Source organism: Melozone crissalis, unplaced genomic scaffold (genome assembly GCF_028551555.1).
Source record: "Melozone crissalis strain CALT ecotype California unplaced genomic scaffold, PUWL_Pcris_2 ptg000042l_1, whole genome shotgun sequence".
Lineage (NCBI taxonomy): Eukaryota > Metazoa > Chordata > Aves > Passeriformes > Passerellidae > Melozone > Melozone crissalis.
In genome coordinates, this window is record NW_026535820.1 from 28,733,302 (window position 1) to 28,792,986 (window position 59,685).

General features: G+C 40.0%; 2 protein-coding genes across 2 annotated transcripts; one reads left to right on the forward strand and one right to left on the reverse strand.

Annotated features, from left to right (window-relative positions):
• Positions 1-21,914: 21,914 nt before the first annotated feature.
• Positions 21,915-36,200, reverse strand: LOC128942493 (cytochrome b5). Its single transcript, XM_054285015.1, has 5 exons — positions 35,988-36,200; positions 26,540-26,668; positions 24,836-24,865; positions 23,824-23,858; positions 21,915-22,978 (listed from the first exon to the last, which is right to left on the reverse strand). Exons 1-5 carry the CDS (start codon positions 36,129-36,131, stop codon positions 22,900-22,902), a joined length of 417 nt encoding a protein of 138 aa, XP_054140990.1. The 5' UTR covers positions 36,132-36,200; the 3' UTR covers positions 21,915-22,899.
• Positions 36,201-39,775: 3,575 nt separating this feature from the next.
• CUNH18orf63 (chromosome unknown C18orf63 homolog) lies at positions 39,776-53,625 on the forward strand. The gene is made up of 13 exons (XM_054285441.1): positions 39,776-39,909; positions 40,551-40,629; positions 42,047-42,103; positions 43,507-43,618; positions 44,186-44,227; positions 45,175-45,251; positions 46,681-46,790; positions 47,432-47,528; positions 47,626-47,711; positions 48,255-48,438; positions 49,845-50,921; positions 51,917-52,033; positions 53,569-53,625. Exons 1-13 carry the CDS (start codon positions 39,776-39,778, stop codon positions 53,623-53,625), a joined length of 2,229 nt encoding a protein of 742 aa, XP_054141416.1.
• Positions 53,626-59,685: the final 6,060 nt, after the last annotated feature.

Here is a 59,685-nt window from a genome sequence, read left to right on the forward strand (position 1 = left end):
CTCATATTTATAGGTAAAGCACCCACAGGACAGCATAAGGTTAGTGCCACAGAACTATGTCAGAGAAACATATGCAAAGCTCCCCAACTCATCTGTGCACTCACCAGGACAGGTAGTCCCACAACAAAATCTGGAAATGTGTGGGACTGGGACTTGCCCACGCACATATCAGGTTATCAGACTCATCTCCATACCTCACTTGTCTGCAGGCACCAGCCACAGCAATTACTCAGTCTCTCCTGAGCATCTGTTCTCAGTGTGTATTTAGCTGCACAGGTTGCCAAGAATTTTAAACCCAGAGACCTTTTGCTGTGTTTGCACGACAGAAGGTTTGTTATGGAAAGCCAGTGCGTGCACACCCACCCTTTCAGCTTCCCCTGTATCCTGATATTGCAAACTGCTTCTGGACCTGAAAAGTCATGGGAGAGACAAGACTACTCTTATGAAAGTAATCTGAAGCTAACACATCCCACACCCACAGTCACCACTGCCAATACCAAACAAATGGCAAATGAAAATAAATGAAAGGGAAGTGTGTTGTAAGCGAAATATTTGCAGATTGTTTATAAACCACAGTTAGGGATTTTCCAGAGATGTAAAACAGAACCATCTTTTCCCTGAAGCAACTAATAAACAAGGACAGAGAAAAGCCCTTGATATATATTTTATATATCAATATAAATATTTTTTATCATCAGAGGGAAAGCTGTTAAACAACCTCTGAATGCAGGTGAATTATCTTTCACCCAAAATTACCCTTACAAAATTTGTCATCACATACCATATTATTAACTGCCATGTTTAATAGGGAAAGAACATCTTGCTTTTAAATTCTACTAATTTAAAATTAATCGGTGGGTCATCAGCTGCAATAGCAAAGGCCACAGCAATGTTGTAAAATAAGTACTTTCCAAGGCTGCAAGAGAGATTTCCTGCAGAAACCTGAAGGGAACTGCACAACAACAGTGCTGTTCTATACCTTCTCTAGGACATACACAGTGTGGAACAGACATCAGAATCTGTCTTCTACAAATGTCAGCTACCTCACTGCTTGCCTTGTTTTCATCTAGGATATCAACTTCTGAGATTGTAAAAAGTGTTTACAAAAATGCTTTATGTGTATGAAAATGAGGTACAAGTATAAAGGGCAACCCATTCTTGCTACAAAACCCTACATGTATTTTTACTGCTGTTACTTTACACATTTTTCATCTGCACGTACAGACTGTTTTCCCCCTGGGTTTTAGAGGAAACACTCTCCCAAAATCACCATTAGCTCATATTGATCAGCAGCTTATAAACAGGCCATTTGTGTGACTAACCTGCTGCAGTATCTGCTGCCATACTGCAAAGAAAGTTTGATGGTATTTTTCTCATCAGTGTCCCTTGTCCTAGTTCACTCTGAGCTCCTGCCAAGGCCTGGGATGACAGTTTCAGAAGAGCATAAATCCCAAAGAAGAAGAATTGCTGGCCTCTTTTTGTACATGATTGATTTGATAGTTTGGAGCATGGAAACATATTCCTTTGTGTATTACTAGCAGAAAATTAATAGCCCCTTTCTTTTGCCATAAGAGCATTATGTGCTTGCCTCATGGATTCTGCTCACTTTCTCAGCTTAATTAGCAGGAATGAGTTTAAATGAGAATCACTTTGGATCCTAAACCTTAGCTGATGATTAATGCTTTTGGGAAACTTCAGCACGGTAATGTTTTAGACTCTCCTCCAAAACACACGTGATGTGTTCACCGTCTCCAAAACATCTCTGGTTCCTGAGTAGCATGACATGCAGTGACATGCAGTGACATGCTACTCATCTATTGGAGCTGCTGGTTTTTACAGTTGTGTATGCCTTGCCTTGTAGTACTCTTACACAGGTAAATAAATACCCACTGAACACATTTAACAGCTTTCTTCTTGTATTTATCTAAAGCTTTTGTGGTCTCTTCTTGTTCCCTGACACAGGAGTTAATCAATGTGCCAAGCAAAGCTGCTTTGACATCTTGCTGCTGAAATGTAAAGCTGTAAAGTACTTAGGAGTTGATCCAGCTTTCCTGGTTTAAGGAGCCTTAAGTCAAAATGTCTATAGGAGAACAATTCTTGCCTTAAGGAGACTGAAATCATGCAGCATTGCATAGATGTAGTTACAGAAAGGTAACTACAAAATACCAAAATAGGTATTTTGGGCACCATTCAGTAAAAAAAGTTAATTTGGCCAAAATCCACCTAAATTCTTTTTTTTTTTTTTTTTTTTTTTTTTTTTTTTTTTTTTTTTTTTTTTTATGAGGGTTTATGTGTACTTGAAGATGTAAGTTTGAACAGATAGGTTTTAGGCAAGTGTGAGAATGAAGCTTGGTACCTTCCCTGTCTCTCAGATGCATTTTGGATCTACTGAGTTTACAGCAGGTCAAACAGTTCTTACACAGCCAGCCCTGCAAATCCTGCCAGAGAGATGTCAAATGAGGGGGGTTTTGTTGGGATTTTTTTCTTTTTTTTTAAATCTTCATTAATTAAGATCCCACAGGAGAAAAGGTTTCAGCACCAGCAATTGTATCCTACTTTTTATTTAGCAATTTAAACTAGACTGAAAACTGTGAAGTGGCTTGAGTATTTCTGACTGGCTTCCTGATTACAAATAGCATCGATTCTTGTCCCAAGTGCATCTGCAGTAGAAAAATAATTTGTTGTGAGCACCTTAGTTCATGAGTCTTGCCTACAGTAGGGAATTTTTAAGAAAAAAATCCCCAGTCACTTGAAGTAAAACTGAGAAGATACATAGCTAATGTGCTGTTGAAAAAAAGTGAGGTGCACTTAAGTTTTGTATTGGCAATATATCCAAAATTAACATTTAGAGATGTGATCTCATTAGAGGGAAGGTAAAAGATCTAATTATAGGTGGGTTATTTTACATCAGTATTGTGATGCTAACAACTCTAAAACAAAGAAATAATTTATTTTAATTTCTAAAATATGCATAATTGATTTCAAATATAGCCTAGATGCAAATTTACCGGCACAGAAGACACCATTCTTGTTGTCATGTGCAAAAGAAGAATTGCTCTTTAAATATAATTAAAATCCTCAGAGAAACTTGTTCAAATATTTAGTGACTTGCAGGTCTTGCTAAAGTGATGCTAATTATTTTTCAGATTCTCCACCCTTTCAGCTTTTGGAGACATTTTTGCTGCGAGTATTACATGTTCACATAGATCTCTCATGACCACTGAGACTGAAATTTAAAATTAACAGGATGATGGGGGTTCCTTCCAATTGTGATGATCACAGTACACAGGCTATGCAGAGTATCTGGCAACTGTAATGTCCTTCCTTCATCCATCTTTTTAAATATTTGTTAACACTGTCTTTCTGCACATGCTAAATATTCTGTGAAGAAAACCACATTAAATAATAAGAGTAAAATGTGTGGGGAGGAAGACAGGGGCAGAGGGAGAGGCAGATGACTTAGGGAGCAAGCTGGAGGGAAGAAATGAGATGATTTCTAATGGCTGCAGGTAGACAGCTGGTCCCTGGCCTGAGCTGGTGCCATCTCTCTCAGCAGGACATGGAGAAATTGCATGGAGAAATCCACAGATGACAGTGGAGAAACTGGGTTTCACAGGGGACTGAGGGGAAGGTGTGTGAACAAGGGGAAGACAGGACAGCTGAAGGTTGTGCTGGGACTTCTGGGCACATTGTACCTCCCAGGACCTGGGGATCCACTTTGGTAATGCCCTCCAAGGCTGAGGATGTTGCCAATAGCAAAGTTGAGGTGGGATGCAGAAAACTGGGAGCAGTGAGGAAAATGTAATTTGGAGCAGGCTGTTTATCTGAGTGGAGATGGGGGGAGGTAGGGAAAGGGATATAAGAGGGAAGTTAAAAAGGCAATCAGCAAAACAAAAACGAAAGGATAAGAAGGTAAGGTATAGAAACTGTGTTACCTGGAGGCAGTTGCAGAGCAGCCTGCGCTTGGCCACAAGCTCACAGCACCATGCAGGAGGTCTCAGCCCAACCTCCTGCCCACAGTCCTGAGGTCAGACTTAGCTGCTGCTGGCTTTGTCCAGTTGACTCTTGAAAAACGGGATCATCAATACCAGGATGCTTAAACTATTAATTGGTCATCTGTCGCAGACATCTTTTATGAAAAATCCTTTCCTTAGGATTTTTCCTCCTGAGAAGCTGAGAGGCCTCAGAAACAAAATGTAAACATTGATTATCTGCTGCTGTGGAATGCAACAGGTGGATCTGTGATTGGCCCGTGTTGGTTGTTTCTAATTAATGGCCAGTGACAGCCCAGCTGGCTCAGACAAAGAGGCCGAGCCACAAGCCTTTGTTATCACTCTTTCCTATTCTATTCTTAGCTAGCCTTCTGATGAAATCCTTTCTTCTATTCTTTTAGTATAGTTTTAATATAATATATATCATAAAATAACAAATCAAGCCTTCTGAAACATGGAGTCAGATCCTCATCTCTTCCCTCATCCTAAAATCCCAGTGAACATGGTCACAGTCATCTCACACACACTAAATTTCATCCGTGCATCCACAGTCCGGATGGCTGGAGGCAGTGGGATGCTTCCGTTCTCCAAGAAGCTGGAACAAGGGCATGAACCTCCCGTACCAAAGCTGCACATTATGGCAATGCAACCCTCCAAAACTGTGTCCCCAATGACTATTTGAAAGCATCTTATCCTTTCTGCCCCTCCTTGTCCCCATATCTTAGGTCATCTGATGTCTCAGGATCTCTAGCTGGTCAGAGTGACCCTGAGATATGTTAGACAGTCTCTTTTCCCAGCCTGGCGGTCAAAGAAGGAGTCAGAGCTCTTAATTTCTCTGTCTCAAGGTTGTTTATTGCATCTTATCTATAAAATTCTTTTTCCTGACCTGCCAAGCTACCAAACCAAATTAATTCAATTTTGGTTTGAATTCACAGTCGGAGGCACTCTGCCTCCCCCGGGGGGTGTTATCTTTTATACTAAAAACTATGTGTACATTACTTACAATTACTTTCCAATACCTATCACCTATGTTAGACAGTGAGCTTTTACTCTAAACCAATCTAAAAGTGCCAATATCCCAGCAGAAGATGGAGGCCAAGAAGAAGAAGGAGAAAAGCTGGACATGCCCAGATTCCTCCATCTTGCCCCTGGACCCCCCATTCTAAAAACCCCAAAAAACCTATTTTTCCACCCCATGACAAACTAATTATTATTCTACTTAGACTGTCATGGCTTGCAGATCTTCATATAAGGTTGGTAATTGTTTTTTCCAGGGTCTAAAGCAAAGGCACATGGGTCTTGGGCCATGTGCCAAGATCTCTGAGTCCCTTGGAAGGGTCTTGAGTCCTCCAGGGCAACCAGAGGAATTTCCTGGGTTCCAACACTGATGGACACAGACACAGGGCAGGGGTTGTCAGAGGTAAGTGACTGTAAAAATCAGGATCAACCAAAAATTTGCCAAAGTTCACCTCACTTTAGCACTTTGCATCAAACCTTTCCTGCAAAACTAAGGGTAACATATAAGAAAGTGGTTTTAACCAGGATATGAGCCATTTATGAAAACCAGGCTGTCTATCCAGTGTTTCAACTCTAATAAATTGTGACCAATTCAGATCTTAACTCATTAAGAATTTTGGTACGGAATCATGTAATCACCCAGTTCTCTGCATTTGTCAGATTAACCAGGACTAGAGAGGCCCCATTTCCTTACATTTAATTTTGATTGACTGTTTGAATGAAAAATTCTGTGGTCCCAATGCCATCACCTCATCCTCAGCAGCAAACTTTGTGATTCAACCCCAGGAAATATAATTTGTGCAGCCATAAGGCAGTAAAAGAACTAAAGAGGTCAGAGAGTCTAGATCCTGCATCAAGGCCAGGGAAAATTACATGTAAAAATAAATTGCCTAACCTGAAGACCTTTGGCTGTTTTAGCTCCACAACAACCCAAGCTCTTCGACTGCCTCATATCCTTGGGATGTCACTGCAGCACAGTTGGACCTGCAGTCCCCAAATGTCCTCTGATCCTCCCTCGTGCAGTGACACGCAGTGACTCCTGCCCAACTGTACCACCTTTCTTTTATTACTGCGATAAAAGTCATCCTTATCTCAAATTTCTCAACATTTTTTAATTCTAACCTTGTTCCCCTCTGCCCACATCTTCTTGTGGCCAAGAAAATCACCTTGAGCTGGGTGTAAATAAGCTGCTCTCTAATCTGGTGTGAGCAGCACCAGTGAAAGTGTGGCTGGGTTCCCTCCATGTCAGCCTCCCACAGGCACTCTCTGTCCACACAGACTCTACCAGTGCTCTGATGCCCTTCAGGGCATTCTTTAATGAATTTTCCTTTGTAGCTATCTAGTTGTTTTTACAGATAGTGTCAAACTTTCTATTTCCAAAACCTTTTTTCCCACCGCCAAATTCATTTGACAAGAGCCAATAATTTAGTAATTATTCAGGGGGAACAATACAGAATTCTGATGCCAAAAGTGTCAGTTCTTTAGAAAATAATAAAAGGTTGGTTAAGGCATTTTGTGCCTAGGTATGATACTCAATTTAAGAGGTAGCCATTTTCTATCCAGAATATCAAACTAAATGTAGAGGTGTATTTAGTGCAAAACTTTGTTTCTGATTTTAAAGAGTTACTTTGAAGGTAGATTTTTTGATGGTTAATGTGTGAGTTTGTTTTGTTTTAGGGTTGTTTTTTTGGTTTTGGTTAGTTTTATTTTGTTTTGTTTGGGTGGTTTGGGGGTTTTTAAGCTTGATTGGTTGGTTTGGTTTGTTTGATTGCTGAGATTTTTTTTTTTTTTAATGGTAGGGAGTGCTGTTATTTTCACTTTGACTTCATAGAGTTCCAGACAACAATAAGCTTCTGATTCTTTTGTCTTCCCCTCCCAAAGTGTCTGTTCCAAAGAATGAAGAAACAACTACTTGTACTGTGGCAGCACTTTGGATATGTGGAATAATCTGTAGTTAACGTATTTCATCACTAGAGGGAAATCATTACAGCGCTCTTCTCAGCAATGCTGGTAGGCACACTGTTCTTTAGAGTTGCAAAATGTGCAACAGGTTTGAGCTGGGATGCAAAAGTCAGCACCTGCCCCAGGCCCTGCTCCAGCCTCACATCCCTGAGGGTGATCTACATTCCTATGACAAAGACAGAAATGAGAGAGAAATGCTAACAAGGGAGCAAACCTGATTTTCAGAGCTGCCTCTTTGGGATTTATAGTACATTTTACCTCCGACTTAATTTGGTGCAAGTCAAAGTGAGTCAATGAGAGAATTTCTAGTGCAAATGTTTAATTTCAAGATAATTTTGACTTCTATCTCCAGAAACACCATTTACACTGTTTTTACAGTGACTTTCTGAGGTGAAGCAGTACAGAAATAAGTACTGCATATGTATCTAGCATTAATTAAGTATTCAGTCAAATACTCATTTTTAATGGGAGAGTTGCCACAAATCAATTCTTACCTTTTTTTATCCTTTTTTAATAGTCCTCTGTTCCCTGACCTTCAAATATTTAATCAAATTATCAAGATATTTCAAATCCTGATCTTGATGCTATGAATGAAAGAAATAATAAAGAGGTTTCTGAGTGATTTCTTGATAGAAAAACCCTTACTTTTCCATACATGCTTTCAGGGTTTTTGTTTTGCTTTGCTTTCTTCTCTGCTGCAGTACTACACACCAATAACTACTTTGCTGCTCTGGCAGCCTACTCACAGATGCTGAAAGATGGAATAAATCTTTGAATTGACACAGGGTTACATTGACTTATACTGGGATCACCCTAAGTTCTGATCAGGCTTCTATATAATTTCCCAATAATATTGTTCCTTTAACCCACTGCACAGTCATTTTCATCTCCTTACACAACTTTCTTTGAATGCAGTTGAGAATTAGATTGCAAAATTTTCAGGCTTCACAGATGACTGCCTGAACCTAAGCCGCATTAAACCCTCAGAGATCAGACTGAAGAAACACTTGCTGTAATTCTAGTTTCTAACAGCTGTCAAAATCCATCCAACTTCCAAAGTTTCTTTTTCTGTTCAAAAAAACTGGAGTTTTGGAACAGGGAAAAAAACCCTGGAGCTCTGTGTTTGCATGTTGAAAAACCAACATGCAGTAATACATCGTGTGTCCTAGGGGGCTGTTTCTCCTAATGGTGTTTTATCTCCTATGAACAAATACTTCAGCACATATGTTATGGCCATTCAAAAATGGCTTAGATGGGTTTTAGGTTGTATTCCTAGATAACAGCAACTAGCAGAGAGAAGAACAAGATGAAGGAGAACAGGAATAGAGGGAGAAAAATAAAAAAACTAGGGAGATTGTAATCAGGTAACCAGTTGATCAGGTCACACCGGTGGAGACACCAACAACCTGCCTCCACACTGTCTGAGGCCACCACCTCTGTGTTGTTGCTGCAGGTCACTTTCTGCTGTGCAGGCAGCCAGGACTTCTAAATCTACCTGTTTTGGAGTGAGAAATACCAAAAAAACAAAAACGAAACAAAAGAATTCATGACTGTTTCTAGATTTTTCCTCCAAAAAATAAGTATCTTGGGAAAAAGGAATTTAACTTGCAGAAATCTTAGAATAGTGGCCTTTATTCACATGAGTTGGCTGCTCTGTATCTGATTTAATTACTTTCAATGCTTTAGAATTGAATTCAGAATTTAAAATTTAAAGAACAGCAAGATAAATAATTTTCTCTACTCACTGATCTAGCCAAAGTGCCCTATGACAAATTTCACAGTGATGCTCTAGGTATGAAACTTATATCCTTAGCCTGGAGCCAAGGGTAAGCTCTTTCAGTATTGTTGGCATACACATGTATACATGTGCACAAACTCACAGAGAAACCTCAGTGAGAAGGATCCTCCTGATCTCATCTGGTCTGATCCCTGCTCAAAGCAGGGCCAGCCTTGAAGTTAGAGTCAATGTTAAAATTAGATGGGATCGCTCAGGGTCACGTCTAGTCAAGTTCTGATTATCTCCAAGGATGGAGATATATGCTCTTTCCATAACAAACAAGTGGCTTAGATCTAGAGCAAAGACAGCTCAAGGACTTAACCTTTTGGGGTTTATCTGCAAAATAAATTAAGGACACTAGTGGAAGGGATCATGCAAAAGCATAAACACTTCATTCCATTCACTACACCCAGACCTGGGCTTCAATTATGACCTACTGCTCTGATGATTAATTTTGCTTTTTCAATTCTGGTGCTTTACTCTCCACCTAATATCACAAAAATCATCGGTATTTTTCCCCTTAGGAGAAAAAACTAATTACATTACAGGCAATTTAAGGGTTAAACTTAAAATTGTATCAAGATGTTTCCTTTTACCTTCTCTTTCACCCACAAACGCTAAAACACTTCTTTTACTGATTAATAGATCCTGGTAATCAAACAGTCCAAAGTTTTATTGGCAGGACTGAACTCTTTTGCACTTTTTCAATGATGAACCTTTTCAGAGAGCAATAAAACTAATTAGTTAGGCTTTTTAATAAATTACCTGGGGAAAAAAGTCTTTTTCACCACCTCAGAGTTATCAGTAAGCAAAAAAATAAAATCAATTGGTGAAAATATATGTTTGTTTAAAGGTAACTTTCAAAATGTGGCATTTGATCAGCTCCACATTTAGTTTGGAAAGCTATGCAAAATGTTGACACTTTACATTAAAAAAATATAATTACTTAAAAATATAATTGTTTTGAGAAGAAACTAGCACAAACAATGTTTTAAACACACAAAATATTGAATAGCTATGTTAATTTTTTCAGATAGGTAGGATCCAAGTAAAATATAGGATGAGACTGGAAAACAAAGGCTACTATAACTTATGTCAAAGTAATTTCAGATGTTCTTTATCCTGCTAAAGGTTTTTTCTGTTCACCACTGGAGATTGCTGAGCCCATGGAGACACTGTCCTGTCTCCGTTCTTCATCCATCACAGACATGGCCACTGCAAAATTCTCACCTATGAAGATGGGCTTGTACTAATGTGCTGATTAGTAAACTGGGCTATATACCAACCTGGCACAAAGCTGACGCCTCCAGCAGAATGGGGCTAAATCCACCAGTCCCTGTCTTTCAGAGCTATTAGGATCAGCAGTATGCTTTAGAGCATTTTTTCCCCAAATGAGAGATTTCCTCAGATTTCTCCTCCCTTTACCTGCCTCTCATCTCTTAGAAGAAAAGTTCAGCCAAGTTTATACCAAGTTCAGCCAAGTTTATACCAAGGCTATTCTAGATCATGCCCTCAGGGACTTTACACAGAAAAACATCTATTTTATGGTTCCTATAAGCAAGGTGTCAATCTGGTCAGCCTGGTTAATTCCTGGGAATTCTCTGGAAACACACATAGATGCTACAGCAGCCATTCAGAAAACTGAAGTCAGATGGGAAAGGTTTTTTGTGGATACTTAGCAGCAGCACTTAGGCATGGGTTTTAGGACCTTTAGTTTTGGAAATTGGGCAATACTTTTGTCTGGCTTCTGACACCCTCAGCAACAGCACATCAGCAGCAGGAAATAAAACAGGATCAAGGCCCAGGCCCCCACTGCACAGACCTAATCCAGGCAGTTCTGTCCATCTCGGGGGCGTGGGTGGCACTACACCCACAGCAGCAGCCAGACTACCTGCAGAGAATGAGCATGTCCAAGGAGGCCACTGCCCACTGACACAGCACCCCGTGGAGTGCTCACTCCATGCTCACTCCATGGAGCAGTGGTCAAATGAGACAGCTTCCTGATGAGATGACCACAAACCAGGGAAGTCACTCCTGTAACCCCAGCTGGCTTCTCTCTGCTAGCCTGGGCCTCTTGTGGACTGGAATTACAATCAGCTCCTCCCGTCCTGCCTTCCAGGCAGAATATCAGCACATCAACACATCACTACATTGAGAAGCCTGATCCTAAATCCGTTCTTTAACAAGGCCTCATTTCTTATTCACCTGAATAAAGGTAGCCCTTCATCTGAACCTAACCCTAGCCTTACCTCAGTCTGTGCCATACTGTCCTCAAGCTGTTTGCATTCCATTTTCCTCTTGGGACATCAGAATTCAGCTATAATCCACCAAAGCATTTGTCCTGTGCTCAGTCTCTAGCTTCCTAAAGCTAAAACCACAAAATGCAGCATCATTCATAATCTTACCAAAATATCCCCACTTAGAAATTGGGTTGATCAAGACATTAAATGGGATAAAGTTAAGAATACAAGTTACTGAAACAATAGCTAAGATTGTTATGAAATTAATGAATTTTTCCCTCTTGCCCAACCATATTAAAATTTTCTGTCTCCAAAAACTCGGTCATCAAATCCAGAAAGGATCCCATGCTTCTTTACAAATTTGACATGGCAAGAGGATGCTGGCACATGACCCATGCTAAACTTAGGCCAAAACAGAGAGAAAATAGCATTATCTGGTATTGCCAGAGAAAAATTCATCTTGCTACCTCTGACAGAGGGCAACATTTTTCAAAACAGCTCCAGCCCTCTCTGCCTCTCTTTGAGGACACCATGATTTGGTCGCTCCAGACACAGGAGAGCCAAAAGGGTTGGGGCTTTAAGGATGGACCTGAGGCTACAGTGAAGGTTTGGTTTCAGACAGGGCCTCCACCACAATGGAGAGCACTGCCCCAGAGCCAGGGACAGCACAAGGGATGAGCTTACAGAGCCAGAACTCAAGGATGTTGAGAAGGTACCAGGGGCTGCCCATTAGGCTGGCACCTAGCCTGGACTCCCTCTCTTGTGGGGCTCCCACACCAACCATCCATGGAGAATGGTTTGCTGGGTCAGGGGCTCATCCCAAGAGTATGGGGGAGCTCCAGGAAGAACCTGAGAACACGTGCATGTGGAGCCATGGGCTTAAGCTGGCTATCAGACCCTGCAGAGCCCAGTGCAGGAAGTGACTGAGCTGGCCAGGGTTCACTGGGCTGAACTGTGGCCTGCTCCCTGTGATTAGTATCAAAACATTTCAGCACTTCAGGCTACACAGGATGCCTAGACCAGGATTCGGTTTGGGATATTTTTTCAGGACAGCATGAGTAGCCAGGTTTAGAAAATGGGTTGTCCAGCACACCCTGCAGGCTGCAGCCCCTTAGAGCCAGCACAGCTCCTGCAGGTAACAGGACACAAGGCTTTCCTTTGGCTTTGTAGAGCTTTGGGATGGAAGTTTTGCTTTGCCTGAATTTGCCTAGACCTGCACAAGGCTTTCCTTTAACTTGGTTTGATTTGTTGCTTTTACAGCCATTTTTCTAATGACCAAATGAACATGGATTGCTTGCCTTCCAAAGGTATAACCATGGCTTTTACACAGAGAGTGGCAACATTCAGCTCTTGTGTGGAGAGTGAAACTTTTACAATCTTTGCAGAATGATGCAATGCAGGCCTGGTATGAAAGAAAAGGCTGCAAAGGTGGGATCCTAAGAGGTGCTGTAGAGGAGCACAGGCACAGGATGTTGGAGACAGGGCATGGGCTGATGCTGAGCACTGCAGGGCTATAACCAGCACATCAGTGGTGAGCAATACAAGTTCTGACCTGGAAGCTGAACAAAACCCATCTTATGAGTAATGAAAATTAAAAAAAAAAGGAGGGGGGGAGAAAACAACAAGTCTCTAACATAACTAAAATGTACCATATAGAGTAAATTCAGATGTAACATTGTACTGCAGACCAATGAAGGAAGAAAAAAAGCACAAAAGGTGCAGGAAATATGAATACGATCTTAAGTGGATTGCAGAGGAGGAAGAAACCACCACTACCCTCACGATGGTTATCCTATTGAAGAATTCTGAATGCTGTTGCCTGGCCATACCCACTGCCCCCCAGCTGAAGCCATTGGCCCAGAGGAGCAGTGGAAGAGTGAGTGGGACACCAGAGGAAAGGGGATGAGCCTATACCATGTGTACATAATAGTTTTGACTGTACTATTATTACTGAGGCTTTCCATAAATAATTTTGTAAAACAAACAAACAAACCTGCAGAATAACAACTTTTCTATTAGTCTGATAAGACTTCAGTTACACTAAAGCTAAATTATTTTCTTGGTTAAAGCTGGAGTCAGAGTTTGGTTTAAGGTTGGATTCATAGCTCAGGTTTGGAGAGTTTTTCCAGAAGAGCTTGGGTTGCAAAAGGACTGTTAGGTGTGGCTGAGCTAAACCCATGTCGTTCACTCTAATCCCTCCACATCTGTGTAATCCCTCCACATCTGATACACATCTTTGCATGTATCCCCAACTCCAACAAACACATTGATCCCTGTTCAGTGATCCTGTGCAGAGGCAAAGCTCAGAGACCATTGCAGGCATCAGCTGACAACTTAACCTACCACCACCTTTTTCAACTTATCAGCTGCCTTGGTATATCCCAAATTCCAGCTGTGGCCAGGTTGTGGGTAAGGATGATGGCTCAGGCTTGCAGACACCTGTGAGTAGAAGTAGGCTGGAGCTGAGTCCAACTGGTACCACCAGCACTCCCACAGCTTCCCAGCAGATCTGCTGCTTCTGCCTAAATCTGGAGGCTTGGAGGCTTAGTAAAGGCTGCTGCTGGGCCAACAGGCAGGGAAATGGAGAGAGGCTTCTCATGGAGACCCCAAAACAGCTCACTGTCCCCAAAGCATCTCAGTTTTCCCTTGAGTTTCCTGCTCTCTGGTGTCTCTGAACTTGGCTTAGATCTGAAGGAATACATAACTCTGAACATTTTTCTTTCCAATTTGGATGCTGGAGCTTGACAATGGCTCTTAGGCAACAGAAATAGTTAATTAAGCTGTGAACTTCTGAATGGGGTTGTCATGCAACAGGGTCAATTTAACTCTTTTGCCTTGGACTCTGTCCCGAGGCTGTTGCCTTCACATAGTCCAGAAGGACACAAAGTTCAAGTAAACAAAAGATTATTGGTGTGCTTGGGCAACTGGGAAGGACAGGAAAGATAAATTAAACTGCCTGGATAACCATAAAAAGATTGATTGTTGCTACTAGTGCAGGGATAGAGAAAGGATAAAGGCTTATCCAAGTTTTGTAGTGACAAAAGATAGAAAAGACAACAAGAACAAAGTCTTTTACATTTGTACTTATAGGAAAATTATTCAACACATAGACACTGAGTTAAAAAAATTACTGAACATGTAGGAGAGAAAAGCTTCTTATCATTTCTTCTCTTTTTTTAAAAAGAAATCAAAACCAAATGTAAAGACCATGCTTACTTAAAAAAAAGATCAATCACCTTATATTCTTTCCTGTTTATACTCCACAGGTTTAAAAATAATTTTCTAAGATTAAAAGGTTTTTTTGACCCATCATTACACTGAAAAAATAGATCTTAAGGGGTTTTTCCACTTTTTTTTTGATCATTAAATGTTTTAGTAAATAGTAATTTTTTACAGAAGAAAAGACAACACTACTGTGATTCAGAATGTTAGTTTCATTATGTCTCTGCTGTTAATCCCACAGCCTGACTTAACTATATTCCTCATCCCCACAGAAAACCTTTCTGACTGGTAATCAACCTAACAAGACTCCTGCGAGGATCCCAGCACATGGTCCCTTAGCACAACTCGGTGATGCCCTGCTTCTGAGGTCACTGAATTTCTCCTCATTAACATCTACTTGCGTGACACGGCTGATCCTGGCTCATCTTCAAAAGAACCCCTCAAAGCCCTCAGGGAACTGTTTGCTCTGAGAGCTGAGCAGCCTTCAGAGGTCCCTGTGGAAGGAGTGCTGCAAATAAAGCCACACTAGCAGAAAAGGAAGAGTTACAGACACACAGAAGAAAGCCCTGAGCCATCACCCTTGTGACCCAACCCACTACAGCCAGGTGTGTTTAAAAACCTTCAGTTGTAGTTTTTAAACCCTTGGCCACAGAGGAGTCAGTGAAAGCCCTCAGCCAACACACCAGGGCTGGCAAGAATTGTGAAAACACACAATACATGATAAGAGTCTTCTGTGGTGGGTGTGCAGCGCTTTTTCCTCCTCTGAACCACAACTACTTAAAAACAACAAAATCCACTAGGAATGTAAGTATCTTCCAAAACCTCCCCTGGACACAGACCAAGCCCCTCCATGGCTCAGAGCCCTGTTATTTCAGCAAGGTCAGAGGGGATTAGCTGAACTTATGGTCAGGAAGCATTTGGACCAAGATTTGTTAATAGCAGTTTCCTTCTGCCTCTGCCTAACTTAACATTAAAGGCACAGCAAAACTGGGGAAGTGGGACTGAGTGGGGTGTTTATACAGATCCCCCAGCTGCCCCTGCCCATGGCGTGCTCTGCATCACCCTGCTGGGGACAGAAAAACTTTGAAAGAGGAAAACACTGCAGCAGAACTCACAAAAGCCATGTAATCCCATATGGTATAGATGTGAAGGAAAAAAATTAATGAATCAGCTCAACCTCTTAGAAAACCTTTTGTTCCTTACTGCTCACATTGTCTGGCAACAAACCAGCTCTATGTTTGGGCTGACTTCTTTGTCTTGACTGTACTTTGGTACAGCTACAAAACCCAGACACAGGTTTTGCTGCACAGGAGAAGGCATTAAGGACTCAAAAGAATGTGGGAGAGAGCTAATCATTCTTAAGTAGAAGTGTGACCAGAAGTTTTCAAAAAGAAAAGAACTGTTCAGTTCTCAGTACCCAGAGATGAGCAGCTAAGTCTGAGAATTTGATTTATAATGAGAGCATTTTTCAGTTGTTAACATATAGGCAACTAGATAAACAATTGTCCAAATTTCAGCATCACAGAACAATAATCCAGCTAGGATTTGGCATTAACCTTAGGACTGACTTTAGCTCAGTGAGTCTGTTTATTTGCTCAAGCATTTCTAATAAATACTGTCTCTCTTTCATGCCTGTGCCTCCAAGAAGTGCAGCTACCTTGCCACTAGGTTTCAAGAAGGTTGGAGTATTAATGGAAGGAGGGGGTGAAGGTGTTCTTGTTTTACCAGCACAAGGCATCTCGTGAATGCAGCTTCACTGGTACAAAATATCTTTAAACTGAGCCAATGGTGCCCATTTCAGATGGACCAGCCTGCTCAATGCAACACAGCACTGCCAAAATGCTGAATCAGACGGGAAGATTGTCCCTGCCCAAAGGTAACTTCAGAGATCCTCTGCAACTGAAAATCAGCACCAGGGAGGACACTCAGAAAGTGGCGTAAGAAAAGCAACTGCTATTTATTGAGAAAAGTTTCTAAGATTTTTAAAATCCATGATCATTGTCTTTGATGCCCATTGCCTGGAGCAAAACTTACTTTCATTTTACCAATTAAAAACTGTTAAAATTGCACTTATCTTCCTTATTTTTTTTCTATTGCCAGCAATTTAAAGAGCCCTGGTGAGTCCCATGCACTTTTCTATTTTGCTATCACAATTCTAATTGCTGAACTGCCTGCTGACGTGTTAACTCGTAATATAATTAAAAACTAGAGGACCTTTTGGATGCAAACCTCAGTATTTGAAGTGTTGGCAAACCTTCCTTTAGTCCTTAGAGTGGAAATAAATCAAGTTCTCACCTTGCAAAGTCACAGAATGTACGCTATGAAATTTTTATTACTAGGGCAGGGATATAAAATGCATATATTCTGACTTGGGCACATTAAATTGTAATAGGAAGGCTCACACTATTTCATTAAATGGAGGAACTGGGAGGTGGATGATAACCAGGTATATGGTGTATATATAGTGTGTGTGTATATATATATATATATATATATATATATATATACACACACACTAAGGTCTGAGCCACCTAAACAAAAGCCACCAAAACTTGGTTTGATACTATTTTCTGTTTATGCTGCTTAGAGTGTAACACATTGACAAAGATAGGCTAATTTTGCTGTAAACATAGGAGACAAAATTTGTCATATTCTGAGCAGCTGCTTGTGGCCTACACATCCTACAAGGATTTGTGGCCTACACATGACTGATTTATGCAACAAGATGCTAAAAGTACACATACCTAAGCAAATGTGTTTCTGGAAGAAGACTGCTCTTTTTCAGGGCATTTTGATGGCACTTTATGGCATAGATGGGGTTGATCCCTCTAAGATGAACACTGTTACCTGAGTTTAAAGTTTCTTTGAAGTTTTAAATTAAAAATAGAGAAAGTTTATTTATTATATACTTTGGATATATTTTTGTGGAAATCCTGTTTCCTTCATGATATTCCTAGTCACTGATCTCCAGAGTTAACATCTGAGCCAGGATATGACCAATGAATAATAGAAATCATGATATTTGTATGACATTTTCAAAATCTGTAAGTCCTTTTTCATTGTGTTGATAAAACAAGTATTAAAGTAAATTTCGCCTTTGTGTTCTAATAGCATTGTACTAGTGGATTCAAAATGAGAGTATTAAGGGAAGTTTTCCCAGAAGACATTTCCCAGAATTACCAGAGTGTTGTGTGCCAGAAGAAATAGGATGCTGACACACAGTCCCTTGGCTTGCTTTCCAATAACACAGCACAGCTCACAGCTGCAGTGCCTCACAGCGCTCACACGCCGGGGCTCAGTCCCTGCTTAGCTCCAAGACAAAGCTTGTGGTCTCAATTCATTCCATACTTCCGATTTCTAATTGTGCTGGTAGTTTACTTAGTAAACAAAGGACAATCTAACAGATGTACAAATTTGTATTTACAAAGGAATTTACACTCCTCTGTTTGCTTGCAAGCTGCATTGTTGACACCCTTTTCAACAGCGTTACTGGAACTCCTGAGCATTCCAAACCAAATCAGAATCTGTTTGCCCAGGGTTTTCTTTCACACACAAGAGTGAAGTCCCTGCAACAATGGATTTAAAACATATGGATTTTAAAGCACAAAAGGAACATAGTTTGGTGACTTATTTTTTTAACTCTATGCTGCTTTGTTATTATTTTTTTTAATTGCATAACAGCAGTTGGAAGTAGGAAGGCCATCTATTTTTAAGGGATTCATAATGAGCTTATGAATAATGACTTCAAGAACAAACTGAAAGGTTCCCACATGAAAGTGTGTGACAAGTCTGGAGCTGCATTCTCATGATTCTTGCAAGCCAGAAAGCCCAGCAGAAACCAGTGAGGTTACGCCTACAGGAATGATGCAGACATATCCAAACTCCCTCTAAACTAGGCCAGGTCTGCCCAGGCTGTAAAACTTTGTCCAAGAACCAGGATAAATATGCAATCACTCCATCCTTCCCAGTAGAAACAACAATGCTGGATTCATAGCAGAGAGGAGAGAGTAAAAATCTCTGCACTTAGCAGTTAGGGCACAGAGCTTGGAAAGCAGACTGTGAACAACAGTCCTTGTTTCACAGGCTGTTTCTCTTTTCTTCAGCCACCCTTTCTGCTCTTCCTTACCTGCTGACACTTATTTGAAGACACCAATTTACTAAATGAAAAAACATAATTTGTTTTGAAGAGTCTGATCATGTAGATGTGTGCTGTATGTGATCTGAGACACAATCCCAGATCAAGACTCTCCTGGGACCTTGGGGCAGGATAATCTTGTCTGCCCAGGATGGCACATCCAATAGATGCTGAGCTTCTCCAGCCTGTGATTGTCCTGCCTTCAGCTAAGGTGCAATAAATTATCTTGCATGCAAGCAAGACTAAGAGCAGCCCACCACCAGAAGCTGCCTGAGAGCAGCCAGTCAGCTCCAAGTCTGCACACCTCAGCTTGTACTCTGGTAACTTGTTCATCCATATCCTCATGCCTGAAGATCTCACCATGACAAATAAAGATATAAAAATTACCATTCTCAAATGTCTTTGTGACTTCCACAGGGTCAAAAAGTGGTTCTACAGAATCACCTAAAAATAAAACAAGGTTTTCTCATTCTGACCCTGGAAGCCGTGACTGCTCAAATACGAACTTCCCTTGAGTGTTTTTGAATTGCTTGTCCTCCTCAGACTGATACAGAGCATGTTATCAACTGCAGCACTACTCTGAAAATGGATCCAAATAAATACAAGCTGTGAATCCACCTGTTTTCAAATGAAAGGATATATTTTTTTTTTTTCAGGGACCAGTCCACCTTAGAACCCTGCTTCTAAGACTTCTAAAGCAGCAGGTTAAACTCTTCTTTCATGTCTACCCTCAAGCACCTACCACCTTTTATGGATATCTCTGCGAGCCACGTTAAGATCAGTGATACTAAAAGCATCAACTACCTTCAGAAATCAGTGACAGAACGATGTTTCCTTTTTGAAAAAAAGTCACTTAGGAAAGCACACCCCTTGCTTGGTTTACCTTTTTCTCTCTATTCGTGCCCTCCTAAACCTTGAGGCAGTTTCCAGAACACATTTCCCACTGCTGAGAGGTAAAACACCTATTAGTTTCAAACAATACATGGCTGTTTTTATCCAAGACCTAAACAGGTAGGAATACAGAGACACAGTGGAGCTCTCACCCTGCAATACAATCAATCAGGTTCATCCAGACCAGGGTCTGTGGAAAAGGCAAAAATTTCTGTGGTAGTTGTGCCACTGAGCACAGTTCCTGGACTCCAGAGGTCTGCAGGAGGTCTCTGGCGTTCTGTCCAGAAACACCAAAAAACCTTCCCTGAGGCTTTCCTGTGCATAACTCTTCTAGCCTGACAGTGCTACTTTGAGTGAGCACAACTAAGTACAGCCATGGGCAGTACTTAGGCTGTGTCGGCCTACGTGCAGCAAACTGTTTAAGCATAGGCACAGGAATTACACTACACAGGATAAAAGTAAAAATCCCTTACACTCCTTTACTCCCTTACACCTGAGACTGCAGTGCAATTGTGTTTAGTCTGAGCTTTGTTTCAGCAGAACCAATACGTACCATTACATGTTCCCACTTTCAGAAAGTCATACTTTACGTCCCCACTTTTAAAAAATTTGCAAAGCAAACGTCAAGGATTGCTTTATGCACACTCCTACATGTAAGAAGATTAAGAACAAGTCTAACTAGTTTTTAGAAAGAATAGAAAATCCAGCATTAATCATCTACCAAGACCCAATGTTCCAACGTTTTCTCATTAATTCATGTGCTTGTCTGCCCACCTACTTAAAACCTCAAAATATTTCAACACATAATGAATAAATCACAGGAAGGAATGTAATGAAGTATGAAAGTAAAGTGGAATTCAAATATGTCATCCATCAGTTACTAGCTTCACCGTAGATGTGGACAGGCATTACAGCCAAGCATAGGTGAGCGTGAGTTTCCTCTATGCCAATTCTGAAATACTTTTCTATATTCAAGAAAAAATGCTGTAATACTGTTAACATTCTGTAAGTTTTGTGCACATTGATATAACTCATTCATTCCCACTGAGTTTCAGTTAAGTCACTGCCAGCCTTGCAGAAAATACAGGAACAGTTTTGCTTCAAATGCCCATGAATTTATAAACACTGTTTTACCCTCAGTAGTCAAACATACAGAAAATAAAAAAGAGCACCTTTGCATTTTTTTTAAGAAAATTTGTCATCAGCTTCCATTTGCCTAGCTTTCTCCCCCTTGCCAGCTTCCCTCTAGCATTCTGTAAAATCCTGACAGCAGCACGATGGCCAGGGAAAGGCATCAGACCAGCGAGACGGAGCAAGGAAGCCAGAGAAAGGAACAGCACACTGTTTTTTCCTTGTCATCTCAGAGGAGCAAGTGAACAAGCTGTGCTGGCTTTACTCCACAGACACCAAGAAGCAGCCAAGGCCATCTCCATTTAAGGGGGAGCTCCCCATCACTGTGCGTTCTTGTGAACAACAGAGGACACACAAATAAAGGCCAAAAATCCAATGCCCAAATAATTTAAGGCAGTGTAAACATTACAAGGTTGCACAAGTAGACAATAAGACAACTGATTTAAAGCATCAATCACTAAAAGCCAGCCTCTTAAAAAAATAGTATTTATTATCAGATAATTAGAGTAAATACTTTCAGATTGGATCTGTGGACAAAGGATTTTGTTGAGAAGAAAGCAGACTGTCAATTATTTTCTTTTTGCTGTCAAACTGCAAAAACATTGACTACCCTTAATTCACTTGCTTTTATAATAGCACAGTCATTCATTCCTCACCACACCTATATGTATTTTCTATTCATACTCAAAAGCTATAGTCATCTATATGACACCTATATGGAAAGCAGCTCTAACCTGAAGAGTACTGAAAAGAAAGATAAGCCTGATCATTTTTCTAGTTTAGATCTATCTCCATTTACATTTTAAAACCCAAAAGGAATGTGTATCTCTGAGGAACAACCAACTTGCACCCACACCATTGGAGGGGAGTGAACATCTACATGAACATTTTTACTTGTATCAGTTATCGAAGCCTGCCTACTTATCTGTACTCACCATGCTTCTGCTTCACATTGTGGAAATTCCCTGCACATGCCAGCTTGAATAATTTTAGATGGGACTGAGCTTCCATAGCTACTCCAGGGAATTGCATAAATATCCAGTATACAGGACTAAAATAGAGCTACATCATATTAAAACTCCAACATACACAGCATGGGAAAAAAGCATTTCACAGCAAGTGTTTCACATTACAGATCCACTTTAATTGCACTGCTTTATCTGCTGATGTCGACGTACTTATCTGTCTGAAATTCTTGGAGGGGGAAGGCTAAGCTTTCTAAAGTTGCCCTTTTTTTTTTTGCCTTGCCTACATATATGGGCTCAAGTGTTGTTTTAAAAATTAAACTTGATTTGTGATTCTAAATACTTACTCTGAGTTATATCCTTTTTAAAGGTTATCTAGAAATCTACCAATAAAGCTTGAAGTTTTACACTCTGTTTCATCACATTCAGAGGGAATGCCATGGACAAACATGGACAAAAGTTAGTCCTTGACATGAAGCTGGATGGGAGCAACTCTAAGTGCACTTCTGAGAAGTGCCCCAATAGGACATCCTTCTCAAGGCCTTCAAAGAATTTGGAAATGAAGGTGCTTGGGCCAGCAGGTGTAACCAATTAAACTTTTATTCATGATCATTTACATTTGACTAGAAATGTTCACCACAAAATGCAAACTTGTAGTTATCTTGTATTCAGCAGTAAAAACAGTTGCCTCTTCATAGTAAAGCACCAAAGCACATAACAGAAGAGTCAGAAATGGATTTATCAGTTTTTCCCCTCACAATGTACTTGACAAAGTTGAAGATTTTATCGAAGGCTAAAGTTCCAGAACAAATTCTACAGTCACCTGAGTGTTTGGCAGGAACAGTACTATTTAGTAGCAGTTACTTTTTTCTGCCTTTTTTTTCACAAAAATGAGACAGACATAATTAGGCCAAACATTGAGTTTCAATTCACCTGAATTTTTCAATGGGAGACAAAGAACAGTTTGCTAGTAAGGAGTACCTACAAAAACTATAAGAGCAGTTGTCAAAAAAAAATGGAAAACACAGCAGCTCATTATAGCTCATTGGTAGGGCCCACCCCACTTCCAGGCACCTATAACTCCACTCAGTTTTATTCATTACATTTAACTTGCATTTCATTCATCCTACATTTAAAAAGACAACATGATTTTTTTAAGTTAAGTTGTGTACATGTACACAGTTTTGGTAGTTTTTTAAAGCTGTAAAATGTGTAAGTAAAGAGAGTCCTAATGACCCTATTACAGATTAAAGAGAAATAACCAGAATCAGTGTTACATAAAAAATAATATTCTACCACAGAAACCAATACAGTTATCAAGTAACTCATTAGAGAATAAGAGTGTTATACAAAAAGAGAAATGGTGCCTTTTTATCACTTCACAGCAGCACATAAGAAGGCAACATTAAGAAAAGTGCACAGCAGAAAAAGAATTGTTTCATTTTCTGAAAAACTTGAATTTTTCTTCAGACATCAGGCTTTTCTCCAGGAACATATTGGGTTAAGATTGCTTATATTTTCTTCCAGAGAAGGTATTCTCTTCCTGCATTACTTCTCAGTAAGGCGCTTACTCCGACATGTAGGAACGATACATCAGGGCCACGATAATCGCTGCTATTGCTGGGATCACCCAGTTGGACCATGAACTAAAGGGAAGTTTTTGAAAAAGCAGTTTAGGAAGTGACAACCAGCAAGTTATAAAAAGAAAAACAAAAACAAAAAAATCATTGCTTAAAGAAGTCCTTTCTAGCCACTCCAACAAATACGTCAAATTCAATGATAACAGAACACCTGGATTGGCCAGTATACTCCAGACAAGGGGAGTATAGAGCAAGACTCTGTACTAAAGCTTACTAGAGAAGAGCAAAACCCTAGGCACATTTAAAGTCATGGTGTGCTGCCCAGAATGTCATTCATTTAAAAGCTATTTAAGTAGCAGCATCACATGACTCATCTAAGCACCCAAACTCCCCACCCAGAGGGTCACAGAAGAGTCCTCTGAGGTTTCAGCAGTAGGCAATTGTCAGCAGGACATAAGTTCACAAAGTTTTTGATTCAGAGGTATTTCAAAGTGTTTTGCAACTCTCTCCCAATTCTGACATATCTTCCTTCTTACACACAGAATCCTCTTATTTCCCTTAGATGCAACAACAGAAGCAAATCTTAAAAGCAAGGCATCTGTGTCAGTAAAATAGTTGGCAATGGCACTAAGAGTCTTCCCTTCATGTGGCAGACTCCAGAAATAGAGGCCTGTGTCAAACAAATCATTTGGTAGATACTGACACCTACCAATATGAGAGAAGTATCTACCTAGTAAGCTGCCACACTTGTAAAGTGGCACATAGATGCCAACTTGGACTTTACAAAGAACAGATATTTTCATGCACCACCCCCTGATATCTCTGCTTCCAGCAGATAAAAGCTATTCAACTTTTTAACCTTCAGAAAAATCATGAGGAACTTAAGTTTGACAACAGATGTGATACTGTACCTGGAAGTAGACTGAACAGTGGTAATAAGGGTTTCCTGGAAAGCAAAGCATAAGAAGATATTTACTACATGAAGACAAACGTCTCCACCTTAACCAACCCCACAGTTTCTTAAAACTCATCAAGTGAGACTAATTCAGAAACAACTCAATGCATGCATTTGGGAAGCATTTTCTCCTAATTCCTACAGCAGTTCTGTTGTATTATAAGCTAGCTAGTAGCAGTTCCTATAGCTAACATTGCATCATGTTCCTAAAACATTATCAACAAATATTTTGCTGCAAGTTTTCTATGAAGCTGACTTCCAACTCAAGTTACATTTGAAAAGCTTCAGTCATCTGTAAGACAAAAATACTTTCCTTGACCAAAATCAAATTGAAAAAACTTGGAATTAATTCACAAATATTTTTTTATATCAAAACTACATAAAGAAATCTACTAATTTGCACCTACAAGGCTTATTAAACTTGGGGGTTTTAGTGTGGTGTTTCAGATTGTGTAAATATCAGTCAAATTTTTATAGCTGTTCCTGATACTGATTTGGACTTGTTTTGTTTCCACAGAAAAAGCAGCACTACAAGGCCAAATCCCAGCTGGGTACATGTGCACAATTTATATGAAGACTTATTAATTTGGGCAACTCTACTTGTGCATGACCCTAAGTTTATTTGACAAATCCAAGCATTAAAACCCCACCTAAATTTAGTAGCGCATGATCCATCACAGAAAAATTACTTGCTTTGGTACCAGAACATTTGCAATTAATTTAAAGAAAGAAGGATATAATGCCATCACACTTAGTAATCCCCAGTTATGAAGCCATACAAAGAAAATAATGGTTAAGGGAAAGAACAATTTGAAGCAGTATCAGCAGGTTTAAGATTTAAAACCTGAAACACCACACTTAAACTGAATTATTTCTTTTTCTGGGGGTATACCATTCATACACAGACAGTAGGTCACTGTCTGTAATGCCCAAAAGACACAATGTGGCATTTCAAGAAACACACTTACTGTTGGTTTCTGAAGCTTGGATCTATCATCCTGCAAGAGAAAAGAGCAAGAGACATTTAGACAAAATCTGAAGCACTGGAAAACAAAACCAAACTCACACAATTTATCACTAAATTCAGTTTGCAATTCATTCTGCTAATGGGTAAATATTTTTCCCTAGGTAAAAACAGACTGGCAAGAGAGCAGATGTCAGTGATTGATTTTGAGCTAAGATAAACAAGAACACTTCCTTCAATAATACTTCCCAGTATGCAACAAAGAAGTGAAACCTGAGCCTCCAACAAATTTCATTATTCTTTGTGCCCATGTTTTCACCTTTCCTGTGTCTCTGCAGAGTACACAACCTTAGCTTATACATTGACTGCAATCATATTGATTCTGCTTACTGTACTTGTACTATCAGATAAAGTCAACTAACTGGTTGTGCCAATGTCCACTGGACCAAAGGTCCCAAAATCTAGGGATCTTTCATAAACTCAAAGTTCTGCTTGGCACAGTCACATTCATTACAAAAAAAGCCCAACAGTATATAATCCTGTCAGTGCTGTATTTGTGCATTACACTACCATGCTGTTTGTTTCATATCAAGGGAAAACAGGCACTTGCCAAACAAGGAAGAACTGGACTGATACCCATGTTAAGAACAACATTAGTGGCATCACAAATAGATGGCAAGATGCAAAGCCACAAATGCATAAATGTGCATCAGAGCCAAACCACTTCTTATTAGGACAAGCTACGCTAATAATAGTTATCAAGAGATGACCTGAGACAAAAGAGACAAACAAGAGCAGGAATCTTACTGTGAAATAGGCTACTCAATATAGTGATTTTTACCCCAAAACATACATGAAACAAGAGGAAAAGAGGAGAGGCAGGAGTGGTCAGTGAAGTAGAGTAGACAGGCACTCTAGCAGCCTAAACCTCTAAACAGGGGTTTTCCACTATTAAGATGCAAGAGAGTTTAATTGTGGCCTAGCTGAAGGAAGCCAAGGTAGCAGCTCTGTAGCTAGAAAGAAATTCTTCAAAACTTGAGACAGCAGAAAGGTGCTCATTAAAAGTACAGGGAATTGGATGGACAGTATAGAAGAGAGGATGTGACAGATGATCCAATGGGAACTGATCATAAACAACCCTGACAACAAGTAGGGAACCATGACACAGCTAAAATGGCAGGAGACAGAGAGGGGAAGACAGAGCAAGAAACTAGAAGTATAATGCTTTTAATAACCCTTTTCTAGACATACACATAAACAGCCAGGATTGCACCTTTTGATGCAGGTGGGAGCCTGGCAGACAGATGTTTATAATGGTGAAAGGATGAAAGTGGTTGTTCAGTAGTCACTCTGCATAGTGCCATAAGAAAAGCTCTAGACATTCAGACATGCCACCTTCAGGGTTACAGAGTTTCATTACAAAGCTGACAGTGTATACCAGAAATGACAGATTCCATCTTCAGTTTATTCAAGAACTAAGCTGTAAGGCAATTTAGATCACCAAAAGATGCCACTATGCTTATGCTACACAAATAAAATCACTTCATATTGGGGGAACTATCTCAAACCTAGGTCCATCCACAAACAGCTGCAGGACTGACATCCAACCAAACTAGTAGTTCTGGATTTTGAAGTAATTACCAGACAAGTAACTAGATGCAAAAGCAGTTCAGCAAACACAAAAGTAAGAATACACTCATATACTCACAGGATGAAGTTCCCCAATAATAAAGGATTCTGACAGTGTCCTTGCATCTGTGGAATGGCCAACATCTTCGAAGTTCTCAGTAGCATCTCCCCCAGCTTGCTCCCTAAGGACCTCTTCCCCTCCTGGGTGCTGCAAATTTTAATGAGTTTGAATTTGTTAGTGAATACAATTCAAATTCTAGAAATGGAAATTCCGCATTTTTACATTTCTAAAATTAAAAAGCAAAATCACCTGCTGGACTTTCTAAAGCAAACATAAGCCTTTCTAAATAACTAGAGAGCTTTGTGTACTCTCTGAAGCCAAAACCAAGGAAGCTAAGTCTCTATGCCATTGGCAAAGAAGCAGTAAGATGCATTATCCCTTGCAACTAAAGCACTTAGAAAGTTGTGTGGGAATCAGTCTGTATTTTAACAGCACAACTATCATCTGAAGTTACATTCTGTGTTTTCACTTCTTTGGGAAACGTGTGTTTTTATCCAAGCAATGCTTTATACAGCAGAAGGATAAAAGCCAAAAAGGTATTAGCTGCAGCAAAAACATTCCAGAAAGATAAAAAAATCTGTTCACAAGATGTGAATCAAGCATTGGCAAAACAAGCTGGCAAGGTGCTAAGGAATCTGATCTTCTAATTAATCCTGGTTTGAGCAGGGAGGTGGGCCAGATAAATTTAAGGGTCCTTTCCAAAACAAATTATGGTACAAATACAAAGACAGCTCCTTTGGAAGTGATTAAGCACAACTGAAAGCTCACTCAAGACCCTGGAATAGCAATTTGGTTTTCATAGACTATGGAATCCCAAAACCACATTGTTGATAAAACCCCTGAGATACAGAGAAGTCATCTCCCAGGATCTTCTAATACCACAATCCATCACCATTCCTTCAACAAAAGCCCCTGTTCTCCATTAACTTTTATTCTTCCCCAGGATGCACTTGGGGGTTTTATGAAGTACATTTTTATCTATCAAATAACTCTGCTTGAATATACTGCAAGATCTATCACATCTTCCAGTTCAGTGCATTTCCTCAGTTCCCAGTTACTTATTATGTAACAGGTAACACACCACAAAAATTCACCACTCAACTTTCAAGCAGGAAAGTGTTACATAAACACTGGGAATGATTAGGTAAACAAGTTAAAAGCACCTATTAGTACTGCCTTGGATTAAGGCAACCATGGAATAGATATTAGCACTTTACAAGTAGCAGAGAAGATACAAGGCTTTTGAAGCTCAGTTTAGTTTTTAATGCTTCTGAGTACAAGATATAATGTTATGGAAAAGAGCAAAATTTCCACAATTTAGGGTTATCTTGTGGGGAACACAGCTCACCAAAAAAACCACAGGTTAAAGAAATGGCATTTCTACTAGTCTAGGCAATTCAGGTTAGCACTTAACTTCAAATCCTCCTATTAATCTCATATCAAAATTTATCTTCTGACAAAACCAGTATTTGTTCATACAGCTGAACTAAACTACTACTATGAATTTCCGGCAGTACCAGAACTCCATAACTTGAATCTTCACATTAAAGGCAGACATTTATTTTAACAGATTAAGGAAGTTGAGGAGAAAAAAAACCTCATTACAACACTTTTTAAAGAGCCAAGTTACCACAGTTATTAGGGTAAAGGATCCCTACCATGACTAAGCAAAACCAAGATTAAGCAACTGATAGAGAGATTAGACACAGCAGCTGAGCCAAAAAAAAAAGTCAGAAGAGTACAAGCAGAGTAAAGATTATGCAAGCAACCTGCATATATGGCATGCTCACCAAAATCCTGTCCTTGGATCCATTCTGTTAAGTATTCAGAGACAGGACCGGACAAAAAAGGGAGCACTCAAGTTCAATGCCTTGAAATGGCACTTAAGAAGGTGAACTTGGGTCTAACCAGCACTCCAAGACATTACCTCAACTAAATCTTCACAGAATTTCTTCAGCAATGTGAGTTTGGGCTTTTAACACCATGCTGAAGAATTGTGCCCCCCAGGTAGAAAAACTGTACCAACTTCAGCAGAAAAGGCGGCACAAAAACATTGTGGAAAACATCCTTGGAAAACATACTTGACAAACAAGGTATCAACAAGCAGCAAAAGGCCCCAAAGTCAAACCACCCATAAAGCACCAGCAGCATAAGCAGCATGTAAACTCCCACTCGTGCACTGCAGTGAACCCAAACCCCGCTCATACAAGCACATAAAATACCAGTTACTCCAGCAAGTCATGAAGATCACACGGTTTACACTACCTCACCAAAAAACATTTGCCATCCAGCCAAACAACTGGATACCTACCAACATAACTGCATCTGCAATACAGTTACTTCATGGAGTACTTGAACAAACTACTTGCACGTTGCCAGCTACAGAATGATCATGTACTAACATGTGCTCCCAAATCCCTCCCTTGTGCACTACAAAGCAATCACAGAGCAGTGTGGGCAGCACCACAGAGGCACTCCAGCTTTTCTCTGCACAACTAGTTTTTTGTCTAATTAGCAACTGATCCTTCTGTCTACAAAACCACAATACTAGTATCAAGATTGTAACTGCACCCAATCTCTCTACCAACCCTCTGACTGACTATCACAGGTCAGCTGAAGAGGACAAATTCACCCTGACCTCTGCCACTACAGCTGGAAAACTGATAATTTTTTTTTTATAACATGAGCACAGCTAAGTATGGAGAATCACACACAGAATTCCAAACTAATGCCATTTAGCAGGTAATGTTAATTATAACCTGCTAGACACTGATGGAAGTACTTTGAAACTAAGCATTTTGCTTTTAGATGCCACCTCTGCTTAATGATATGAACTTACAAACCCTCTGTGAATAACTAGTACATAATACATGCAATTAATTAAAAGCTTTCGCCTCCCCTAATGAAAGGGAGCAACTGTAATGTCTCTCACAAAGGGCAAGAACTGACTCTTGTATCAAAAAATGAGCATCTTTCATGGTTGGATGAGTTTCCCAAAGCTTGTTTATACAAGGCTTTTGTTCATGATTCTGCCTGGTAAACAAAGCCTGCTACCAGAACTGCTACTTTTAATGAAGATCCTCTGGACAGACCCTGGAACTGGAAAGCCCACAAGGCTATACAGATAGTGACTCCTTAACTAAAATCCTGTTGATAAAAGTAATCTAAGAGTTCTTGAGGTAAAACTGTAGTTCAGAGGAAATGAAAAACCTTTTGATGATAAATTAAGACAGCCTAGCTCATTCCTAGGACATTCCCCATATAATAAATAGTCTAAGCTATATGCATAACAAATACCCATACAGAGCCAGCACTAGTACAGAGCACAGAAATTCCTAACAGCAGCACATTAGAAAGTTTTAGATAAGGCAAATATGCAGTTAATCTTGCTGCTCTCATCTGGGTCAAAAGTCCAACTCACCTCATCTGAATACGACCTTTTCTCCTCCTTACTACGGTCATGCAGATTTCTCAGGGTCATAGTTCAAGACTCCATTAAACCATAACTACCTTAATTTGCAACTCCTGTGCCCTCTCCCTTCTTATATCAAGGGAATGAAATCTAGGGTCAAATTTCACTTTCAGGAAGATCAGCAAAGGTCTCCATTAGTGACAGTCTCAAACTCAGATTTCTCTTTCTGCACTACAGGAATGAAAAGCAGCAAGGGGCCAGTGACAGAGCCAGGAACACCCAGAGAAACTCAGCTCTATTATGCAGGACAGACAGACAAATGCTTGCTTATTTCAAGGGCATTTTCATGTAGCCTGAAAAGAGTCCTCCAAATTATTTCTATCATCTATTTAAGTTTCAGGACAAACTGACAGGTCATGTAAAATGTCAGGAGCCTAGGAAAGAAGACCTCTCTGAAAGTGTATTTTTGAAAACTATCATTAGGCTTTTAGATGAAGTGCAAATGAAATACCCAGTAGCTTGGTGCGTGCCCAGATTTCAGCTGGGATAGAGTTGCATTTTCTTCTTGGAGGCTGGCACAGTGCTGTGCTTTGGGTTCAGTGATATATGAGAACAATCAGTGATAACACACTGACACTGCAGTTGTTGCTAAGTAGCACTCACCCTAATTCAAGGGCTTCTCAATGTCCCATGCTCTGCCAGCAGGAAGGTGCACAGGAAGCCAGGAAGGAGCACAGCCAGGACAGCTGATCCACACTGGCCAAAGGGGTATTCCATACCACAGAATATCATGCCCAGTACACCAGCTGCAAGGAGTTGGCTGAGGGCTGCAGCTTGCTGCTTGGCAATGGGCTGGGCATGGGTTAGCATCTCTTTTTGTCACCCTTTTTATTGCAATTATTTTATTTTATCTCAGTTATTAAACTGCTCTTATCTCAACCCACACATTCTATCTTTTTTCCCTAATTCCCTTCCCCATCCCACCAAGAGGCTGTGGGGAGCAGTGAGCAAGGGGCTGCACTGAGGTTAAACCCCAACGGTACCCATTTCCTGCCTTACAAAACACAGTTTGCAGAGTTTCACATGTAAGTGCTAAGAAGTGCTATTTCTTAAAACACTTTCAAATTCTCCTGCAAGCTTCATCAGAGCTTGAGGAAGCGTTAACTCTGGATTTAATCCTCAGACTGCAAGGTTCTGCAGGAACCCATGGTTCACTGGCAGACTCTAAACGTGCCAATAAAGGCATCTTTCAGTGCAAGCTGATCATGACTATAAACATGGAAGGCATTATGCTACGCCCCACAACATCATCACACTGCACGAAGGCAACTTATTGCCACAGAGGGGAGAGAACATTTTTCATCCTGACACAATAGAACAATATTTGCTTTTTGCACTTTATTTGACCAGCATTACAAAACACATTTGCTGGCAGCTGTCCATTCTAGGAGAAGTTTAGGAAAAGTGCTATGGATGCACAAGTTCATACTGTATGGAAAAAAAAATATTTACCAATAATGCTTTTGCTGAATTCTTAGACCACCAGCAATTGAATTAACCTAAATAAATCTGTATTAGATTAATATTAAATGAATGCTATAGTTGGCTTCCAGAAAAAGAAACTCCTCATATTTGTAGTTATCTACAAGATATAGCCATGACATCCTGCTGTGATACACATGCATTTCTAGTAGCTATTTTCCTTTAAATGATATAGGACCTTATCCTGGTTTCAGCTGGGATACAGCTCATTTTCTTCCTAGTAGCGGGTACACTACAGTGCTTTGGATTCAGCATGAGAATAATGTTGGTAATGAACTGATACTTTGGTAGCCAAGTAATGCTCACCTAAATCAAGGATTTTCACTGCCCCACGCTCTGCCAGTGAGGCAGCACAGCCAGGACAGCTGACCCAAAGTGGACAAAGGGATATTCCATACCACAGAATGTCACACTCCATCCATTAACTGGGAGGAGCTGTCTGTGAGCCACCAATCTCTGCTCAGGAGCAGACTGGGCATTGGTCAGTGAGTGGAGAACCCACACATGCTGCACCATTTGCTTCTGTTGGGTTTTATACTTCTCTCTCTCTCTCCTTATCATCACCATCATTGTTACATTTACTTTATTTCAATTATTAAACTGTTCTTATATTGACCCACAAAATTGACCTTTTTCTGATTCCCTTCCACATGCACTGGGCAGGAGGGTGAGTGAACCACTGTGGGGTACATGGGTACTCCGTGGGGGTAAATCACAAAACGTGAAGCTAAGGAAAAGGTATCCCAAATCTTCTGCAACACAGGTCCAACAGCCTTTAATGGAAAACAACACCAAAGTTTCTGGTTTCAAGAATACTCTTTCTTGCCAAGATCTTTTAAATAATGCATTCCGAAAGCTGAGGTATCTTGATTTCTTCTCCCAAACTTGGAAAATCAAAGAAAATTCAGAGATGAATATTCAAGCCATGAATTTTCCCCAATATCTGCCACTTAAAAACAAAAAAAAAAAACCCCAAAACCAAAAGAAACAAAAACACACAAAAAAAATCAAACTGACTTAAAAAAAAAGCAGTTGATGGCATCTTCATTAACCCCACAGATAAGATATCAAAGCACACAATTGTTTCCTCATTCAGCACTTTTTCTGTATATGATCTTTTTTAACCTTGTCCTTTAGCAAGCCAAGCTACTATGGGTCACACCATGCAATGCCTCCACTCCATGTGACACACACATGTCACCACCCCCAGCCCATTTCCTATCTACTTTCAATCAAGTTTTCACAGAGACTGATGGTTCCCCAAAGCCAAACAAGTCCCTCTAAACATCTACAAGCTCCATGAAGACACAACAGCTGGACAGAGGGATCACGCCCTTTAACTACTGTAATGGAGTGAAAAACAGCACCACACTTTCACTTACTAAGCACAAGAGCATCCAAGGTGACTTTAAGACTGAAGCACAGTAAAGTTTTCAACTTCATCATTAATAAGAAAATACTTCCATAGATTAATGCAGTAGCTGAAAAGATGGCTTACTTTAAGAAACAGGACAGGTGAGCTTAGCTGCTGCTCCCAGCTCTTCATTCCCCAGTAAACTGATACTTATGTACTGCTTGGGAAGAGCATGAGTGAGGTGACACTTCAGCAATCCACCCTTTTTAATACTATTGGGCTTAAATTTCAGTGGCCCACATTAAAGTCTAAAAATATGTTAAGCTTTTCTACTTCCAAAGGGAACTGCAAGAAATACACCTGAGTTTAACCAGTAATGCTATTGAAAGAGCTAAAATAATCCCCACTTGGAGTAGGGTTTACTGGATTCTGGAATGAACTAGCAAGAGGCTAGCTTCCATTTCTCCTCAGCTGTCACATGCCTCAGGGTCTCTGACAGCATCAAAAGAATTAGCATAACACTTGATAAATTAACTAAGTACCAAAAACATTAACAAAAAAGGTTAAAAAAGTGCCCTATTAAGTATCTTAATCGAAGAGTTCCATAACAAAAATCACCAACATTTTACTAATGAATAGTAAAAGGTCAAAGAACTTTCTCCAGGACTGTAGCTTCACTTAATCAATAAGATTGTAGGAAATAGTGACCTGAAATATTTTATGTCAGAAGGCCTTGGAAGTTTCAGCTCACAACCAGCCATGTTCTATTGAAAGTTGTTCAATGCGAGGTTGAAATCTGACTTGTGCTTACCAGAGTGTCTCATGACATAACCCACATTGCCCAAAACCCAACTATTTAAATATTTACAAACTGAATTCTTTTGATATGCTACCAAATTATCAATGTTGGCCTGAAGGATGAAAATGAGATTTTCTTGGAGAAATTTACACAAGGTGATGCCTAGTAATATTTACCAATTTCACCATATGTACTGAAGGAAGAGGCTGTGCAACTACTTAAACTCAAAAGCTCATTGGATCCTGGATTTTTTTTGTTCAATGTTTTTTTTTCCTTGGGCAGGTTTAGGTTTAGGGTTTTTCTAAGGTGTGGGTCTTTTTGTTTCCATCTCCTCAATCTGGACAATACGTACAAACAATACAATTATGTATCAATCAAAACTGATCAAGTTCCCAAAAGCTAATTCAGTTTTGCAGACTGCACAAAAAGCTGCATTCTCCTCCAGAGCTTCTATAATTAAATTGGCCCTGACTGTAGAACCGTGCAGCAATGTCCATAACTAGTGGATGAAGATGAGCAGGGGCAGAGCTAGATGAGAAATAATGAAGGAAGAGTCAGTAGATCAGCTCCATAATCTGCCTGCTGAAAAGCCAAACAATTTGCATTGACACACAGCTTAAGAATGAAATACTACCTGTGTCAACACTGCCTTTGAAAAATCGCTTGTCAACCCTCCTTTGCAAAATGCTCAGTTTCTCCTTTGAATTGGAAGGGTTTGCAAGCACAAAAATCAAGATGGGGCTACAGAACTATTGATGCTTCAAATCCATCACATCTCTACCCATCTAAACTGTATTCTTTAAGAAATTAATGTGAGTCTAGCCTACACTTTTTAATTGGTTGCTTTCAGGAAGAATTTCTTCACAGAAAAGGAGACTATACATTGAAATGGGTTGCCAAAAGAGGTGGCAGTCACTGTATCTGACAGTTTTAAGAAAAGACTGGATGTGGCACTTTACTACCATGGTCTAATTGACAGAGTGGTGTTTGGTCAAAGACTGGCCGAGATCTCAGAGGTCTTTTCTAGCTAAATTGACCCTGTGATTCTACCTTTGCTAACTGAGAATACAGAGCAAGGGAGAAAACTCAAAATACCTAAATCCCAGTGCCACTCAATTACAGGGAAAAAAAAGTGGTAGTTTTATTTCTGCATTTCCAGTGAATAATGTTTTAGTCCAATAACTAAAATACTTCTTTATTAACCATGACTATCAATGATTACACCAACTGCTGTCTGCCAGAGATCAAAAACATCAACCACTAACTGGGAAGGAAGAAATCCAACAAAACACAGCCAAAGGAATTGAACTCTCGTGCTCTAGCGCCTCGAGTGCTCTACACTAGAGCTGGAATGGTGCAGCTTTGCAGACTGCATCCCCACACCAAGAGGATCAGGGCAGCAGTGAGAGCCACTCAAATTTTCTGAACCTGACTGCCTGTGTGTAAAGCCACGTCTGCCATGTCCTGCAATAAAAGACCACTCAGGGCTTAAGGCTAACCAGGGTGTATGAGTTTGGCAGACAGGAGCACAAGCCACTGTGACCAAGAGGCTTTAACGAGGACTGGATATAAGGAAGAACTTTTTTACAGGGACAGGAGGGAGACATGGGCACAGGTTGCACAGGGAAGTGGGGAATGCCCCATCCCCGGACCTGTTCAAGGACCAAGGCTGGGAGTGACCTGGTCTAGTGGAAGGTCTCACTGCCCTTGGCAGGGAGCTGGAATGAGATGAGCTATAATGCCTCTTCCAAACCAAAATACTTTGTGATTCTGTGACTATTACAGTAACCCCAAGATCTGTGATATTCTGCCTGCTGTGGTACTTTCCTTCCACTTTGTGAAATTTCTTTCCTGGTCCATAATACAACACACACTACACTAGTGTGAAGAGAGGAGTTGCTGACCTTTTAGTTAACACCACAATAAGGCTCTGGGTCCCAGCTGCGTCTTCACCTTTAATTCTGTTTCCAGCCGGCACACCAAAGCAAGAAGCAGATGGATTCAGCCCCACTCTTGGAACCCAAGATTCACACAGCCAGCCCGCCTAACTCAGTCCTCAATCCTGACTCCAGTTTTTTCTCCTTGCGCTTATTTCCTAGAAATTCAAACCCCACAGTTTCCGGCGGGCGCCCAGCGGATGACACGGCAGCGCAGCCGGGGCACGGCACTCGAGGGTTTCCCCGGCCCGAGAGGCGCCCCGGGCCCGGGCCGGCCCCGCGGCTCCTCCGGCAGGGCGCTATCGCGGCCCCGAGGGCGGCTCCCGCGGGCCGGGGCAGGCGGACGGGAGCCGGGGAGCCGCCAGCGATCCGGCCCCGCGGGGCTCCGGTGCCCTCAGCGTCCCGGCAGCGCGGGCACCCACCTCGTCCAGGAACTTGGTGACATCGTAGATGCGGTTGTGGATGATGATCCAGGTGCTCTGGCTGTTGTTGTGTTTCTGCACCTCCTCCAGCCGGTAGTAGCGGCCTCGCCACGACTCCTTCCCGGTCTCGCTGGAGCCCACCATCTTCCGTTCCGCCCCGCACCGCACGCACCACAGGCCGGCACCGCGCACAGCGCCAGGGCCCCGCCGCAGGCCCTATCACCCGCCGCCACCGCCCCGCCCCTCCCGCCCCGCCGGTTTCTCATTGGTCGAGGGCAATGCCACTCAAAGCAGACAGGCAGCCTGGAAGCTGCCTAGACGCCCGGGGGCGGGACTTTGCCGTGGTGCCCCGCCCTCTCCCGCCTCCCCGCCGTCCCACGTGACCGGCCGGTGGCGGGCGGGGCGGGGCGGGGCGGGGGCGGTGCCGGGACAGCCCCGCTGGCCGCGCTCGGGGCCTCCTTCGGTGCCGGGCACTGCAGTCGCAGCTTGTCTCCTGTCCGCTTCCTGGAGTGGTCACCCCAGCGTTCCCCACTTGGGCAGCGGCGAGCTGCGGGGCTGCCGGTGTGCGCTGCGACGAGCTAATCGCCGACTTGCAACGTAGAACCGCATTGGAATGGTTTGGGTTGGAAGGCACCTTTTCGGTCATCTAGTTCCTATTCCCTGATATGGAGACCACTCGACAAGATTGTTCAAAGTCCGATCCAGGCTGGCCTTGAACACTTGCAGTACAAGAAAGATAAAGAACAGCTGGAGAGTGTACAGCACTGGGCCACAGAGATATTTAGGAGTCTACAGCACTTCTTATGCGAAGAGACACAGGGAGCTGTCAGACTCTTTTCAGTGAGACAGGACGAGGAGCAATGGCCATAAACTGAAAAACAAGAAGTTTCACCTTAACGTGAAGACGTTCACATTGAGAGTGGCACAGATGGGCCGGTCGGGGCTGCCCCGACCTGGACGTGTTCCTGTGAAGCCTGCAGGGGGGTTGGGCTAGGTCATCTCCAGAGGTCCCTTCCAGCCCTAACAATCTGTGATTCTGCGATTCAGGCTCCCCGGGCAGCCTGTTCCAGTGCCTCAGCACCCTCACAGTAAAGATTTTTTTTCCGTAACATCTAAGCTGAATTGTCCTGGTGCCGCTGTGGTAAAGCCGGCTGGCGCCCCGGCTCGGCCAAGCGCTGCCTGTGCCCGGCTAGAGCGCCCTTTCCATGGGCGCACGTAGGGCCGGGCGCGGGCTGAGTTACACCCGGACACCCCGGGGCTCTGGCCGGGCTCTGGCCGGCGCTGTGACCGCCCGAGCACCCCTGCCCTCTCCGGCCGGTGTCCCAGCAGGCAGGGGCTGCCACACACAGGGAAGTCTCACATCCTCACTGATCCCGGCAGGCAGCAGCGCTCAAGGCGGGAAACGCCGCTTTTCCCGCGCAGCCCGTGAGGCGATCCCGGCGGGAGCGCCCCTGCCACAGGCTCTTCCTCACAGCTCCTCAAAACCTCCCGGCTGCCGCACGAGTCCCTCGCCCAGCCTTGGGAGGGCTCCCCTGCGGGGCTTGGAGCGAGGCTTCCCTGTGGCACTGCCCTGCTTCGCTGCCAGGTGGGCGGAGAGCACAGGGAGCAGTGCTTTCCCCTTCTCTCGGGAGGTTCTGTCACCAATCCAGCATCCTGTTTCCCTGCAGTTTAGGCTGAGGTAAAATGTGTTTCCTTTGCTCTGGTCTCAGATGTGTCCGATGGCTTTGTCTGTATTTCAGGCCCCACATCCCCATGTCACATCCATGCGCAGCTTGGGTGCCTCAGCAGCAATAGCCCCATGGACACACTCAGGCGTGATTATAGGCTGGATTTGTGGGGAGATTTTTTGTAGCATAAAATTTAGCCAGTGTGACCTGTCACCCTTCCTCAGAGCTTAACTTCTGCACCCTGAGCCTGAGTGCAGGACAGCTTCGTACTTCATGGAATGTCACCACCCATCCTCAGATCCTGCCTCAACTTTTCAGTCAGCCTGACAGTAAGAGTAGCTGCTCTCCCTCAGATTGGTGTTGTTCCCAGCTTTGATAGAGAAGTTCTTCATTGCGATTCCAGGTTGTTACTGAAAATTGCAAACAGTGCTGCCGAGCTCTGGGATTTCGTTGCCTGTTCAGGCAGAACAGACAGGGATGGCCATTCCCTGACTGATGTTCCTTTCAAGTTCACGTGCTGTGATTATTGGCACGTAAAGGTTCCATTTCTCCCACACACGCAAAGTCCCCTCGAACAGAGGGCGGTTGTGTTCATTTCCCGTGATTTATATCCAGTAGCTCATTCTTAACTGGCAGCTCTGTGTTAACTGCTGCGTTTCTCTTTACCCTCTCCCCTGAAGGGAGAATTCTTTTGCAAGCACTCTGTCCCATTAGCTTTTAAGATGTCTGAGAAGATTTAACTTAGGCGTAATACATCAAATTGTTCCCACAGGGGAGTCATCCTCAAGCAGCAAGCAGGGCACTGGAGCATTGCAGCATGTGTTTTACAACATCTCTGCCACAAAAACCCCCAATAAACATGATGAAAGCCTCGGACTCGGGCTTTCTTTTCCATGGTTGCAAAAAGACAATATTTTTTTCTTTCTTTTTTCTTTTTTTTTTCTTTTTTTTTCTTTTTTTTTTTTTTTTAATTGAACTTTCCCTTGAGCTGTACCTTTTGGAATTCTCTGATGAGGTGATAGTCTTGGCTGGCATTTAAAAAAACCCCTGCTTTTCGTGACTGATGAAAAACATTGAAATATGTTTTCCTTTAAGGGTAAGAAATAAGAAAGCATTATTTTCTTTTAAATGACATTATAAAACACTTACCTTGTGATTTTTCTTGGATACGATGGAAGTTAATCTGTTTAAAGTGTTACACTGTAAAGAAAGCAAAGGAAAATCAGACCAGCAAAGTTATCTTTGACATTGTTCCTCAAAATATGCTTTCAGTTCATAATTATTTTATCAGAATTGACAAAATTGCTTTTTCAGGTGAATACCTGGTGAGTTCATAAAATATGGGATCAAAATATTTATTGCTGTCCTCACTGTGTTGGTGAGACCATTTCCTAAAATTGTGTGAGGGTTTGGGGGCAGGAGAAATATTAAACCTTTTAATATAAAAACCAGCTTTTTGTGGTGTGCAGTGTTCATTTCTGGCTTTCTAACTACCTGTCTTTCTTTGAACGACTTTGATTGGAAAAGGTGATACAGTTAAAAGGTGTATATTTCTTCAAGTAATGAAACGTTAGATTTATTTTTTGTCATGAATATTCTGCCTCTTTACACTGACCCTGGCCTGTGCTGCAGGGCAAAGGAGCCCACCACAGGCACTCAACAAGATGGGTAATATGAATTCATGTTATTCCCATTCACATGTAATTTGTTAGTACTGCATCAAAGGATCATAGTCTTAGTCTGAAATTCTGCTTCTTTGGGTTCTTTTCGTTGGTTTTTAGGAAGTTCCAAAAATGACAGAGTTCCATTGCATGTGCTCAGCTAATATGGAAAGGATCATACATGTACTCTGTATTCTTTTGTCCTTGTCTTTACTCTGAATATTTTGGCTCTTGCAAATAATTATATTTTCAAGTATAATGCGTTATATATGCAAAAAGGATATTCAGCTGTTTTAGCTGACCAAATTATGTTATATTTTCTCTATATTCTTAATCAAAAGAGAATTGATTGTTCATTTACCTAATAACATATAAAGTTCTGTAAACAAACACCTGCCTTACAAATTTTTATTTTTTTTTTAAGACCCAGCTGCTGCTTGGGGGCAATCAACAACATACCATGAATAGCACCAGACACCAGCCTCTGTTCTTTGTCAGTCTGCCTGAGTTGCAAAAACTCTGTGCTGCCACAGTAACACTGAATTCTCAGATACCAGAAACTGAGACAAGGAGTACACAGATAAAGACTTGCAGGTAAAGAGTTTGGAGGGCTATTATTTCCAGAAGCTGCTAGGGGTTGTTATTCAAATATTTTATTAGCTGTACTAGAATTAAGTGTAATAAAACCAGCAAAATGCTTATCACTGGCAAATAGTACAAAATTGTTTAAAATACCTTTTTTTCTTTTTCTTGGGCAAGGGACTTGCTTTCTGTTGGGGAACAAAATCAAAATTATGTTTTAAATTTCACAGGCTAAAACTAAAGAATACACATACTTCAAATTAATAACTGGTTAAAATTAATCTGTGTTTACTTGCAAAGCTGGGATGCTTCATGTTGTTGAGTCTAAGTGAAAAGACTATTTGGAAAGCAGATGTAGACTCCTTAGCATTCACCAAGCCTTATGTTATTCCCTTTAAAAGAAAGGGGAGAAATGAAAAATTCTGCCAAAAGGAACACTTTTGGAGAGCTCCATTTGTGTGCCAAAGCCCTGTAATCTTTGTCTTAGACCATTGTGAGTCATCTAGAGCAAGTAACTTGGACTAATCCAATTTATTCTACTGAACCAATGGAAACTGATTAAAAGTGGAATGTATTGTGCTTGCAAAAGGTAAGGAAAATAAATTTAAGCAGAGAAAATAACATTTTTCATTTCTTTCTCATCTTTTTCATAGACAGTTATTATTCCTGTATCAGGAGATCCTTTCTGCACCTGTTATGGGGACCCTGAATCAAATTTCGGTGGTGATGGCGGTCAGTATCACTGTGTAAATAATATCTGTAGTTACAGCCTGCTCTGCAGATGAGCAGAGTGCACCTCACTCAAAAGAGAGAAGCAGCACTATGTTTTATTGAGGTAACATAAAATTTGACAGAGTTTGATGTGGTCTGGTGGAATTTAGCAAGGTTTTAACAGTGTTCTGACAAGGTTCAGGAAGTTTGATGCCGAGGTTTACCTTAATAATTACACATGGAAGAACTACGAAAAGGAAAACTGAGTTAGAATGACTCAGAGAGAGACCGGAGGTGCAAAGGGTAAAGAGGGCCCTCGTGTGGACACATGAGGTTCAGAGGGATCCCTTTTTGGAATTCCTTCTTGGAGCCTTTGTGTGGCTGTGCCCAGTCTTTGTCTCAGACTTGGTCAGCACTTCGTGCCTAATGGAATTATCTCTGCAGTGTTTATAGTATCTGAGTAGCTGCATGGATTAGTAATTCTTCATAGCATGAATTCAGCATGCTTTCAGTCACTTACTGCAGGTTACAGGTAAGGGGTCTCTTGACCTTTTGTAAGGAAGGTTCTCTTAATTACCAGTATAGAATCTCTAAACTTGAGAGGAGTCCTGCTCAAACCTGCCATGCAGGCCAGCTGTCGTACAGTCTGGTGTTCAGGGAGTGCTCAGATTGAGCCTATCCTGATTTTAATATTTAATGGGTGAAGTAATTGGCTCCTAATCAATGGTATAGGCAAGACATGTGTGTTTGATTTAGTGCTGACAGCTCTTTCTGTAATTTGGTTATCTTGTACTTTTGGGTTTCGGAAAAACCTTTTGAAATATTTTTCAAGACGCCTTCACTCCCTTGTAGATGAGCCAGGGACTTTCCAGCTGGCAAGTTCATCCCAAGGGTGTGAGCCTTGTTGCTTCTTGGTCAGTCTGAACCACAGTATGGCTAGGGGCCAGTTGTATTTGTCACACATACATGTTATGTTTCTCTAAGTGTTTTGTTTGAGGATCAAGGATAAGTAAAAATATTTCATTTAAAACAGGCTTCTCTCTTTGTTCATTAGTGGTGTAGGACAGCTTAAGTCCTTTATTTTTTTTTGATGAAGTGACCTTTTCAGGTGGTGAACTAATCTGTGGGTTGAAATGGACTCAGTTGGTGAATTGGTACCCAGTTCACATGGAGAGAAGCAGGTGCAGAGTTCTGCAGCTTTGTTTTGGGCAGTCTTTGGCTCACTTGTCTTGCTTGTGACTGTATCTTTAGCTAGAAATGAGATTACATTATGACAAATGCCTGAGCTTATTTTAGTTTTCCCCTTTAAAACACAGGATAAAGTGTCTGCTTAACTCTTCCCTTGCATGGTTTTCAAAGGCAAAGTCACTCTTGTACCAGAATTTAATTTATGCTTACTACCAAACCCTTGATTTATTTTTTTTATTGTTACTTTCAGATACCATTTTACAAATCAGGAATATGTCAAGCCTATGTAGAGAGACACGGAGCTACTGTAAGTGCTGAAATATGAGACAGTTCTCTAGGCTGTTACACTTGTCTGCAATTGCTGTTGTCAGAGATGAGTGTTTTTCATAGGCCCTGCAATTTGCACTACAGTAGATGAATAGTAGTAGTAGTAGTAGTAGTAGTAGTAGTAGTAGTAGTAGTAGTAGTAATAACCCCCAACTAAGGGGGGTTTACTAAGGGTTACTAAGTCTGCCCCATAGACAAAGTGTGTCCTGTGAAGGGGGGCATGGTAAATATACTTTGTCAGACTCAATAGCTTTTAGAAGTTTGTGAGCAATACCTCCAGATTTCTCTGCTGCAGTGGCATCCTGCTCCTGCTCAGAGGCATTGGGGACTGACCTCAAGACAACGTTTGGGCCACAGACCTGCAGCTCTCCTGCTGGTGTCATGCCCTTCATTCAGTGGGAATGTTCAAGCAGCTGAACTGTCTCCCCATTCACCTTTGGGTTTGCCCAGCCTGCACAGGACAGTCTCAGGGAAGCAAAACAAAAGCATAGAGAAGAAATGGAACGCCTGAGCTTAACAGCTGATATATTTTTAGGCCATTGTGCATGTGATTTACAATCTTCTAGTATGCAACATCTATGGGGTTTGTGAATGTACGTGTGGATGCACTAAAATTGGTGAGTCAGAAGACTGATTGTAACCAAAGCCAGTAGCTCTCATAATTTATTTGTACAGCCAGCTGGGTGTATCTTCATTTGTTCCAAGAAGTGCAAATGTATATGCAGATTAGTAAGACATATGCTGTTCAAATATGCTTACCTTACAGAACTGCTTCATGTTGATATGTGTGGGTGATCTGTCATTGTTAGGTTTCCCAACACCAAGCAGTTCCTGCATGATTCTTTAGAAACATCCCTCTGGAGGTGTATTACTTAACTCTTTTTAGCCTGCTGTAGTTAGTTTCTTGTCTAATGCTGATGGTCAAGAGAAACCCCTTCAGGACAGGCAGGGAAGCAGAGCTGTTGGGTGAGCAAAGCTGCATTTATCTGCTGTGATTGCCAGAAAATGTCCTGGTGGTGACTCTGACAGCAGAAGTAATGTCAGCTTTGGATGTTGTGCCTATTGCCTGGAGGGAGTTGCATATCTAGTAAAGTACTCCAGAGGGTTCACTTAATCTTTTCCCCAGGTCTATTATCCGCCCTGTGAAAGCATTCTAGGAACTGTTGTGCATCTCACCTTAATGAAATCCAAATGCCTACATCAAATACTGTGCTACCTTCCTCTTGAAGCAAAGCAGATGAAAGATAAACATGTGTGGCACTTACTAGGATTTGGCTCCAAGACGAAGCAGCAGTATGTTTGCTAAAGTTTTGACTGAGGCCTTTAAAAAAATCTGTTAAATTATTAAAAATGTATGTTTCTTTTTGTCACTGTTGTTGCTAGCTGGAAGCACCGCAAACAGTTACTCCAGCCCTTCTCCAAACCTGTCTCTCCTACACACTTACAGCCAGGCTTGCACCCAGATGGAACAAGGCTGGTCACCTCTTGGTGCAAGGTATTTGACTCCCCTCAGTCAGGGATCAAGCATTTAGTTTTCAGTTCTTCATTGTAGTATTTATTTTCCATCATTTAAATTCCATAATTATTTCATTCATTATATTAAATTTTTTCATTCCTTTATCCTATTACTTTTTTTTCTTTATTTGCACTTTTATTGTTTTGTTATCCAAGTTCAATGGCACAAGTTAATGTTCTGAATGGACATTCCATTCACCTTTTCATTTTCTTCCTTATCTTTGTAATAGATCAAATAATTTTTTCAACTGAATGCAGCATACCACATGAAACCAAATATTGTTGGAAGCAGAGTTAGGAGGAAAAAGTGGTGTACAGATTGCTGCCCACTAATATAGCTTTACCTATCTCTCTTTCTTATAGATGTTAATGAATCAGTGAAAAGTTAATTGATATAGGGGATTTTATCTCCTTAAAAGGAACATACTTTCAGCATTTGTGATAGACACAAATAAAACTGTGTGATTTCTCTTTTTCTTTTTTTTTTCACATAAAAACTTTAGATGTATGGTTTAGAAAATAATGTCTGTCTATTCTGTTTATTAAGGGAAAGACTTTTTGTCTCATTCAGGAAGGCAAAATGCTGTTGGTAAGTACAATATTCTGTCAATGGTAAAGTTGAGAGAGCAAGGTAAAGTTAAGCACTTTCCTACTGGTATTACCAGCACAGGGTTTTTGGTTTTCATTCTGAAATAACTTCTGTCAAAACACACTTGGTGGTAGGTAATGTTCTGTCTGTAATAGCTGTCAGCTCAACTGAACCTTTGAAAAATCACTCACAAAGATAATTTTCATACTATTAATCTACAGCTATAGACTGACATTTGTCATTTCAAAGTTATAATTATTGCAGTTAAATGCACTTGCCTTAAATTATGAGTCTTGCGAGTGGTATGAAAGTTCCATAATAATAGATAGGAAAATGGGGAATGGTGACTGTCCAGTATGTACTGTTTGCTGCCCACAAAAATGAAGTCACAAAGCATGCTGGTTAGCTATTGCAAAAATTAAATTAACTTTTATTCCAGTATAAAAGTTAAAGATTACATTTGGCGATATTGGAGCCTAAGTTTGTAGCAGAGATATGTGTTGAAGAACTCAGAGCTGAGTGAAGGTTCTGGAGGTGTGTCCATAAATGCTTGCCTTGCCCATTTAATCTTTCCTATTGACAGCTCCTGGATGGAAAATACTGTGCTGAATGACTCAGTGCAGCAAATGGTTACATTGGTTACATGAACTACATTTGCTTTGTAAATGGGTGTTTGTTTATCAAGGATATGACGATCAAGCACACAGTTGCACAGCCAGACTTGATTTTCTGAGTTACAGTATGACACTAATTCATTATTATTTTTATTTTTCACAGTTAAAATGCACTTAATTTAATTTCTGTGCTCAGAAAGTCTAGCCCTTTGATTTTCAAACACAGCACTTTGACTAACAATTACCTTAAATAAATATTTAGGTTAGCTTTCTGCCTAAGAGATGAGCTGTAATTCAAAACAGGGCATTGTGCTTTTTTTTCTTTTAATTTAGTTGTAGACCTCAATGTGTCAGAGAGACAGCTTTGCATCAGCGTGGAGCCTTGCTCAATTCGGCTGCCACCCCCCGAGGTATATGCCAGTTATATTTTCTATGACTGTGTTTGTTTTATTAATCTTAATCTTCTTTTCTGTTAGGTGACTTCCAGTTAGCATGATGGAGATAGAAGTGCTTATTTCTGATTGCATTGAGACATTACCTATATTTATTGACTATCTGCACAGGTCATAAAAGCATAACATCCGTATTTTTTCTGTATTGATGCATTCTTGCAAGCATTGTAAAATAGATTCAAGGCTAAGAGAACTTTCAAAAAAGCAAACAGAATATAGCAGTGAAGTGTCTTTGTGACTCTAGATTTCCTTCTAGCAGTGTTTTCTAGAGAGATTTCAGTCACACTGTAGTACACAGTTTTGAGTAACAATAGAGCAACTACAGGTGAGTTTCTGCGCCACATTCAAGGTCCCTTTATATGCTTATTATGGAATCTGCTTAATTTCTATGCAGCTTCCAAAATATGGAGCAGCCAGGACTATGCTGCTTATAAGTTCAATTTATGCATTGTTTAAGAAATCATGGTTGAGGTTGAAAACCATGATTTCTTAGGTTATCCTTTTTGACAGCCATGCCACTTGTGGTGAGTATATCCCTATGTGCAGGGCGTATTTGTCAGGCTTGCCGGTTTCTTCTATATTTCTTACAGAAATATTCTTAAAATAAATATTTCTGATCCAAACTCTTCTTTGTTGAAATAGAAGAATAGGGTTTCTTCTGAGACTGGCTTGGGACAGCATAAATATTAAAGCTATCTATAAGAAGCCAGTTCCTAAATTATATAGACCAATGATGGAAAAGATCATGATGTGGCTTTGTTACCAGTTTGATCCTTCCAATACTTTTCTAAAAGAGAAATGAACAGATTTTCTTCTCAGGGAATAAATGCAAACCCTCATAGATAATAGAAAGATAAAATGTTTCTGAAATCTCTGGTTTTGATTGTTCCCTACAGTCAAATTCTGACATTGTGAACAAGTGTGGGTTTTTTTGACTTCTCGGAGGATGAAGCTGCATGTCCCATTAATTCTGTTCCTTGGACACTAGCACATGTTTAGGCCAAGTGACACACACAGTAACTAGAATGTCAAGCATAGGTATCTGATTTGAACTTTTTAAAAACATGCACTGAAATGAGACGGCTCTCAGTTTGAGAAATTCCTTCTATATTCTTATTAAACCATTTTGAATAAAGTTTAAATCTCATTCATTTCAATAAACTTTAAACCTTGTACTTACATGGCTTGTGGAAGTGTAGGCTCTAACATAAAATAGTGTGCAATTTGATAATGGGAAAATCTTCTGAAATAATCAATCTGTAAGAGCTGATGAACAAATAATAATATATCAAGCTTCAGTGTGTCGTGATACACAATTATTTTTGAAATTTTAAAATTTGTACTGCTGTAGAATCATTTGCAAATAAATTTTCTTTTCTGTTTTAAGCTGGGAGATTTTGATATTTCAGCAAACACCGTAAAGCTGTTTGACAGCAATGAAAGCACAGTTATTCAGCAACATTCTATATTAAGTAACTGGTGCTATGTTTTGCCAAGGTAGGAATCTGTTCACATTTCAGCAGAAATAAACATTTCTCAGAATGTTTGCCCTACAAATTGTGAATTTTATGCTAGTGATAAGAACACTTCTGTTTTACAGTCTGTTTTAAAGTCAGGAATTTGTTGTTTTTATTATCTCATTGTTAAGGAAAATAAGAAAAATTAATCAACAAATCATTAATTATACAGTTAAATACTATTTTAATTTTACTAATCTTTGGACTGCTTTTATGGTAAGCAAGAGCATCATTTTTTTGAAATACAATTTTAGCAGAAAGTAAATTTAAAGAAAAAGTATTTCCATCTTTGCCATGAAGTACCTCTATTTTTACCTAAGATTTTTCATTATAAAATAAAAGAGAAGTAATGATGATATTTGCTTTTGTTCTGCATTCACTGCTAGCGAGTGTTGAAGAGAAATGTCACTTGTATTTTATTCTTTACCATACTTCAGGAAACCTTGCTATTGTTATGTCATAAACTAATGAGCTAAAAGTATTAGTCCTCAAAATATAAAAATAATCTCTAAATACTTTAAATGCCAAAAATAAGGGTTTTTTTTCCCTAAAAAGGCCAGTATATTTTAAACTGGATTTTATTGCACCCTTTCTAAGCATCCCTTCTTTACCTGTGCACAGCATGAAAATGGGTCAGATCATAAACATCAGCCACATAATTCCTGAAGAATCTCCTTTCCGTTCATATAAGGATTTTCAGATGCACTGGAAGAGTCTGGTAAGAAACACACACACTGCTTTCATTTTCCCCTCCCTTTTTTGTTTGCCTATTGAGTATGTCCTTGTAATACCTGTTTTTATTTGGTTTATCTAAGTATGGATATATTCTTCCTGAGGATCTTGAAGAGACAAAAACATATTTGAGTGTTTACTTCAAACCAATAGGGGAAAGGTTCTTCACGTATCCTTTCAGAATATATTTGTCACATTTCCTCTGCTACACTTCTAGCAAAGCTCTGCTTTTCATTTTTTGAGTGTGCCACACTTCCTTCTTTCATAATTTCACAGTAGTCAGTAGAGAAGTGTTTTAATAGACAAATTAAAACAAAATGTTTAGTCAAGTCTCGGTCCCAGCATTGAATAATAGGAAGTCAAATAGAACAATTTGCTTCACGGCTTCCAATGTGGTAATGCCACTTTAAATGTGATGTAAAAGAAAGTGTGTAAAAGAAAATTAAATTGTGTAAAAATGTGGCCAACAAAGATTGCTTTTAAAGAGATCTTTCCTGCCAGGAAACACTAGACTAAGGGTTAGTTATATTAGTGTAGTATAATTGTGCTAGAGTCCTGTAACTTTATAAACTTCAGGCCCATGAGTAATTAAATGCTTTTCTCACTATTTTAAAAAACATTTAGGCAAACTCATGTTTTCTTCTCAACAAAGATGATTAATAATTATAGAAATGTAAAGAAACTTGTTATGTATCCCTGAACACTTACTCAGGTACCCTTTAAGTTGCATTCGAAGTCAGCCAGTGCAGTACTTCCCCAGAACAGATGCAGAAGGTGTAGTGAACTCCTTTCTTTCTGACATGAAGAGCAATTTTTCACAGCTATGTGGATTTCCAGTAAAGATGACAAGTAAAGCACTTTATGCTACAAAGGAACTCTCCAGGGCTTCAGTGCATGTAAGGCTTTCTTTATAAATGTATTAATGGCACATATTTTTCATTGTATGAAGTGATCTTGATCATAGTCAGAGCACAGTAAGAGCATGTAACTGTGCTTTTCACAACAAACTATCAGTCCTGTAAAACTTTTAATTACCATATAAGTAAAAGCTACAGTATTTGCCATTGTAAAGTTGTTATTAACATTATAAATACATTAGAAAATGGACTTGGTGTTAATTAGTTGCTATCAGTATTTGCAATTCTGTAGGTTTTTTTTAAACATATCCAGTACTGTCTCAAATCTCTACCATAATAAAAACAAAGACAGTAATAACAGCAATAATAACAGTAACATTATTACAATTGTTGCTGTTACAAGAGCATTTAATGACAGGAAAAGGAGGAATGGCTTTAAACTGACAGAGAGTAGATTTAGATTAGATATTAGGAAGAAATTTTTGCAGTGAGCAGGGTGAGGCACTGGAACAGGTTGCCCAAAGATGTGGATTCTCCATCTCTGGAAGTGTGTGAGGCCAGGCTGGATGAGCAGCCTACTCTGGTCAAAGTTGTCTGTGCCCATGGCAGTGTGGCTGGAACTAGATGATCTGTCAGGTCCCTTCCAACCCAAACCATGATTCATGGTTCTATTATTATTATTACTAGCAGTAGTAGTAATATTACAATTTATTTAAAAATCAAAAGAGAACTGTGTGGACATAAGCATTTTAAAACACTGAAGCTGTAAGGTTTTCTCCATGTCTGGTGATATAAAGGAGGCAAGTAATCAAAACTCCTATATTATTTGAGGTTGTGATGAAGGCTAAGGCTCAAATTTCTTTGGTAGTAGTGTGTTAAAGAAGAAATGAAGTAATTAATTCTGAACAAATAATAGTGACAGAAGATGCAGAGGTTCTAAAATACTATAATCCTCTTTCAGAAAGCAGTTTCTGTTTATGTCTCTCCAGTGATCAAAGCTAGAATGGGTCCTCTGTGTCATCTGCAGTTTTTATAGACATCCAAACTGTCTTTTGCTCAGAATACAGATGCTCTTAGAAGTCTTAAGAGATGAAGAGCTCTGTCAGTCAAACCCTCTGCAGAACCCCTCAAAAGGGGTAGACATTATCCAGCTGGAAAGCACTAAATCAAGATAATTACTGTAATTTAAGTCTCTCTTTCTGAGAAATATGATATTCTAGCATAGATTGTAAACAAAGAACTCGGGGAGGATAAAAAAAACCCCTTAATTTATAGTGACAACTAGATATTGTTTTAAAATATAGTCATTCTAATCCAAACCACAAAATTGTATTCTTATATATTGTGATGTGTATTAGGTTGATGCCATATAGCAATGCATTAGGTGGCACTATCAGATCGTTAAACCCAGTTTATTCAATTTAGCAGCTCTTGATGTGTTGCAGGAAATGAAACCTAAGCATACGAAATTGGACGGTGAGATGGTTTGTGTAGTATCTCTAACGGAGGCTCCTCCAAGAAAACCGGCTTTGCCTGGAATTCCTTCACGGTGCAGTGCGGAAAAGAGCCACTGGATGGAGCGTTTGGTCAATGAGCCAGGAGCACACAGTTTTCTGAGTAGCAGTGAGAGTCCAGGAGGGGTTGGCATTGGAGCCACAGAGAAATCAACGAGCAATAAGCAAATACCAGGCGTACCAGAGTTACCTGCTGCAAAATCTTTAGGAACACCTGTAAACTCAGCCTTTGAATCCACTCTCCCAAAAGTCAGCAAAATTATACCAATTTTCAAAGGAAAGTTGATGCAAATGAATGGAAGGATCACAAATCAAACAGATAGGAAGAAAAAGGAAAGTGCTGAAAGGCATTCACCAATGAAAAGTGTGGGTGTTTCATCTTCTATGCTGTCTGTGCACAAATCCAGCATAACTCAGGTTTTCAAACACATTCAAAATATACGAGTCAAAACTCCTACTGACAGCAATGTCCTTCAGGTAAAGAACATGAAGACACACACAAAACATGGTGCACCCATATTCCTATGGAAAACCCAGTCTAGTGGACAAATGGCTGACTCTGATTTTTCTGAAAGCTTAGCTTCACGTGGGAGTCCAAGTGAAGTCAATCACAAAAAGACAAATTCTCCATTCTTTCTTAAGAATGCTGGGCCAGTGCTTCAGAAATCAAACACCAGTCCATGTCTGAATACACATGAATCTTCTACTTCCAGTGCAAGAAAGGGGAAAAGGTTTACAAGTCAAAATACTACTCAATTTCTTGAGAAACAACACCAGTCAACGGAAGTGCGTTTGCAGATTTGTAAATTAGACAGTGAAATGACAAATTCCAGTTTGTCACTGCAACAAACAAAGAGATCAAATAAAGGAGCTGGGTTAAATATTCATGAATCTGTCTTCAAAGATACAATGTGCATGGCCAAAAGTGAAGGAAACAAAGCAGCATGCCACTGTAAGGACTGTACTGCTGAGACAACCAGTCACCCTTCCAAACCTAACTTGGAACAGGTAGAGTGAAGAGCAGGGCTCATTCTCCCTGCTTCTCACAAATTCAAAAACAACGTTAAGCAATAAAGAGCATGACTTTCCTCATGTTCTACCATCATTCTCAATATCGCTTTCTAAAATTCTACTATTTAACTTAATGCTTTCAGCCACTGCTGCTTTTGTTTTTTCTGAAAGGGAAGATGATTTACTGTGTTTTGTTAAAGAAACACTTCTTTAATTTGAGACTTTTATGATGGGGTTATTAGTTTTCCTTTGTTTTAGACAGTTTGTCCAGGTCTGTGTGAGGTTAACATGGTGACATTTTTTTGATGTTCAATCTCTCTCCACATAAAACCATATTAATGGAATAATTCCTTCCTCCTGGAAGGAATCTCAAACCTCATCAATTGTGTAGTGCTGACAGCAGTTGTGTGTAAGGCATTGTGCTGTTAGACAAACATGGAAGTTTTGTAAATACAAGTTTAATTACAGTTTCACAAAAAGCACAAGTTGCAACAGGAAAAAAATCCCACTGGACATGAGGAAAAAATTCTCAGTGTGAGAACATCTTGTCAGCTACTAGAACAAGTTGCAGAGGGAGGTTTTTGGGTTTGTTAGCCTTCCATATTCTCAGAACTTGACTGAATGCAACCCAAAGCAAGGTGATCTGTCTTTGAAGTTAGCTCTATTTTGAGTAAAAGTTATGATTAGGTGACAGCTAGAAGTACTTTACACCTAATTTTTCTGTGCTTCTCCCAGCATTTCAATTAAATAAATAGTTTAGCTGATTTCAGTGCAATTTTTTTGTAAGGATGATATTCCATATATTGGGTACATGGATGAAATGTCTTGGGCTTATCATGTTTTTCATCTATACAATGTAATTTGGTGGGTTATCTCAGCTTTGTGTGATGAGGGCACCTTTTGAAAAAGCAGGTAATTTTAAAAGTTAGTGATCTTGTTCAGAATGTTGTGGAGTGTTTTTCTAATGAAGGTATAAACTTCTGTACTTTTAGGTGATTACATGGAACCAGTATCTGACATGCGAAACCCTGACCTCAAAACCGACTTTGCCAGTCAAGGAGAGCAACATGGAAGGATCTGTAAAGAAAAGTTGTGCCAGAAGAAGACAGGTAAACCCACACACACACATACACTCCTTAATCCTGTCCAGAAGGACTTGAATTAAGGGACAAAAAAAAATATTTAAACATTTTTAGTTCCAATTAAAATGGGCAGGCTAAGAAATCTTACTGACCTGTCTGGATGAAATTAACCTTAACCCGGATAAAGGTATCCGGGGTATGATACTGTCACTTGAAGAGTTCATTTCAAATGTTTGTCTCCAGCAAAAGATGCTGCTGAAATGTTTAATGATGTTACTGTTTCTGAAGCAGATTTTCTGATTCTACAGAAAAGTCTTATCCTGCCCAATATAACTCTGGGCATTCTCAGTGGCTCTGTGAGATTTTCATCTCAAGGACTTGAATTTAGCAACGTTCTGTAGAAATGACTTTTTGTTTTGTTATGCTTTTTAAGCCAAGTACAAGGCAATTCTGGATGTTTTAACTGTAATTAAAGGAACACAGTCTGTGCAGATCCGAAAAGGCCAGTGCAGCAACCCCAGGGGCCTGCTGCAGGAACACACTCACACCCCAGAGCTGGAGCTGCTGCAGGGAAAAGAGGAGTCTGTGTGGGAAGCGCCAGCCCAGCTGCTCTGAGCTGGCCCCATCCAAGTGCAGCTGGGAAAGGCCCTTCCACAGGGCCACAACCGAGGCAGTGCTTACAGGGCCAGCACTGCAGTGCTACAGCAGTACAGTGTCTCACAAAGAGAAGAAAAACTGCAACTAAATATAGCTGTTTATAGGAATAACAACCCTAGGGGTCTGGGTATTGAGGGGAGACTTCCACTACAATACAAATTAAGTCCTTTGCCTACCACTGGGAATGACTCAGGGACACTAGGGCTTGTGAGCATGGAAAGCTTGTAACTGCTCTGGCAGCGCTGTTGGAATGGGGAAGGGGCACTGCCCTGCCCTAGTCAGGACTCACAAGTGCCCAATGCATTCCTCACTCTCCAGGCAGGCTGAGAGTAGCACAGGTACCTGCCTGAGCCCTGCAAGCTGCTTTTGGGAAGTGTCAGGAACACAGCAAGTTCTCACTGCCACTGCAGTGCTGCCGCTGCTGGACTCAAGAGAGGGGGATGCACAGTTCTCAGGAAGTTTCATTGGTGTGTCAGGAATAGGAAAGAGACTTATCTGTTAATTGGCATCGGGATGGACTCTCTGATGCTCATTAGGCTGATTCCTCCTGTCCCCAGATTAAAATATGATGGTGCTAATTTGGGACACTGGTAAACACATCTCTGAAGAATCAGCCTTTGTCATTACTGATCATCAGAAATGATAGCTGGTTTTGAAAGTCATGGTTACCAGCATGTAAAGGGTATTTTCAAAGTAGCTGTGGTCCTAATTATTTAGCCATTGTACTTATAAACAGACTTCAAGTTATTTATATTGGAAAACAGAAACTTTTAATAATTACTTCTTACTCAACTAAGCATTTCACTCAGAAACAATTTTTTTAGTTGAACTTTTAGCTTAGTTTTGCTGCTTCATTTGCTTTATTGGCTTTTGCCCTTTTCTGTTTTTCTTGTTTTTGTAAGCAGAAAGAAGAAGGTTATTCAAAGTTAAAGAGAGCCAAAAGAAGTAAAACTTCTACTTAAGGTGTTCTGGAGCATTGAAAGAAAACTCTAGGTACGTTTATTAGAAATTTAAATATTTTCTTTTAATAAAATAATATTGCATGTCTGTAATAGTTCCTGTTCTTTTGGATCATGATGATATCAGCTGTCTAGAAAAGAATCACTTTAGTATAGAAATGGCTTCTAGAGCAAACTGATGAGGTGACTAAATTGCAAATAAAGCAATTGTACTTTTTTTGTGAAACAAGCAATGTAAAAAAAAGGCATTTTGTAACTACTAGAACTTAGAGTTTGACATAAATTTGTACTTTGAGTGGCTCATTTTTCTCTCAGACTAAAATAAGCCTGGTTTTTGGGCTCCAAAGTTTACCTTGAATCTGAGCTGAAATTAAAACCAAAAACCATTGAAGTGGAGCTGTGTATATTATTTGATATCACTACAAGAAATGTGGCTAAATGCTCTTGTGTTGCCGAGATCTAATCACAGGACAAAATTGTCTGTCATAAAAACTGAGTAAATTTAGTTTTGTGACAAGATATTTCAGCCCACATTGTGGGTGGTTGTCAGTAATAGTCTTGCAGGATAAAACAAGCTTGTCCTTTGAACATTCCTTTGAATACCAAGAATACAGCATTAGGACATACATAAGGAGCTCACCAGGTTTAAGAACCGAATGCCTATCACAAATTATCAGTAGTAAAAGGTACAGGAAAGAACAGACGGTACAGTTTGCTGTTTCAGAGATAAATGGAAGTATATTTATTCAGATTGAAATACTGATGGAAGCAAGATGATCACACAGAGCAGCACAAAAAAATGTACATTGTACAAAGCAAATAGAAAGACAGAGCAATAAACTTACAAAATGTAAACTGTACATCTTTTAACCTGGCTTTTAGCTTCAATGGAAATGATTACATTGGACATTTGGTGGACAAATGTGCATTTTGTCTCAGAGATGCACTTCATGTCCTTCCTCTCCTTATTGGGATATATTTCCTCCAGTGAACAAATAAATCAGTTGTCTGCTTTTCCTAAAGAAAGTCTCTGGTATGGATGGAAGCTTTTCATCTCTGGCCTTCACACTGATATTCAGCATATCCCATCCCTGGGTTTAGCATTTAATCTTTCCTGCTTCAAGCCAGGCGTTCAGGCCTGGTCCTTCTTCAGAGGTGATCTGTTCTAGTGATCAGCACACATATCCACAGGTCCAAAGTCTGTGGCTTTCACTGAGGATTGATGAGCAGAAGTAGTGTATCTGTGAATGGTCAGAACTCTACTTATTTTTAACTCTGACACTCTGATTTTATTTTTTTTCTTATTTCTGAGTTAAATGCCACAGCATCAAGTTGATCATGGTAGATAACGCTTAAAGCCCTGAGAGAAATCAGTGTTTTCCATACAGTGTTTAAAATATGATTTCCAAGAATCCCACTGATAAGGGGTCTTCATTGGTGTTGATGATTTAAAAAGAAAACTAGAGCTAGAACAACTTCTGCTGTTGGACTCTTGCCTACAGTTTTGATTCTGAAAAGCTGGGCTCTAAATTCCTACATTATGTATTACTACACATGCATTCAGAGTGCATGTTTTCATTTGAACACTTGGGAATTACTTGTGAGTTTTCCAATTTACTGTGTAGCAAGATTTATGTGTGAGAAGTCCTTACACTGGAATTCAGTGATGTAGTCAGCAGGCAGAACTTTGTTCTATAATTCATGACCAAAAAAAAACCCCATTTTTTACAATTATTTTGCAAAAAGGGTTAGTTTTTATGACTCATGTGCCAAGTTGCACAGCCTCTTGACTTGTCCAGGAAATCACAGCATAATCCTAATTTTTTTCTTTGTTTTGTTAGAGCTTGTTAGTAAAGCAATGTGAGAGAAGTATTTAACATTTTAAGGAGCTGAACATTTGACTCTAATACTAACAGTCTCCATGCTTAGTTCTTTATTAATAAAAGTCACCCTATCATTTTCAAGGTCACAAACAACTGTGAAAGGGAAATTTATTTTTTAAGACAAATCAGAAGAACAGAGCTTCCAAAGCACAGCACCTACTGCTACGGAAAGATGTTTTTAAAGAAGCATTTGCAGCATTGCAATTGTTGGTGGAAAAACAGACATATTAAAAATGTCAACTCTGAGGCTTCCAAACTTTTTTCCACTGATCTGCAAAACTCTCTCTGTTGTTCTGCTCCTGTGTTGCAGTGAGTGAGATACTACTGACCTTTGGTTTCAGATGCCAGATTTCATTTAGCAAATGGGAAGATACAAATTCATCGCAGACAATAACAATTACAGGATTTCACCTGAAAGTATTTGCTGCTATTATTGTTAGGATGTTGTGTGAATATAATAGTAAGGTAGGAGGTCCACACCATTGGAATTATATAAAAAGTTTTCAGCAGCTTTGGGCTGAGATCTATTGCACTGTTTCTTCTAAAAGGTGCATCCCTCAAGCCAACATTTAGGAATTTATCTTGTAATTTGAAGGCTATTCTATAGAAATTTCCACAAAGCTATCTTTCAAATGTTTTCTTCATGGGAAATAGTAGCTAAAATAATATTTTTCCTATGTAGTTTTCGTTAAAAAAAAGATTGTGAAAATGTTCAATCTTTCAATGAGAAAGCAATTTCTTTTATGATGGGGGAAAATCTGCTACTCAAATCTAGTAGCAGAAATAACCTTTGGACTGTGTACATCAGTAGGTTGTTGGGACCTCAGTACCTAAAAAGAGTTGCTATTGTAATATTTTTCTCTTTTCCTGTCCATTTTCCATTTCTATGGGATTGATTCAGGTTAGAGCTTAATTTATTGCATGATTGACCATTTATAAATGCTAAAGAATGGTATCTTAAGATTCCATCTCTTACTTTCTTGTAGAGTTAAGAACATGGTTTAGCTGCCTGACCTCAGCCAAAGGTTGAGAAGGTGTGAAAAGACTTCTGCAACAGAAGTTCCTTCTCCCAACACCACAACTGACTGTGGTATTTTGAGGGCTTTAAATTTAAAAAGCCAGGATCTAAGAGAAAGGATAAATATCCTTTGTACATATATGTACATAATACCACATATTTATGATGGAGAGAATTCTTTCTTGTTCTGTATAAAAATGCAGACATTTAATTTGAATGCCCTGAATCCAAACTTTGTTAACAGAATGCAAATACAGATGTGGGATTACAGCAATATTTTCTTCCTTCATATTGGCCATAGGGCTCTCATTTGTCTTTTGTTTTCTTCTATGATGTAAACTTTTTCTATGTTTTCCTCCATTCAGGTTCCCAAGAGGTCAGTAACATACTTGAGAATCTCTGAACTTTGTGTATTTTACTGTTCTTCATTGGTAGCTGTTTCTGGAAGAAGATTTGAGGGTTAAATACAGTCAAGTGAATCCATGTATCATCAACTTTTCAGACAGTTCAGGTTAATAAGCCCCTAATGCATTTGAAAATTTGACTAAATTGTTTAGTTTTTTAATCCCATTTTGTATGTTCTGCTATTGCTTACACAGTTAATCATTCTTCCAAATTATATTGTTGTTTCTAGTTGGGTTTTTTAAGATAAAATATTTAATTCTTTGTTACAGTGTCTGGGCCAGTTTGATTCATCAGTAAAACATTCCCAAATAAGTTTTCCTTGTCAAGTCAAATGATTGAAAAATAAACAATTTTATTCCTACGGGAATAATTTAAAGGCTGGATTTGACTCAAGCTTCATTATTTTGTGTTGGATTTCTTGATGACTTTTCAGATATGAAACTGCTCTGTAAAAGATGTTTTTAAGTTTAATTGACAACCCCATTCTTCAGGAGTCCATAGAGAACCTGTAGTTGCCCTTTGAGAACTTTGTTGCTGTAAGTGTGACTTCAGCGACCTACTTCAGCCTTATATACACATACACAAGATTGTTGCCTCATAATCACTGCTGTGAAATGAATATTATTATGTTACCTGGAAAATAAGAATCAAATGTCACACCACCTCCTAAACTCAAATCTTACAGAACTGTAATTTAACACTCGTTTTGGACATGCATTTGCAAATCTTTTTTTCTAAAGAGTTTGATACAATGGAATTTTATGCCCTTTATGAAACTTTTTTTTTTTAGGTTTATGTTGCAATAGTTGTATTTCTCTTCACTTCATTTTTCCAAGCTGGATTTTGTCCTACTACTGTGAAAATATATGTTTTGTTTTGTTTCTAACTTGAATGGTGACTGTCAACATAGCTCTAATTTCATGGTGCCAGTGTTTAAAAGGAAGTGAGCTTTTCAGCAACGTCACTTTCTCATACTTATACAAAAAAAAACCCCAAAAACAAAACCAAACCTAGTCAAGACAAATAATCAAAGAAGTTAGTGCAATATGCTCAGCAAGAAATCAAAGTCTATTTACCTTTTGTCTGGAAGCTGGTATACAAGGCTACTTTTCAAATGCTGTGGTTTAGTTACTTTTCATAGGTTTGACTGTAAGTAACTGATCTTTCTCCTGTCCTACAGAGAAAAGCCTGTAGATTAGTTGCATTTCTGCCATGTTATATAAATTAGTGCTTTGCTTGATCTGCTTCCTATTGTTGCTTTTAAAATGCTGCTGGTTGCCAACGTTTGTCTTGTATTATCACAGAAGTAATTTTGCACTATTTTTGCATTTTCAAATGTTGATGTCATTTTGTGTTATCTGTAATGAAACTGAAAATACAAAAAAAATTTATTTACCTCAGCTCCAATGTGTTCCATTTAAATAAACTGTTGAGTTACTCCTCTGTGCTAAATTGCCAGCTACTCCCTGGTCTGAACTGTGGGGAAGAACCCTGTTACTCCACCCACCCACTCCTGGTAAGTGCATGGGAAGGTGTTGATAGCGAGTGGCACCACACAGGGTGCAGGAGTGGTGGTGATGGAAATGCCACAAGTGGGAAGGAGGGATTCGTGCTGGGAATGCCTTGGGAGGATTTGGTGATGCTGAAGGGACCTTGCTGCTGCCTTGCTCTTCACTGTTTATGTGTAAGAGCCCACCTCAGTTTCTGCTTTTAATCAGTTCTCACTGACTGGGCAGAACACCCTCACTTCTGGCAGGTGCCAGAACCTGTCAAAGCACAGGAGCCCTCAACATCCTGGAGCTTCCACGTGTGATATCTGCAGGCTTGGTTTCTCAAGGTTAAAGAAAAAGACTACTCCTCAGGTCCCAAAATATATAGATGTACATAGGAACAGGTGAAAATGTAAAAGGTTGAAACAACTCCCAGGTGTGAGAAGCTGGTGAAGAGGTCAGCTGGCAAAATTATCACTTGCCCACTGACATCTGATGGGTTTTATAGTGTTCTGTAGCTTTGCCATCAGTTCTCAAATCATCTGATTCTCTATCTAAGTCGATTCAGATTTACATTTGCCAAAGCTTTCTTGGGCCTCTGTATTAGAAGATTCAGCAAATATTTGTTGAGTTGAAATATTCATGATGAGTTCACAATATTTAGTAAATATGCATTTCCAGAGAGTGATCTTTCCTCATGTGTGTTCCTAAGCTGACTCTGTTCTTATCCTCCCTCGTCCTCACAGATGTAAGCCAGGGGGAATTTTTATGTACTTAAAATTGGCGTACACTCAAGCCCTCTGTCAAATCTCAGTTTAAAAGTTTACAGATTATTTTATAGGTATTTATAACTACAGGGAAGCTTGCTGTTAATTTCCTTTGGTGCCAGCTGCATGCCAGCTTCATACCAGATTGTGGTTCAAACCAGATGGTTTAAAAATAGTCAGATGAAGATCTCTGGAAGTATTGTGCCACTGTATCACAAAGTTACTTAGCAAACACAGAACTTTAAGAACTTTGGGCTGAATGTTTTGTTGCGCCAACCTGCTCATCATATCTTAATGGAGAACCAGTTACTGGAGAATAGTGGCATCTCCTGAACTAGTTCAGCAAAGCATCTTATCCCAGCCCTAAAAACCATACAGTATTCTTCTGTCTCTTGGCAAATCTGTGTGATTCTGTTGACCCATGCACAGCACAGAGCAGCAGCTCAACCTCTCAAAAAATTGAAGCCAGGATGAGCAAGTCTGTTTTCCCTCGGATCTGT

Bases quoted from the DNA above. Each gene is read 5' to 3' on its own strand.
- LOC128942493 (XM_054285015.1), bottom strand. From the start codon at position 36,131: ATGGTGGGCTCCAGCGAGACCGGGAAGGAGTCGTGGCGAGGCCGCTAC. The intron at 26,669-35,987 runs GTGGGTGCCCGC...TAAAATTTGCAG, and splicing joins TCACCAAGTTCCTGGACGAG to CACCCAGGAGGGGAAGAGGT. The intron at 22,979-23,823 runs GTACAGTATCAC...ACTTCCCTTTAG, and splicing joins ACTGTTCAGTCTACTTCCAG to TTCATGGTCCAACTGGGTGA.
- CUNH18orf63 (XM_054285441.1), top strand. From the start codon at position 39,776: ATGAATAGCACCAGACACCAGCCTCTGTTCTTTGTCAGTCTGCCTGAG. The intron at 46,791-47,431 runs GTAGGAATCTGT...ACCTGTGCACAG, and splicing joins TGGTGCTATGTTTTGCCAAG to CATGAAAATGGGTCAGATCA. The intron at 52,034-53,568 runs GTAAACCCACAC...TTTTGTAAGCAG, and splicing joins GTTGTGCCAGAAGAAGACAG to AAAGAAGAAGGTTATTCAAA.